Below are 72,089 nucleotides of genomic sequence, written 5' to 3'. Positions count from 1 at the left end.
TTATGACTTGACATATGCCATTGTACGTCAAATCCATATCTTCCTTACCACTCTACAGATGTATACAGGTACCTATGTTAAATCTACACCCGCCTTACAATTCGAGGTACGGCATTACCGCTGAATGAGGTGGTTTTCTGTCCAGACAAATACCGTAACACTGAATATAGACTGATCGCTGGAGTATCATACTAGTAGTGCGGATACTCGTCGCCGATAGCGCAAGCTCCTAATAAAATGACTAAATTTAGGAAGTTATTCGTCTAAGGAACATCGTATGAAACCGCTATTTTCAACCCCCTCAAGCCACCGCCACTAGATATTTCTCCAGTATTTGTAGAGCATTCTGTCTGTATGCCATGTCAGATGTTTCATGATATATAGACAGGACTATAGGCGATGCTTGACTGAGAAAGATCACAAGCAGTGGATGATGTGCTAATTGAGGTCGTGAGAAATGTACACTAGCTATTCACATCTCTAGTGCTACTCAATCCGCTGGAAATGCTGTCTGGGATTTGAAATCAAGTCCTCCCATTCAAGCACTTAACTGCGTAGGATCCTATGGAGAAGTCCTTTAGTGATTACAGCCACTAGTGAGTCATATTTCTAGCACTCTCATATCTCGAAACGATTCACCTTTCTCGAATCGATCTGCTATAGTATTATTCCAACCTCGTTTTAGTTAGCACCCATCCAACTTTCAACTGGTGCCATTTCTCCAGCTTTACATATACGATCGTTCCAATTTAAGTCGGAACTGAGTAGGGCGAAAATATATCTACCACCTTATGCAACCCATGTAGAAAGAGGCTAAGCTGCGACAGGACTGTGTTTTAACCATTCCATAAAAACGGGAACTGCGAGGAGGACAAGGTTTTTTGCTACTGCACCGTGTGTTCGTCTCCAAACTACGTAAGAGTACTACAGGTCTGCGTCCATTCACATCTATCTTCGTTATTCTGCACCATCCAACAGAGAAAAATTGACAAAAGCTCCACTAACTTCATCTGACAGAGAACTCGATAAGATTTTTGCCCCAACTCTCTCCTTCCATTTATCGAAATCAAATACCACATGCACGCAGGCACTGAGAACATGTCACGATCTTATTAAATATATACAGGTATTGATCAACTACACACCCCAGTTTAAAGTTTTATCACCAGTACTGTAGGAGGTCGATCTTATCCCCGGAACTATACTGCAAGTTGTAAGAAACGCTCCCTGTGATCCCGTCCAGTTGTTTCAAACATTATTCTTTTTGACATGTAGAATAATCGGGTCTACTGCCGGATGTTTGTGTCGCTCTGCCAGTGCGACACAAACATCCGGCAATAGACCCGATTATTCCACATGTCAAGATCTCACCGGGAAAGCCTGAAGAGTTACAGTATTCATTTTGCTGCTCTAACACTCTTTGTATACTGCCTAACATTTTGTTTTTCCTCCACGACTTCAAGGTTTGTGTCAGGATCGCTGCTCCACGTCCTCTCACAGAAAACTAGACTCCGCACGGTGACACGATGGACGTCATTCAAGATAGCTGCCGCGACGTCAGCTGATGACGCGAGTACTGCTGCCCAATATCGTGGGAGAATGCCGCGCCTCCTTGCCAATGCCCCACCCCCCTGGCGGGAAGCTTGAATTTTGGAGGGAGGATAGGTCAATTGGGCTACCCCTAGACGTCGCATGGTTTAATCATGTTGTTAATGGTGTTACCATAACACCCCCCACACACTGGATGATTTTACGTAAAAACTTAGTTACAACGTAAGGAAATTGGAAGATTTTTCCACACTGGCATGGGTTTCCAAACTACGGCCCGAATGTGATCCACAAAAAAAAAAAAAAAAAGGTTCAAATGACTCTGAGCACTACGGGACTTAACTTCTGAGGTCATCAGTCCCCTAGAACTTAGAACTACTTAAACCTAAGTAACCTACGGACATCACACACACCCATGCCCGAGGCAGGATTCGAACCTGCGACCGTAGCAGTCGCGCGGTTCCAGACTGTGGCGCCTAGAAGCGCTCGGCCATCCCGGCCGGTGTAATTCAAGAGATCTACATTTAAATTCAATTGTCACAGAATATCTGATGACTCTGCGTGAGATTTTGACTGATTCCTCACACTGCAGTCATGTACGCGATCACTGTTTCAGAACTAGCCATCCTCAGAATGTGTCAGCCCTCCGCAAAACTCTTCCTCCAAGTCAAACAAGCGTTGTCAGGCAATCAATAAGTGGTAACCAAAAGCATGCCAGTGAACGGAAAAGACATCGCCGACATACTGAAATAATAACCATCACAGTTGATAGTTTGAACAATTTTACCAATGTTACAGTAATTTCAACATAGACCAATGTTGTGACAGCATGTTCGACAATTTCAGTATCACAGCTAAACCACCCCTTCTCCACTTTCCGAACGTGGATAGATGACAGTGCAGTACGTCCATTCATTGTTAATTCTCGATCATATGCATCATCAAAGAATATTAGACAGTGCTCTACATATTTCTAACACCTAGAGCACAGTGCTTAATTTACGATCTATCTCTATGCTGATGGGAGTCACAGAGCATTGTCGCAGTCTTAGGGTAAAATCAGAGACTGAAAAACCAGCCTACACACTGTCGTTGACCAACCCGCCCTGCAGCACCGTTACCGATTTAATCTGCAACCGGCGATAAGTAGACCGCTACATTTCGCATCTCGCGAATGGATGGAGCCTGCCGAGCCCTCAGCCATCCAAGTGCACAAGATTTCTCGAGATGCGCCAATGTCGATGAGGTTAACACTGCTTATCGATGTATAGTAACAGTTTTGAAAGTGTTGTGATGTAATAGCGGATGGTGAAGAAGAACAAGAAACGAGTGATTTTTATGCACGACGGAGCTCCAGATGGATGGAGTTCAAAGCATCAATTTATAACTATTGTTCCAGATTCTACGATTAGTACCGGGAAGGTATTCGTAAGAGAGAACATAAACACACGCACTACTAAGGCTAAAACGTTCCGCACTTAAAACTGGCTATAATGTTGGATTGGTTAAGTTTAAGACCTATCAGTCGTATGGAATTTAGCGCTGTCAATATTCCAATGCAAGAAATATGTTTCAAGCGTACGACATACATCCTTCTTCCTGGTTTCCCTACAATGAAATATGTTATCGAAACGTAAAACGGGAAAACTATTTTCTTAAAACATTGGCTCTGTGTGATCCGAACACTATATAGCTTTCCAGAGATGTATAGCGTCCACTGTTCAGGTCTGAACACGGTTCGGAAATTATACTATGCCTGCATCAGCCCTGTATAAAATTACCGTTAGTAACGGGGAATACCTCTTACAAGGAAACAGATTAACGCATAGCAGCAACGCCCTATATGTGAAAATTACAAGTCATTCCGCCACTAACTCTGTAAACAGCACATCTGTCAGGCAAATGTATACATGGGGAGTGAAGTGTCTCACAACTAGCTATGTCTAACTTAGTTATGAAGCTGAAGTCTCGATTTTTACACCCAAGATGCGACAGGGGGATGGAGTACATCGCATAAATCTTAGTTCGTTTAGAGGAATGTGTCTCGTTTCATCCCATATGAGATGGAGGCCGTCTGATGAACGACTGGTTTACCGTCAACGATCTCAGTGCCTTAAATCATATACAGAACAAATGGCTGTACATGAGTCGAATGCCGGCTGTGACGCGGGACCACAGATGCATGTGAGTTTAGAGGAGGATGGCTCTCTGTCTTCCTGAAAAGTGTCAAATACAGTAGTCAACTCGCGTTTATCACTGATATCTCAATAGACATACAGTATAATGCTTCATCAACAGACAAAAAAATGATTGCTTCCCTGATTCCCTTCGCTTCCATGTCGATGTTTTCTTGGATTCCTCTTGGTACCGCATACTTGTTCCCATGCACATATTGTTCTGCGCCTGCCAGAAGATGCGCTTGTACTCGCTCAATTTCCCCGCATTTCGGTGTCTATTCGGTTAATTTGTACCTATTCTGCTATAATTTTTCGCAATTCTATCTACTTTATGTCAGTTCTATCCATGCGATCATGACATAACCTCTCGTTATTTGTTCTAAAATTGCTTTCAAATGTAGCACGGCTGCCAACACCTAGCCCAAATGCACTGATCGGGATGCTTAGTAAAGCACTGTACTCGATTGTATCGAGTCTCCTCGACATTTGGAAGGCACTTGTTCTATTTCCTGTATGTCTGTTTACATGCATGAGTCGCGGATGGATCCCAGGACCCAGACCAAACATCGAACATGGAGCACATGTTCAGACGTAACGCGTGATTGGTCCACCTGCGAGCCCTATCCTGGATGGGACTGGATACAATCGAGTACAGTTATATACTAAGCATCCCGATCAGTGTATTTGAGCTAGGTGTTAGCACTTGTGCTGCGTTTAAAAGTAATTTTAGAACAAACAACGAGAGGTGATGTCATGATCGCATGGGTAGAACTGACATAAAATAGATAGAAATGCGAAAAATGGTTGTGGAATAGGTATAAATCGACCAAATAGCCACCGAAATGCGGGGAAATTGAGCAAGTACTTCTGTATCTTTTGGTTGGCGCAGAACAATTTTTACATGGAAACAAATATGCGGAAGCAAGAGGAATCCGAGAAAACGTTGACATGGAAGCGAAGGGAATAAGGGCAGCAGTCAATTTTTGTCCGTTGAGGCAGCATTATACTGTATGTCTATTGAGGTATCAGTGATAAACGCGAGTTGACTGCTGTATTTGACGCTTTTCAGGAAGACATAGAGCCATTTGCCTCTAAACTTAATGAACTTACATGCAACTGTGGTCGCGTGTCACAGTCTGCATTCGACTCATATACAGCCATTTGTTCTGTATATGATTTAAAGCACTGAGATCGTTGACGGTAAACCAGTCGTTCCTCAGAGGGCTTCCATCTCATATGTGACACATTCCTCTAAACGACCTATGATTTATGCTATGTACTCCATTCTCCTGTCGAATCTTGGGTTTAAAAATCGAGACTTCGGCTTAATAACTAAGTTAGCGATAGGCGCTTGTGAGACACTTCAATCCCCGTGTATTCATTTGCCTGACAGATGTGTTGTTTACAGAGTTAGTGGCGGAATGATTTGTAATTCTCACATGTAGGACGCTACTGCTATGCGTTTATAAGTTTCCTTTTAAGACGTATTCCCCATTGCTAATGGCCATTTTATACAGGGCTGATGCAGGCGTATCATAATTTATGAACCGTGTTCAGATGTGAGCAGTGCACACTATACATCTCTGGAAAGCTATTGTGTTCGTATTACACACAACTAATGTTGTAGGAAAATAGTTTTTTCGTTTCACAGTTCGATACCATTGTTGACCGTAGAGAAACCAGGAAGAAGGATGTATGTCATACGCTTGAAATATATTTCTTACATTGGAATATTGACAGCGTTAAAATCCATATGACTGATAGGTCTTAAACTTAACAGATCTAACATTACAGCCCGTCTTAAGTGCGGAACGTTTTAGCCTTAGTAGTGCGTGTATTTATGTTCTCTCTTACCGATACCATCCAGGTATATAATCGTAGAATCTGGAATAATAGTTGAAAATCGATAGCTCGTTTGATTTACGTGAAAATGTTTCGAACTCCATCCATCTGGAGCTCTATCGATCATAAAAACACTCGTTCCTTGTTCTTCTTTGCCATCTGTTATTACATCACAACACTTTCAAAACTGTTACTATACATCGATAAGGAGTGCTAACCTCCTCAACATGGGAGCATCTCGAGAAATCTTGTGCACTTGGATGGCTGACGACCCGGCAAGCTCCATCCATTCACCAGATGTGAAATGTAGCGGTCTGCTTCTGGTCGGTTGCAGATTAAATCGGTTATGGTGCTGCAGGACAGGTTGGTCAATGACATTGTGAGGGCTGGTCTTTCAGTACCTAATTTTACCCTAAGACTACGACAATGCTCTGTGACTCCCATCAGCATAGAGATAGATCGTAAATTAAGCACTGTGCTATAGGCGTTAGAGCCGGCCGCGGTGGCCAAGCGGTTCTAGGCGCTTCAGTCTGGAACCGCGCGACTGCTACGGTTGCAGGTTCGAATCCTGCCGCGGGCATGGATGTGTGTGATGTCGTTAGGTTAGTTAGGTTTAAGTAGTTCTAAGTTCTAGGGGACTGATGACCACAGATGTTAAGTCCCATAGTGCTCAGAGCCATTTGAACCAACCTCTATGCGTTAGAAATATGTAGAGTGCTGTCTGATTTACATAGATGATGTATGTGTTCGTGAATTAACAATGAATGCCGGCCGCGGTGGTCTCGCGGTTCTAGGCGCGCAGTCCGGAACCGTGCGACTGCTACGGTCGCAGGTTCGAAACCTGCCTCGGGCATGGATGTGTGTGATGTCCTTAGGTTAGTTAGGTTTAAGTAGTTCTAAGTTCTAGGGGACTGATGACCACAGCTGTTAAGTCCAATAGTGCTCAGAGCCATTTGAACCATTTAACAATGAATGGATGTACTGCACAATCATCTATTCATATTCACAAAGTGGAGAAGGGGTGGTTTAGTTGTGATACTGAAATTGTCGAACATGCTGTCACATCATTTGTCGATGTTAAAATTACTGTAAAATTGGTAAAATTGTTCAAACTATCAACTGTGAGGCTTTTGTGGAAGGGTGACACATTCTGGGGATGGCTAGTACTGGAATAGTATTGCGTACATGACTCCGATATGAGGAATCAGTCGAAACGGAATGAAGAGCCATCAGATATTCTGCGACAGTTGAGTTTAAATGAAGATCTCGGGAATCACAATCGTGCTGTAGTCCGGAAACCCATGCCAACGTGGAAACAAATTTCCTTATGTTGTAACTGAGTTTTTAAGTACAAATATCTAGTGTGTGTGGAGTGTTATGGTAAAACCATTAACAACATGATTTAGACTGTGTGACGTCTAGAGATAGCCAAATTGACCTATCCTCCCTCCAAAATTCAAGCAGCTTGCCAGGGGGGTGAGGCCTTGACAGGGAGGCGTGGCACTCTCCCACGATCTTGGGTAGCGGTACTCTCGTCAACAGCCGACGTCACGGCAGGCATCTTGAATGACGTCCTAGCGTCACATTGCGACATCTAGTTTTCTGCGAGGGGACGGGGATCAGAGCGTGTTAATGTCAGTTTAGATCCTGATACAGACCTCGACGTCGTGACGGAAAAGCAAAATGTTTGGCAGTGTAGAAAGCGTGTTAGTGCAGAAAAAAAATTCAAATAACCAGACAGCATCACAGGGAGCGTCTCTTACATCTTGCAGTATCGTTTCTGGGATACAATCATCCCCCTACAGTACTGGTGATAAAACTTTAAACTGGGATGTGCAGTTGATCAATACCTCTATATATTTAATAAGATCGAGACATGTGTTCGATGCCTGCACGCATGTGGTAGTTGTTTTAGACATATGGAAGGAGAGAGATAGGGTAAAATCTTATCGAGTTCTCTATCAGATGAAGTTAGTGGAGCTTCTATAGTTGTTAATTTAACTTTAGTTGATTGTACAGAATAATGAAGATACATGTGAATGGACGCGAATCCGTATTACTCGTATGTAGTTTGGAGACGAACACACAGTGCAGTAGCAAAAATCCTTGTCCCTTTCGCAGTTCCCGTTTTTATGGAATGGTTAACACAGTCCTATCGCAGCTTAGCCTCTTTCTACATGGGCTGCATAAGGTAGTAGATATATTTTCGCCCAACTCCCACTCAGTTCCGACTTAAATTGGAACGACCGTATGTGTTAAGTTGGAGTAATAACAGCAGTTGAGAGATGGATGGGCGCTAACTAAAAGGAGGTTGGAATTTGGATTCTAGAAAGGTGACTCGTTTCGAGATATGAGAGTGATAGAAATATGAGTCATTAGTGGCTGTAATCACTAAAGGACTTCTCCATAGGATCCTACGCAGGTATGTGCTTGAATGGGAGAACTTGATTCCACATCGTAGACAGCATTTCCAGCGGATAGCGTAGCACTATGGAGCTGAAAGTCCTTAGCTCGTGGTCGTGCGGTAGCGTTCTCGCTTCCCACTCCCGGGTTCCTGGGTTCGATTCCCGGCGGGGTCAGGGATTTTTCTCTGCCTCGTGATGACTGGGTGTCGTGTGATGTCCTTAGGTTAGGTAGGTTTAAGTATTTCTAAGTTCTAGGGGACTGATGACCATAGATGATAAGTCCCATAGTGCTCAGAGCCATTTGAACCAACCATTTGATCTGAAAAACTAGTGCAAATTTCTTACTACCTCAACATCCTCAGTTTGTGATTTTTTTAATCAAGCATCGTTTACAGCCCATTCGACATATCTGGGAACATTTGACATGGCATAGAGGCAGAATGCTCTACAAATACTGGAGAAATATCTAGCGACAGTGGCTTGAGGGGGTTGAAAATACCAGTTTCATTCCACGTTCCTTGGCCGAATGACTTTTTAAGTTGGGTATTTTTATTACGAGATTGCACCGTCGGCGACGTGTAACCTCACTGCTGGTCTGATACTATATACTCCAGCGATCACCGTCTATATTCAGTGTTACGGTATTTGTCTGGACAGAAAACCACCTCATTCAGCGGTAATGCCGTACCTCGAATTGTAAAGAGGGTACAGCTTTTAACATGGATACTTGTATGCAACAGTACAACCAAGACCGCTTGTAATGGTTGTGTTTTTTTACTATCCCGCTCTTTGTAAGGCTGCAGGCCTCTGTTGCCGAGAGGTTCTAGGCGCTACAGTCTGGAACCGCGCGACCGCTGCTGTTGCAGGTTCGAAACCTGCCTTGGGCATGGATGTGTGTGGTGTCCTTAGGTTAGTTAGGTTTAAGTAGGTCTAGGTTCTAGGGGACTGATGACCTCAGATGTTAAGTCCCATAGTGCTCAGAGCCATTTGACCCTTTGGTTTTTAAGACTATTACACCAGTCTTTCTGGGACACACTGGTACGAATTGCAGGAAAATTTATTAGACATGTCCGCCTATGGATGATTTTCGGTCAGTATTATTTCATATATCAGGCAATCAGTTATTGACCAAGTATTATACTTGGTAGTAGGGGATGTGTGACAGGTTCACCTTGAGTATGATGTGTTTCTGTTCCGACATAGGCAAAGGAAATGACTGTGTCTAGTCGTAAGGAAGGTGTGGATTTGACGTGCAATACTGTGATGGAGTATGTCAAGCCATAAGGATGGTAGAGATATTTTTATTTCCAGAGCCAAAGCCATCACCCAGGTGTATTTCCGATATTTAGCTCATTGTAGAATGTCCTTCAACTGAAACGGAAATCTTATCATTTAATTGTATGCAGGGCGATCAAATATATATGTGGACCATTTTGTAGGATGATTCTGTCTATGCACGGCGTGTGATGGGAATGAATCACGTTTTCCGATAATGGCTGGGACCATCCACATGTAATTGACCTAACCGTGTAGTCCTCGAGACGGCCGAATAGCGAACTAATACTTAGTATGCGGGTTGAACACCTTTCATGATCATGTGGAAATTTGAGAAGCTTCAGTACGTCCGTGTGCTTGCGCTGGGCATTATTCCCTCAAATGTAAATTGTTCTGTTGTCCGCTTCTTCGCATTTGTTGTAGTTATTTAGTTGAGGGAAGATCGATTGTGATGCATTTTCTTTTCCATGAACTGAGATAGCGTGTATTTCTTTCGGTTAGGGTGGTTTTTAGGAGACTTGCGTAGAGAACTCTGACGCCAAACAGCGATAGATGCTATATTCTTCCAGGTAATACAAATTTGTTTAAACTCATTTCTGACCAACTCCTGGATCTAGTCAGCTGAACCAGTTTTCCACTAGCTTGTAGGTATAGGGTAGAGTTTGAGTGTTTCTATCGCTGGTTTCGAGTGGTATTATTTTTTCCTAACAGGATATGACTAGTTGTCAATTTTTGTATTTTAATCCGTTCTTGTGCAGCTCTATGTATATAGTCGTGAAATTTTGATCGTCTTCGTGATTAATTAAGTAATTAAGACGGGTAATTGATTCAGTGTAATGAGCAAAATAAATAAAGTAGACTAACCTAACCTTCCTCTCTCGCATCTGGATAGTTTCCATTAGGGGGGGGGGGGGTGGCATAGGCTTTCCATACAGTAGAATCAGGGTTCGGTTCGCTGATAAGTTGTGTTTTTTTACGTCCATTGTGTGTTTGTGCACTGAATTATTTTTTGGGTGTTTGCATGCATTATTTCAGTGAACTAGGAGTAGTCAGAACACGTGTATGGTGAGTAGCAGATTATTTGGGCAATTTAGTGGTTGCTTGCGTCTCTGAACATCAGCGTAATGTGTTATTTAGGAGTAGTTTCCAGGTCTGTTGACTGTATATTGTGGCCCAGTGCACTTAAGGGTGAGTGTTTTGCATTAGCGTAATATATAAATTATGTGAAATCCGTGGCTAAATAAATTGTGAAACAAATATATAAAGTAAATTCGTTCCTCTCTCCAGCAGCCCAGAACAGGCTGATTCAATTTCCGCCCTGTATTCCCTCTCCAGACCACTGGTGGAGACTTCCAGCTGAGAAATGCACGTGAAGTCATCATGATCCTATGGACTGAACTGCACGATCACTTAACCTTTTACGGTGTCCTCTAGCGGTAAACTAAGTCAGTTCTTTGGTCTGGTGGATCAGAGGTAGTTGTCTCTTGTGTGGGGGGAGCTCATACGTAGGCTTTAGAAATGACAGACAATTCAACTGGACACAAATGTTTCAATGCATTGGGTAATGGATCTTTAATGCAAAGCATTTATTTGCAAGACTGTAATCTTCCACGTCATCTGTTCAAGTATTAATGCTCGTTTCCATTACTCAGCTAAATGGGTGCATGAAATACAGCTATTAAAACCCACCCTGTCTGGTACCAACATCTCGCTAATTTAGCCGGCCGGAGTGGCCGTGCGTTTCTGGGCGCTACAGTCTGGAGCCGAGCGACCGCTACGGCCGCAGGTTCGAATCCTGCCTCGGGCATGGATGTGTGTGATGTCCTTAGGTTAGTTAAGTTTAATTAGTTCTAAGTTCTAGGCGACTAATGACCTCAGAAGTTAAGTCGCATAGTGCTCAGAGCCATCTGAATCATTTTTTCGGTAATTGAACACTGACAATTGATATCTAAGCCTCTTGTGATGGTGGTAACGTCGAAGTAAACCGCTATTGCTGTAGGTAGATAATAAATTTAAAGAAACTTACAAAAATTTAAAGAAAGTTAAACAAATTATATTCGAATTGAATTACATCATGAGCAGGCTCCAGTGGGGCAACGCGATACTAACTCCCGTCATCTGCAGGATTAAGTTCTTAGAGCACAATTCGCACATATTTTCCAAGAGGATGGCGAACACACTTAATGGTGGTAGTGGCTCTAATTGTTTAAGTAAAGGCTTATGTCCAGAGCTGAATGAGTGCATGTAATAAAGCTATTAAAACACGCACCACCTATATCTCAGCATCTTCTGGCGATAACACGAAACTAATGCTGTAGGCAGACAATAATTTTAAAAAAATTTAATCTAATTTAAACAGACTTATAGAAATTTAAAGATTTAAAAATTTTAAACAAATTTATAAAATTTATATTGGAATTGAATGAGCAGCCTCTAGTAGGGCGACACCATACTAACTCTCCTCAGCTGGAGGAGTAAGCTCTTAGAGCAAAATTCACACCCATTTTCCAGGAGGATGGCGAACACACTTGATGGTGTTACTGCTTCTAATTGTTCAAATGAAGACATATGTCCAGTTCCTAGGAAGAGGTGACTTACGTTAGTGGAGGTAGCTCTAGGGTCCATACGTCCCCGTCATTTTCTTAGGCTAGTAGAGGTAGCCCAACTGAGCTATATTCCCTCCTAACTTCAAACTTGCCGCCAGGGGGTGGCGTGGCACTTTATTGGGTTAGTAGAGGTAGCACAATTGACCTATCTCCCTGCCAAAAGAAGCCATTTTGGGTAACGGTAATTGCATCATCAGCTGACGTCATGTGACGTCATGTGCTTGCGTCACTTTCGCCATCTTGGATAACAGTACTGTGGGGTAGAAACCGCCCCTGGGTTGACGGCCGCCATCTTCGATAATGGTACTTTGGGGTGACGCTCTCCTAGTCCTACTACTTGCGGCTTCGCCGTGTCTTTCAGAACCGAGCTTCCCTTCATCTAATCAACTCAGAACATCGGCTGAATGAAGTATTCTACATGTCTCTAGTCTAATGCAGAATTGGCAAAATTGTAGGATACTTTTGTCAAGTAAGTGAGAGTCGATTTACTTCCTGGTGTGGTTCAGAATTGTCCAGCTAAATTCACGTGATATTTCGCTGTCATTTTCGATAAAGGATCTGAATGATTCTCGCTTAAAGTGTAATACTGGCATGTCATGTAAGTGATGGTTGCAAAATACTGGCACATATTACTTGATTCCAGGAAGGCCATACCGCTTAGAATCGATAACTAATCTCATATTTAAAATTACTAATTCTCTCTGTTAGTTAAAAATTGAAAAGTGAGACAATTACTGGTTAGCGAGCTTAGTGGCGACGTGGCCGCTTTGTGCAGGGAATGCTGCATTTCCTATAGGTTCTAATCTCGCCAGATGCCGGTACGTTTTGTCTACTTTTACTTCTTCTCTTACTAAGTTATAAGCTTCCTGATAGAAAACCATTAAGGACATTTTAACTTCATTGCAGTTCCGATTTAGTATCCCCCTTGATCAAAAGGTGAAAAATTTTAGACATTGTGACCTTGCATCCTTGTTGAAACTTATGTTTTATTGCTTATACTGAAAACTTCTTAGTTTTCTTTGTGAATATAGAGTACAGTTATGTATGGCAGTAAGTAATTTGTTAATGGGCCTCCTTTTGGATCTACTCTCACGGCGAGGTTTATATACGAGGTCTATTCGGAAAGTAAGGAACGATAATTCGCGAAATAGAAACCACAGTGAAAAAAATGGCTCTGAGCACTATGCGACTTAACTTCTGAGGTCATCAGGCGCCTAGAACTTAGATCTAATTAAACCTAACTAACCTAAGGACATCACACACATCCATGCCCGAGGCAGGATTCGAACCTGCGACCGTAGCGGTCGCTGGGCTTCAGACTGTAGCGCCTGGAACCCCACGGCCACTCCGGCCGGCACCACAGTGAAGATCAAAACTGTTTTATTTGCAACAATTAGCTACAACTTGCAGCTACTCATCTCCATAGTCGCCGATCCGACTTAGACGTTTGTCGTAGCGTTGTACCAACTTTCCAATACCCTCGTTGTAGAAAGCAGTCGCCAGTGCTTTCCGAAAATTCACTATGCTGGCCTACAGCTCGTTGTCTGTGCTAAAATGTTGTCATCATAGCCAGCGGTTCATATGATCAGAGATGAAACTCAGAGGGAGACAATGACGGGCTGTATTGTGGGTAATCAAATATTTCCAATTGAAAACGATGCAGGAGCATCTTCATTCCCCCTGCAGAATGTAGCTGAGAAATGTCTTGGAGAAGAAAACGCACGACAGTTATGTAATGTTGGCTGCATAGCTTCAGGCGAAATTTCTCACCGTGCTCTTGTACTTGGCGGGAGACACCATTGTTCTAGGCATCTTTACGTGCTCCCTGTGTGCTCAGAACTAAAACGATAAAACGAACGACGCAATGCGATCGACGGGCATACTAGCGACGTTGCCCAAGACGCCTGTGCAAAACTTCATCGGATTTTCACTGTGGTTTCCTTATTTTCCGAATACCCTCGTATTTTCGTGGTGATCCCGGAATACTTATGGGATACAACAAGAGACTTCATGCAGACACAGACATTGTTGGGCTCAAATATCTCTCTCATGCCTGATGTTTTAAGCAAGCTCGTGTTACACATAGCAATTGTTTTGTTAACTTAGAGTTTTGTCGTAAGGGTATCCTGGAAAACAGCAACTCATTGGCATTAGAAGAGAGCAGGTTTTTATAAGATTTTTCGTTGGTTTTTTGAAAACAACAGGAAAGTATAGGAGAGAAATTAATGGAATCCACCCATCACCTAAAACATTCTGACGAAGGTCAGGCAGTTCTTGGATTCCACTCCTGTAGGAAACCACTGGACTGTAGGCAAAGATGTTGTCAATCAAAGTTTAAAGTGCATTTTCGTCTACAAAGAAATTTTCTCGATATTAGTTGGCTAAGGAACGAGAAAAATAAACATTTGAGGACGTTGGATCAGAAGAAGTGTGATAGGGATCGCTTTCCAGCCAAGCTCCTGGATAGTTTCTCTTGCGGAAAAAGTAGAGTGTAGACAGGTGTTTTCGTACAGTAGAAACACAAGTTGTCGCTTTTCGTATGTTGCGACTGCAAGCGCCACAGATGCCAGCTGCGAGAGTGAGGGCACACCTCTGGGATGCAGTTGTTAACGCAAAATCTTCTTTGTGCCTGCAGACGCATAACGTTACGTTTTGAGGAATCACACTGGCCTATTAGCGCTCTCTCTCTCTCTCTCTCTCTCTCTCTCTCTCTCTCTCTCTCTCTTTAGGGCCAACTGTTATTTTCTGTTTATATATTTAATACACGGTGGTCCAAACCTCCATCATAATATAGGTTTTCCGTTATTTCTTTAAATAGATTTTTTGACATTTTTTCCTAATCTGTGTGTATGTCCATCTGTTGAGGTCTGTTTTTCTCAGAAACGGGCAGAGTTACCGGCTTGAAATTCATGTCAAGCACTAATAATGCCTTATGTCCCTTGAGAATATAAGACATTTATGCTTCTACCCAGTGAAAAGATAGGGCATATACGAGGGTTGTCCAGAAAGTAAGCTTCGATCGGTCGCGAAATGGAAACCACTGGGAAAATCCGGTAAAGCTTTGCACAGATGTGTTGGGCAGGGTCTCTAGTATGCCTGTCGATCGTGTCGCGTAGCTCTTTTCAGTTTTGAGTGAACAGCGAGCACGTAAAGATGCGTAGAGAATAGCGTCTCCCGCCAAGTATGAGGGCCTGGTTAGAGCTTTCGCCTGTGTGATGCAGCCCACATAACACAACTGTCGAGCAGTTCCTTCTTCATGACAATTCTCGGCCGCACACTGCAGGGACAATGAAGACGCTCCTGGACAGTTTCCGACGAGAAGTGTTTGATCACCCACAACACAGTCCGTCATTGGCTCCCCCTGAGTCTCATCTCTGCTCACAAGAATCGCTGGCTATGAAGACAAAATTTTTCCAAAGACAACGAGCTGCAGACCAATACAGATAACTGGCCGAAAGCACAGGCGGCTGCTTTCTACGACGAGGATATTGGAAAGTTGTACAAGAATACGACAAAGCTCGAAGTTGGAGCGCCGACTATGTAGAGATGTAGGTGGAAGGTGAACGTAACTGTTGCAAATAAAACGTTTCTGGTTTTCACTGTGGTTTCCATTTCGCGGCCGATGGGAACTTACTTTCTGGACAACCCTCGTATGTCACATAGTTTGGTACTCGCAAATACACTCGTATTACATGATCAGTCTATGTATGCATGTCGGATCGTGAGGTCTTGTGGTTTGCTGGCACAGTATCCCAGCATGTTCGACCAGTAATGAAAACAACTGAGTGAAGTAATCAACGATGAACCTAAGGGGTTGTTATATGACGTCCGCCCAGAACAAATGCCGAGAACAATGGCAAACAAAATGGAAAGATAACGAGTAGCAAACCGCGTGCCAAAAAGACTGAGAGCTCGCATGTTCGATTCTCGATCTGATCACTGATTTCTTTCAGTCTCTGTTACAACCTATCCTTCATATTTCAACGATGATAGAAGTCTCTAGGAACAACACATGGTTTAGATTTCACTTTAAACTCTAAGTCGCCTTTTCCCAACTGGATAACTGGGGTAGGTTAGGGGCACGCAAGCCGCCGAAGTGACCTTCAATAGAAAGACTTGCACCAGGGAACTGGGCCAAACGAAATTATTATTGTTATTATTATTGTTGTTTGTAGTAGTAGCAGTAGTAAAATTAAATTTATACGGAAACCTTAGAGCGCGAGTCCTACTCGTACTTGTGCGTAAATTTGTCCAAGCTGGATGTCGTACATCAAATGGCTCTGAGCACTATGGGACTTAATATCTGTGGTCATCAGTCCCCTAGAACTTAGAACTACTTAAACCTAACTAACCTAAGGACATCACACACATCCATGCCCGAGGCAGGATTCGAACCTGCGACCGTAGCGGTCACGCGGTTCCAGACTGAAGCGCCTAGACCCGCACGGCCTTCCGGCCGGCATCGTACATCAAGTTTCGTCACACAATACGGTACATAAAAAAGGGTCACTATGCCCTTACCTACGTAATTATATGAGACGAAATGCAGTGTAAAACATAAAGATGAGAGAGCGCGCAGTATCTGTCTTTTGCGCGTACTACGCATCATTTTAATGAGTGGACAAAAAATACATACATCAGCACAGAATGATAAGTGGAAAGCAACATTAGAAGCAGAAATTTACGCACCCTATCTGTTGCCAATTCGCGCAAACAGCTGCTATGCGATTTCACTTCAGTGATTAAAAAATCAAGTGAAAAGCACGCATTGGGTAACTAAGACAGCTAGTGAATATCGGCATGGATGAACAAGGAAATGAATTTTTCGAACACGTTGTAATCAACATCCAGGGAAACAGAATGCTTTCTCAGTGTGGAGCATCATACCTTGCAATATCAGGAACCATTTTTTTTTGTCTTTACTGGTGGTCTATTGGAATGATTCTAGCTATGTATGCTTAAGGTCTGGGTTGGATCCATACACCAGCTCGGGAAACTCCTGTTGAAGAATATTAGATTTCATATCAAATTTGGCGTCCATTCGCTATCTGCTGGGAGCGAGTCAGCGTAGTTTGGACCATGATAGAGGCAGAAGTCACCCCAGGGTGAGACAGTCACCAGTAAGCTTCCTTACAGGAGAGGTTTGTTTTATTAATGAGTCACGCAACATCACTTGTTTCTTATTGTGTTTGAACTTGAGATGTTGAAAGTATTGGTGATGAACTGGGATTCGCGTGTTACATTAATTCAGATTATGAGTAATTACATTTGCAGGTTAAATATACGATGCAATAAAATGATCTCAAACAGTAGTAGTTCAAAAATACTGTTAAAAATTAAAATTTCTTTGATGTTCGTGTAGACATGTTTTAGTGATTTTTTTATTAATGAGTCATGCAACATCACTTGTTTCTTATTGTGTTTGAACTTGAGATGTTGAAAGTATTGGTGATGAACTGGGATTCGAAGTGAGATCTCTCCTTTAGCCAGGTTTGACCCCTTCGAGGTGATACAGTTCAACCAATCCATTGTTTCCCCACGATTCCGAAGTCCCCAAATTCTGCAAGAAGAGTGCTTGTATGGGTTCGAATCCTGATCTGTCACAGAAGTTTCCATCGTGTCATTTCATGTTGCAGCACATACTCGCCAAGCCACACGTGACAAAAGGTTGCCATTTTGAGCACGTCTCCGTATGTTTCCAATAAAGACGATCGGTACCGGTTTCGTTGGACCCAGAAGGTTTCGTCACATCATTTTAAATTCAAACATGCCACTCTTAGTTAGTAACGGGGAAAAAATCGCTAGCAAACGACTCTTCGTGTGCAATCAACAACCATGATATGGGCAGGATTCGACTTCTAGTCAGCACAGAAATTTTCCTCACATCTGCACATCTCGCTACTGGTAAAATAAACCCATTTCTAACGTCTGTTCGTGGCTAGAAAATAACGGCGATAGGTGCCATGTTCAAACACCGGTAAGGCAAAAGTTTTTCGTCTCCTCATTTCAGCTTGTCATCCCGATACTGGTGAAAATTTTGTGCTTGGTTAACAGTACGATTAGGTGCTGCGTTCGAATCCCAGTCCAGTACAAAACATTATGCCATGTCAAGTTAAAACTAGCTCACACTTCATTACTTCTGACTGAAACCATATTTAAAATTTAATGCAATTAATTAACAGGAACAGTAACTGCTGGATTGGAGTCCCAGTTTCCAGTCCAATACAAAAATGTTCGAAATGTAGTTTCAGGTTGAAACTTGCTTTTTAAAATGCCATTCATTGTAATAAATTTCGGTTTATAAGCGTAACTACTGTGTCATCTCTAATTACCTGTCATCTGATACATGCTTCATCGTGATATTAATTTCTATCTGAATTGATAGCCATACGAAGCAATTATCTCTTGTGGCCTCTTGTAGTACGCATTTTGCATAGTCAGATGCCTGTACCGAAAAGAATGCACAGGATGTACAAGACAGTTACATTATGAGGGTTGCCTACAAATCAGGAGTAACGCCACTCAGGTCGTTCGGATACTTTTGAGCATGATAGCACCATCCGATTAGACGAGCAGTGCCATTGATGGTAGAAGTGCAGAACTCCGCTGCCCGGTGGGTTGCCTGTCAGAGGCGCTTTCAGCCTCAACTGTCACTTACACTGAGAGCGCATAGTGGAAATGATGCCTCTTCATGCACTATCAAACTGGTAACTGCTGACAATGCTAATAAGGTTTTCCGCAACGCGGAGCTCCACCGACTCTCTGATAATGGATTCCAGCAACTGCAGCCAAAATTATTGTATTCCATTGAATTTCAGGCCGAGGTAATGTGCTCTGCAAAATCAGACTTGGAGGGCAGCAAAAACTAATTGCAGTGTTAATGTTTACTACAGCGCTCATCCAAAGTGCGTGTGGTCCGTTCAACATAAGCCATACCACACTGACAGAGTGTTTTAAAAACTTGAAGAAATATCATTCTCAGAAGTAAACGATGGCCGTCTGAAATCCATAAACTTTATTGCATATTCAGAGCGCTGGAAGAGCTGCAACGTCCACAATGTAATCTGTTTCCGGCGACATATACACTGAGGTGACAAAAGTCATGGGATAGTGACATGCACATATGCAGATGGCTGTAGTATCGCCTACACAAGGTACAAAAGTGCAGTGCATTGGCGGAGCTGTGATTCGTACTTACGTTATTCGTGTGAAAACGTTTCCGACGTGATTTTGGCAGCACAACGACAATTACCAGATTTTGAACGTGGAAAGGTAATTGGAACTAGATGTAAGGGACATTCCGTTTCTAAAATCGTCAGGGATTTCAGCATCCCGAGATCCATAGCGTCAAGAGTGTGCCGAGAGTACCAAATTTCAGACGCTGTCTCTCACCACGGGCCACGCAGTGGCCACGGCCTTCGCTTAACGACCGAGAGCAGTGGCGTTTGTTAAGAGTGATGACAGAAAAGCAACATTGCCTGAAATAACCGAAGAAACCAATCTGGAACGTACGAAGAACGAACGTATCCGTTAGGACAGTGCGGCGAAATTTGGCGTTAATGGGCTATGGCAATAGGCGACCGACGATAGTGCCTTTGTTAACAGCACGATATCGCCTGCAGCACCTCTACTGGGCTCGTGACCATATCGATTGGTTCCTAGACGGCTGGAAAAGCGTGCCCAGGTCCGATCAGTCCCGATTTCAATTCCTAAGAGTTTTTTGTAGGGTTCGAGTGTGGCGTAGACCCCACTAAACCATGGAGCTGAGTTGTCAACAAAGCACTGTGGATATTGGTGGTGGCTTCATAATGGTGTGGGCTGTGTTTAGATGAAATGGACTAGGTCCTCTCGTCGAACTGAACCGATCGTTGACTGGAAAAGGTTATTTTCGACTACTTAGAGACCACTTGCAGCCATTCATTTACTTAATGTTCCCAGACAACGATTTATTTTCAATGGGCCACAACTGTTCGCGATTGGTTTGAAGAACATTCTGGATAATTCGAGGGAATGATTTGGCCACCCAGATTGCGCGACTAGAATCCCATTGAATATTTATGATATATATCGAGAGGACAGTTCGTGCACAACATCCTGCACCGGCCACACTTTCACAGTTATGGACGGCTATGTAGGCAGCATGACTCAACATTTTAGCAGACTTCCAAGGAATTTTAGAGTCCATTCCACATCGAGCTGATGCACTACGCCGGGCAGAGGAGGTCCGACACGACATTAGAAGGTATCCCACGACTTTTGTCACCCAAGTGTGTATGTGTGTATCAAAAAGTATACTATCGTTATATGAGTAGCTTAGATTAGGTCTTTAGTAAACGTATGTTAAAACGAAAAACTGTAAATGAATCGTAGAATCCATTTATACGCCACCACAAATTATGCTTGGTTCCTCATTAGCGCACTTTAGATTAAGAACTTAAAACACATCGATGTGATGGTTGTCATTAATTTACTTCTGCTGATATAACAGGTCCATGTATGATATTAACACATTCTAAATCGTATGTTTACGAGACGTAAAGCGTTTTAATTTACTTGTTTGCCGACGTTATTTGATACCGCTCTCACATAAAACGCGGCAACCTGATGTTTGTACTTGTTCGTAATTAATGTATCATAAAGGACTGCACTCTCTGTGGCAATATTCCTACATTTACTGAGGGAAAGTTATTTAATATTTCAGAATGGTCCGTTACATATCACGTAATTTATTCTGGCTGTAACTGAAAAGTTTTCTGCCGTTTAATACATACACGAATCTTTTAGTGTGATAGTTATGCATGATACGACTTGTGGATATACTAGTAAGTGCATCAGGCCCCCTGACGTGTAGATAGCGTTTCCTGAACCAAACCCCTCGCAAGTGTTAAAAACTTCCGTCGTATAAGTGTTTTGTTCAAACTAGAGAACTGTATAGATATTTGTTGTAGTGCTATTTATCATATGGTAAGTATCAGGTTATTCTATTGTACGCATAGTGAAGACAGTGTCACTAAAGCTCATCAGTCAATTAATGTTCTAAACCTGCCTTTCATAGTACATAGATGTCGTTCAACAACCAGTTAACAGCTGAGAGACGAGCTAAGATGGAAGTGCCCATGATCTGACTGTAAGCACCATTTTTCTCTAACTGGGAAACCCACAAATTTTCTAAAGCTGAGTTGCTGGTTGGGGATCTGAACTCTGCTGATCCGAAATACAAATTAAATGTGTTGAGCCCTGCGTGATGTCTGCACAAAAACTGTGTATTGTTCAACAGACTTTTCCAGTCCGTCAAACTCAATCAGTCGATAAAACTGGTACTCCAATATTTGTTACTCCCTCTAAACCTTCAGTTTCTCTCCCTCTCAGATTTCTCTGACATTTAGTATGTTGGTTGCTTATAGCTTGTAAAAGGTTAGACATTACTCACGTGACGTGGGATTAGCCGAGCGGTCTAAGGCGCTGCAGTCATGGACTGTGCGGCTGGTCCCGGCGGAGGTTCGAGTCCTCCCTCGGGCATGGGTGTGTGTGTTTGTCCTTAAGATAATTCAGGCTAAGTAGTGTGTAAGCTTAGGGACTGGTGACCTTAGCAGTTAAGTCCCATAAGATTTCACCCACATCTGAACATTACTCACTAATATGTGACTGTTTAAGGGGAATGCATCAAGTAAGACAGAAATTAGTTGCAACTCACCTGAAAGACAGCAGCGCCGAAATGAAGAGGACAGCGTGAAAAAAAAGAGAAAAAACGCATTAAAATTTTTTATTTATATGTACTTGCTGATTAGCATCTGATCAACATTAAATCGCCAGAAGATGATATAAGATAGCTTAAATCTAACGTATTCCAATGAGGAACAACAGGCATGATACAGTCATTTGATAGGTAAATGTTACAGTAAGAAGTAAATAAAATGTCGGATGTAATCAATGAGACTATAAGTAAGTATTAAAATGGTAAGAAATGAAGCAATGAGACGATATCTGTGATCAGCATTCGCATAACTGGGAAACTTAGAAAAGTAGATCGCCAACGTCATTGATTAAATGAATAAATGACACATATCGCAACAGTTTTCTATTTTCTCAGTGTAGGATAAAATAACCTGTCAGGATATACGCTGTTTCGGGATGGAAAAATCAATATTCTAGTCGGCTACTAAAATGTGCGCCTGATGCAACGACCTTCATATAAACATGTACTCTAGTTCGAAATGTTCCCATGATAGGTTTTTAATGTTTGTCGAGGTAATGAAATACCATTACTTTAACACTTATTTTTTTAGAGGGCTTCATATTCACCATCGACTACAGGAACTGTGTATTTCCCTACTCGAATTTCTGCCTTTAGATCATTCTCAAGTGCTATTGCAAAAGCTAAAAGAATACGAAAATGAAACGCAGAATGTATCTACAGAACTGCACAAACATGTCATGTGGACAATAGTACAGTTTGCTTCAACACATGGTCTAGCGGTTCTAGGCGCTCAGTCCGGAGCCGCGCGGCTGCTACGGTCGCAGGTTCGAATCCTGCCTCGGGCATGGATGTGTGTGATGTCCTTAGGTTAGTTAGGTTTAAGTAGTTCTAAGTTCTAGGGGACTGATGACCACAGATGTTAAGTCCCATAGTGGTCAGAGCCATTTGAACCATTTTTTGCTTCAACACATGACGACTTTAAAATACATGCATATACATCATCGTCAAAACCAAGCCTTTTCACTGTACAGAGTAACATCAAACGAATGCAAAGCTCTGTATATCGTGAAATGATGTAAATTATGTAAACTGTTACCAATGTCAACATTCTTTGCATAAATCGCTACAAATCAATGATCTAATACACTGCTTCTTGTGAACTAAGACCGTTGCCGCGAAAATACATTCACAAGTCAGACTGTCTGTCCTCTTATCAGAGATAGTACATTCCAGCGATAACAAATGTAAGCTCCATATCACGACATATTTTTACATTTTTTGACAACATACAATTTCTGTGTGATGATATAGTCGTAAGGTACAAGTGAAAAAGACAGGATAATTTACTATAAAAGAGTAGCGTAAAAACACGTATGTTATCTGTTCGAAAGGACATGGAAACAATAATCTTCAAAAAATGGTTCAAATGGCTGAGCACTATGGGACTTGACATCTATGGTTATCAGTCCCCTAGAACTTAGAACTACTTAAACCTAAGTAACCTAAGGACATCACACAACACCCAGTCATAACAATAATCTTATATGTTATGTTGTTTGTGTATACGTTGCAACTGATGAAAAAACACAGAAGGCACTAAATTCTACCCATGATACAGCCAACAGTGCAACACTACAAATTAATACAATCGTCACAAGACGCTACCTTTTTGTAGTGTGGTTATTATAAGGGGCAATGAAATGAAACCGAGACAAATAACAAAGAAGTAAGTAAATCGTTTATAATTTAAAAAAAAATTCGTAAAATCTTAATACATTTCTCCCACTGTGAGACAAGACGGTCATTGCTTTCATAGAAAAATGTTTGCGGTCGGCGTGCACCACTTCGTCTGAAGCATAACGGTGACCGTGAACGGCTTTCTTCAGTGCTCCGAAAATATGCGCATGGAGAGAGATTGAGACTGTATCGAGGATGTGCAGCACTTCCCAATGAAACAACTACAGCGTAGTCGAAACAAGCTTCACAGCGTTTACTTCTTTGAACGACACAGTCTAAGAAAAGGTTCGAGGACAGAAAGGATAAGCTCAAGAACAAGGACAAATTGCAGGCAGAAAATAAGTAGACGTTTGACGACAACCAATAGCACTTCCGATTTGCTGAAGAACAGGTAACATAGCCAACGGCAGGGGGAGCCAACTGAGAGTGTTCTGACACCATGTGACATAGCGAGCCCGAACGTACAATAAGACGGAATTTGAAAGGGATTTCGCTGAAGTAACCTTAAGAAGAAATGGATGAACTTTGACAAATATGTCTATTCCCAATATATACACGAAAACACTTCCGATATAAGGAGAAAAACTGAGGGACCTGTTAGAATTAGTATGTGATATGTCTTACTTACTTATAGTAAGTAGGTGAAAATTCAGTGTTCCTTCGTCAAAGCAATCAGTGTACAGTTTCATCTAAATCTACGTACATATTCCTGAAGCCATCGTACGGTAAGTAGAAGAGTATACCCTCTGACACTACTAATCATTTCCTTTCCTGTTCCACTGGCAAATTGAGCGACGGGAAAACAACTGTCTGATTTCCCTTATCTTCGTTGTCCTTACGCGAAATGTACAATGACAGCAGTAGAATCGTTCTGCAGTCAGCTTCAGATTCCAGTTCTATAACTTTTCTCAATAATGTTTCTCGAAAAGAATGTCACCTTCCCTCTGAGGATTTCCATATGAGTTCCATAAGCATCTCCGGCAACCTTTGAATTGTTTCAATGTCTTCCTTTAATACGACCTGTTGGGGATCTCAAACACTCAAGTAGTACTCATGAATGGTTCGCACTAGCATCCTATACGTAGTCTCCTTTACAGATGAACACTTTTCTGAAAGTCTCCCAATGAACTGAAGCCGACCACTCGCGATACCACAATCCTTACGTGAGCGTTCTATTTCATATCGATTTGCAACATTACGCCTTGATATTTAATCGACTTGACTCTGTGAAGAGCCACACTATTACTGCCGTATTCGAACATTAACAGGTTTCTTTCTCCTATTCATCTGCATTAACTTATATTTTTTTCTGCATTTAGAGCTAGTTATTCATCACACCAACCAGAGACTTTGCCTACGTCGTCTTGTGTCCTACAGTCACTCAACGACACCTTGCCATACACCACTGCATCATCGGCAGACAGTCGCAGATTGCTGCTCACCCTGTCCGCAAGATCATTTATATAGATAGGAAATAACAACGGTCCAGCCACACTTCCCTGGAACACACCTACACTCCTCACTTGACCTTTGTTTGGGATGAACACTCGCCGTCGAGAACAAAGTACTGGGTTCTGTTACGTAAGAAGTCGAACCAACGATCAAACGACGGTATGTACGTACGATTCTCCTGCGTGAACGATTTCTTAAACGCGAAGTTTAAAACTTCGGCTTTCGTTTTGCTATCTTCTACTGCCAAATCGGAGCCGGTCAACGAGTGACTGAATGGAAACCTTAGATCCGATTAACGATTTTACGTTAGGCTAGAATTTTCTCGGGATCTCGGCGGCATCTTTTGCTGAGATATGATTGCGCTTCGATCTTCTGTCTTTTTACACATGAACGAATCTCTACTAACTTTTGACTATCGTCATTTGCTAGTTTTTGAACAGAGACCGTAGACTTTATTTGAATGGCTCTAAGACTGTCAGTGGAGTCAGGTAGCCGATAAAATCGTCCAACATTACCTGGAATTCACCTAGACATGTTATAGTCGACCAGATAACTTCAATGTCATAGTACGAGTGCAACAGTCTTTGCGTCTTCTGATTCGTCCGTATTTTTGGAATTTCGTTGTTAAACCAATCTAGGTCTCTTCCGTCCTCAATCCACTTACACTATGTGATCAAAAGTATCCGGACACCCCCGAAAACATACGTTTTTCATATTAGGTGCATTGTGCAGCCACCTACTGCCAGGTACTCCATATAAGCAACCTCAGTAGTCATTAGACCTCGTGAGAGAGCAGAATGGGGCACTCAGCGGAACTCACGGGCTTCCAATGTGGTCAGGTAATTGGGTGTCACTTGTGTCATACGTCTGTACGCGAGATTTCCACACTCCTAAACATCCCTAGGTCCACTACTTCCGATGTGATAGTGAAGTGGAAACGTGAAGGGACACGTAAAGCCAAAAGCGTACAGGCCGACCTCGTCTGTTGACTGACAGAGACCGCCGACAGTTAAAGAGGATCATAATGTGTAATAGGACCATCAAACAGGAATTCCAAACTGCATCAGGATCCACTGGAAGTACTATGACAGTTAGGTGAGAGGTGAGATAACTTGGATTTTATGATCTATCGGCTGCTCATAAGCCACACGTCACGCCAGTAAATACCAAACGACACCTCGCTTTGTGTAAAGAGCGTAAATACTGGACGATTGAACAGTGAAGAAACGTTGTGTAGATTGACGAATCACGGTACACAATATGGCGATCCGATGGAGGGTGTGAGCATGGCGAATGCCCGGTGAACGTCATCTGCCAGCTTGTTTAGTGCCAACAGTAAAATTCGGAGGCTGTAGTGTTATGGTGTGGTCGTGTTTTTCATGGAGAAGGCTTGTACCCGTTGTCGTTTTGCGTGGCACTATCACAGCACAGCACCTTCTTCCTTCCCACTGTTGAAGAGCAGTTCGGGGATGGCGATTGCATCTTTCAACACGATCGAGCACCTGTTCATTATGCATGGCCTGTGGTGGAGTGGTTACACGACAATAACATCCCTGTAATGGACTGGCCTGCACAGAGTCCTGACCTGAATCCTATAGAACACCTTTGGAATATTTGGGAACGCCGACTTCGTGCCAGACCTCATCGGCCCACATCGATAACTCTCCTCAGTGCAGCACTCCATAAAGAATGGGCTGCCATTCTCCAAGAAACCTTCCAGCACCTGATTGAACGTATGCCTGCGAGAGTGGAAACTGTCATCAAGGCTAAGGGTGGGCCAACACCATATTGAATTCCAGCATTACTGATGGAGGGCGCTACGAACTTGTAAGTCATTTTTAGCGAGGGGTCCGGATATTTTTGATCATATAGTGTATTTGGCACATACTTCTGGAGAGCACAATTTAGAATCTGTTTAAACTTTGCCCCTAATTCCTGTACGATCGTCATACGGAAACTAAATGACGTCAATTCATTATTTATCCGCTCATTCTAACAGAAACACTCTCCTAGCCTTCCTAATTCACATCAGTAACCATAGTCGCTATGATGACATCTTGGTCATTAATCCCTCTCTCTGTGCTGAAATCGTCGATAACGTCAGTTCTTTTTGTACCTACAAGGTCCAAAATATTTCCATTGTGTATGGGGTGTCGAACTAGCTATTCCAGACAGTTTTCGGAAAACATGCTCGAAATTACTTGGAAGTTTGTGGTAAGGTCTTATAGGACCGAACTGCTGAGGTAATCGGTCCCTAAGCTTACGCACTACTTAATCCAAATTAAACTAACTTACGCTAAGAACAACACACACACCCATGTCCGAGGGAGGCCGGCCGAAGTGGCCGTGCGGTTAAAGGCGCTGCAGTCTGGAACCGCAGGACCGCTACGGTCGCAGGTTCGAATCCTGCCTCGGGCATGGATGTTTGTGATGTCCTTAGGTTAGTTAGGTTTAACTAGTTCTAAGTTCTAGGGGACTAATGACCTCAGCAGTTGCGTCCCATAGTGCTCAGAGCCATTTGAACCATTTTTGTCCGAGGGAGGACTCGTACCTCCGACGGGGAGAGCCGCCCGGACCGCGACCAAGACGCCGCGCGGTCGAAATTACTTCCCAAGAGTGTTCCCGAACCCCCTGCGATAGATCTACTCGGTAGTTTAAAGTTCATTCCAACTAATGTTGCATGATATGGGCATTTCCACGCTACTGACTGTAGACTTTATTTGAGAGGCTCTGAAACTATCTCAGCTGAGTCGGGTACACGATAAAAAACCTCCAACTTGATTTTACGTAGACCTGTTGTAAGTGACCAGATAACTTCAAAGTCACACTAATATTCGAGCTCAATAGACACAATATTTTTGTCAACAGCAACGAACACTTCCCTGCTATGGCGTCCAAGCCGGCCGCGGTGGCCGAGCGGTTCTAGGCGCTTCAGTCCGGAACCACGCGGCTGCTGCGGTCGCAGGTTCGAATCCTGCCTCGGGCATGGATGTGTGTGATGTCCTTAGGTTAGTTAGGTTTAAGTAGTTCTATGTCTAGGGGACTGATGACCCCAGATGTTAAGTCCCATAGTGCTTAGAGCCATTTGAACCATTTTTATGGCGTCCAATTTTCCTTATCTATATGTTTTCCACGAATCGCGAAATATCTCAGAGCTTCCACCTTGGTGTGAGGGCGGACCCACCGCGTCGTTTAAGCTACGAGGAGCCTCGGTATCAGATACCGTTGGCAAAACAAGCAACACCTGAGGCTTCCCATGGCAGGCATCAGGTTCTCCACCACCACTACTCCCCGTGGCAGCAGCCCGAATATGACAGAAGGCGAGAAAGTTGTATTCCTAATAAAGGAGGTAGCAGATGGTATCATTTTCGAAGTTGGCACCAAATTTATAAAGTGGTACCCGATAATTAAGGCAATGCACCAAACAAAGGTATACCGATAGACGTTTGACCGACTTTCGAATTGTGTAGCGATGGCGGTAGTGGTTGCAACACATGAGTACTTTGCATTGCTAATATTGTAAATATTCATAGTCGAGATATGATGGTTTGCATGATCGATTAATATAGATCCCAGATGGCAGAAAGCAGCAGTGTAGAATGTCGAGCCCACCCACGAGGACGAATCGTCGCTGTTTCAAGAAAAGATCCTATTATCAATGGAACAGAACTCTACAAGACATATGAAGATGGAGGATTGGAACTGGAGACGCAAATAACGAACACCATCCAAGGTTTCCGACAACATGTACAAATACAGCTGCTCCCCCCTCCCCCTCCTCCCCCCCCCCGCACCCAAATCTGAGCACAACGCTAAAAAAAAAAAAAAAAAATAGAGAGAGAGAGAGAACGGAGCTCAAGAAACTGGTGTATTTCCCAAGACGGTCTTCCTGGCTATACCGTACGCTCCTGAAAACAAAGAAGAGCATTAGACAACTATTACGCAGCAAGATGTTGAAAAACAACTGATAACAACTGTCGATCTGTGGGACAAAGATCATAATCACAACCCCACTGAAAGTTGCTCTGCAGCGTGCTGCAGTCGTTCAACCCCAGGAAACACAGCTACTAGTTGCTCATCTACGAAACCAAAATGAGATGACAAGCTGTGGAGGCCAGGCCACCGCAAATGAAAATCCTGTTTCGAGGATGTCGCGAAATCACATCGACAACACCGTCAACGAAAAACCTGTCCAAGCATTGGAACGTCATTTTCAATGGTTTAGGATGTTTGTTATTGACTGCAGAAAAATATTATACACTCCTGGAAATTGAAATAAGAACACCGTGAATTCATTATCCCAGGAAGGGGAAACTTTATTGACACATTCCTGGGGTCAGATACATCACATGATCACACTGACAGAACCACAGGCACATAGACACAGGCAACAGAGCATGCACAATGTCGGCACTAGTACAGTGTATATCCACCTTTCGCAGCAATGCCGGCTGCTATTCTCCCATGGAGACGATCGTAGAGATGCTGGATGTAGTCCTGTGGAACGGCTTGCCATGCCATTTCCACCTGGCGCCTCAGTTGGACCAGCGTTCGTGCTGGACGTGCAGACCGCGTGAGACGACGCTTCATCCAGTCCCAAACATGCTCAATGGGGGACAGATCCGGAGATCTTGCTGGCCAGGGTAGTTGACTTACACCTTCCAGAGCACGTTGGGTGGCACGGGATACATGCGGACGTGCATTGTCCTGTTGGAACAGCAAGTTCCCTTGCCGGTCTAGGAATGGTAGAACGATGGGTTCGATGACGGTTTGGATGTACCGTGCACTATTCAGTGTCCCCTCGACGATCACCAGTGGTGTACGGCCAGTGTAGGAGATCGCTCCCCACACCATGATGCCGGGTGTTGGCCCTGTGTGCCTCGGTCGTATGCAGTCCTGATTGTGGCGCTCACCTGCACGGCGCCAAACACGCATACGACCATCATTGGCACCAAGGCAGAAGCGACTCTCATCGCTGAAGACGACACGTCTCCATTCGTCCCTCCATTCACGCCTGTCGCACCACCACTGGAGGCGGGCTGCACGATGTTGGGGCGTGAGCGGAAGACGGCCTAACGGTGTGCGGGACCGTAGCGCAGCATCATGGAGACGGTTGTGAATGGTCCTCGCCGATACCCCAGGAGCAACAGTGTCCCTAATTTGCTGGGAAGTGGCGGTGCGGTCCCCTACGGCACTGCGTAGGATCCTACGGTCTTGGCGTACATCCGTGCGTCGCTGCGGTCCGGTCCCAGGTCGACGGGCACGTGCACCTTCCGCCGACCACTGGCGACAACATCGATGTGCTGTGGAGACCTCACGCCCCACGTGTTGAGCAATTCGGCGGTACGTCCACCCGGCCTCCCGCATGCCCACTATACGCCCTCGCTCAAAGTCCGTCAACTGCACATACGGTTCACGTCCACGCTGTCGCGGCATGCTACCAGTGTTAAAGACTGCGATGGAGCTCCGTATGCCACGGCAAACTGGCTGACACTGACGGCGGCGGTGCACAAATGCTGCGCAGCTAGCGCCATTCGACGGCCAACACCGCGGTTCCTGGTGTGTCCGCTGTGCCGTGCGTGTGATCATTGCTTGTACAGCCCTCTCGCAGTGTCCGGAGCAAGTATGGTGGGTCTGACACACCGGTGTCAATGTGTTCTTTTTTCCATTTCCAGGAGTGTATTTCAAGTTTCAAAGGCTATTGTGCCGAAGGCTGGAAAATACATCCAGCTGACAGCAGCCTGCTTTATAAACGTAGCTGTCAATGACAATATGTTGTCCTTGTATGGGGCTTCTTGCAGGCATCAAAAGCAGTCATACACCGAGAACAATTAGAGCTGCCAATTGACAAAGCTATTCCAAACATTTTCCCCAACAGAGATATTCAGGGCGACGATCTTTGATGATATATTTATCTTTCCGTTAACAATGATACGAGTTGTAGTGAATATTCATAACGCTCAGTTTCATTTGAAGCTTTAATCGAAGGAAGGAAAGAAGGCTTGGTGAATTCTAGCAGGGCAATGCGACGCCCCATACGTCCAGAACAGCTACAGAATGGCTCCAGGAACACTCTTCTGAGTTTAAACGTTTCCGCAAGTCACAAAACTCCCCAGACATGAACATCATTGAGCATAAATGGGATGCCTTGCAACGTGCTGTTGAGAGGAGATCTCCATCCCCTCCTACTCTTACGGATTTATGGACAGCCCTGCAGGATTCATGATTTCATCTCCCTCCAGCACTGCTTTACACATTAGTCGAGTCAATGCCACGTCGTGTTGCTTGCGTCGTCGATAGGTAAACAGGTACAGAGCTTTGCTAGCTTTCGGAATGAACTTCCATTTTGAAGCTTATAGGAAAAACAGTGGTCTACTGAGCACAATGTAGGGAGACTGGCTTGTGCATGTGAGTGAGTCTGTGTCTGTTCGAGTGCATGTTTTTCCTTAACCCTCAGAAACGAAGTTCATTCCGAAATGTACCAAAGCTCTGTACCCTTTGTTTGTGTACCTATCGACGACGCAGCGATTCTGCCTTTCGGTGTGTCGTCTCCTATATCCCATGAGTACTCCATTTGTACTTGCGAACTCGTGTATTCGCTCTAATTTCTATGTTTATACCGTCATTCTGTACCTAACAACAGGACTCGAGTGACAAGTTTTCTGTTAAATGAGTAGCGGGCGGATACTGGCGAATTGAGTCTCCGAGCGTTAATGAGACGGGGAGTTCGGAAATGACGTCATAGGTCTCTACAGCCGTGAGCAGTGGAGCACTGGGTTACCTCATGTTATGCGTTTCTGGCCTATGTATGTGTCCAGAAGCGAAGCCTTGTCATACTAGAAACTGGCCGAGCGAGTATGAAAAATATCCGTTGCAACCCGGCTGGATGTGTCTTCGACTGGTGCTTACGTCGAGAGCTACTCCAAGCCAGCTGTCAACCCGTTACAGGTCATCGAGTCTTGTCTGCAACTTGCCGCTACCTTCGCTAGCGGCGCGCACACTAAATGGCGCTGGGGCTCCAACTACAGCTTACCAGCTGCGGCTTCCTCCAGGGTGTCACCGACCGTTCCTGGGCGTCACCGAAGGGTCGAAGGTTCACATTCTGTGTCCGAGTGTGTCTACCGAATCACCTACTCCGAGTTGCAGGCTGACCATCGCATTCGCGCTCTGCTGTGGGGCGTCTGATTTAGTCACTCCTCTTATAATTTTGAGATCCATGAAAGCACATGCGTATCCCCGTATGAAGTAGTATGGGGCTGGAAAATGCCGTCGTCATTTGAGATAATTAAACACAAAGTGAGGAAGAATGGGCAGCCAGTGTGAAATTTTGCAAGGATGTTATGAGAGGTATGGAAGCACTTTCAGAAAGCCACTACTAAGGCCCTTGGCTGTCAGGAGCGAAAGGGATAGTGCAATGCAAACCTACTGGAGTAACGTGCAGAGCAGCTGTTGATGTTAACTAGTCTGTACACTTCAAATGAGAAAACAATGACATATGTCACCTGGCCTCAAAATGTTTAAATGACGTCTCCGGTGAAAGTTAGGCTACAGCTTCCGACACGTACAACGGTTGTACACGTCGAACATGTACGTGCTTTTCAGGGTGCGCCGGATGCACTACCGCCGTTACTGTCCTCAGTCTCAGAGGGAAGCGATAGTAAGAGGAAGGGAAGACACCCCATACCCGTGCATGCTATGTGCGCATTACTATATGTTTTAAGGCTGTGGAAGTGATAGTGTATTGAGAATTATTGAGCGTTTACTAAGTGTATTTCTTTTCGTTTACCTCGTGTCGTATATCACAGTAATGAGAGTGTGGGGAGTAGATAGTGTACAAGTAATGATGGGTCTTAAATTATTTAAATTCATTCTTATATGATGAGTTTCATTTTCGCGTCTTTGCTTGAGATGTAGGTGTGCGAATTATAACATGTGGGTGGATTTCATTTTTGTGATAGTTTAATGATAATTCCCGGGGGAAATCATGTTTGCTGTTTACTTGAGTTGGTGTATCATCTTCGTATAGCAATTGGTGCGATCGTTGTGTGCTTTTTCAGGACAATCAGTTGACAGGGTGGAGTTTGATCACTTTATTATGTGCATACCGTGTGCGTAATGTAGCTACATGTATTTTTAGATGGTAGATTAAGGCCGAGGATATGGGAGTGATAAGGGCTTCACTGCTCCAGGTGACAGTACCAGCAAGAGCCAGGAACGGAAGAGATGCTAGTGTGTCCAGCAGAACTACTGCGTAGTATTCATCAAAATATTAAAAAAATATATCAGTAAAAGTCCCATATGGTTGTGAAATAATTAGTACAGACTATACGAATTATGGTACATTTGTGCTAGAATAGCTAAAATTATGTTCCATAAGAGTGAAAAATATTTAATAACACAGCTGAAATTGCCAGTTGCAGATATTTGAAAGTCAGAAACAACCCTTGTTCTGTTTGAATTTTACAAATTGTCTATACAGAGTAAAAGCGAGTGAAGAAACGCATGTAGCATTCGGAAATGCCGTCTCAGAAACACATGAGCGCTGTGTTGGATGTGAAAGAGTTAATTTAACACAACATTGGCCAAGAAAAATACAGCCAAAAATTTGATTATGAAAATTAGGAACTAATGAAATTATGTGCTCGGTTTCATAGAAATTATAAAAGCCCCAAGTACCTGCTGTTGCCAATTATATTTTCAGACAAGCAAAAAGATTGAGAAACATTGATAAAACGTAGAATGCAGTGAAAAGATATCAGGACGTCTACTTGTCAGCTCTTTACACTCAGATATTACTTCCGTAATACACTGATGAAAATAAATTGTTTCTCGAAGAAAGAAAACACTGCGTGTAAAACGCTAATGCGTAAAACGCTCATAATTTAGCGAAGGTATTGACAACATTTAAGATCACAAATATGTCTCGAATGTATGATAAACATGTGTTTAATAAACAAGCTAGCAGATAATCTGTTAGGCAGTCACCACACAAGAGTAAAAAAAAAAAAAAAAAAAAAAAAGACATCGGTATACACTGCTGATGAAAATGTAGTGAGTGCTAATTTTTCTTCTGAAGAGTAATCAGTCGTTTGTTCTCATAGTATAGGCTTTTATGTAAATCATAATCACAATTATTTTGCAGGTAATCAAAGCACCTACACTGAAAATAGGAAGCCAAGCAATTACTGTTTTGTCTGTCCTGGTCGTAGAAAATATGCAGATGAGGATATACATTGACGGTTGTGAATATTGCAGCGCCATGAATTATACATGTGACTGAAATTGACATTATACCGTAGACCGAGTACATGACGCTACGTAACTGATTAAAATTATAGCGCTGGACATGATGTTTAATTTTAATGGAGAATGACGCAAATATTTCACGTGCAAGACGTATATCTACAGGAACTGGACAAAAATATGGAAACACTTCAAGAAATACATGCTTCAACATACACGGAGATGCTAGCCACGCCTGCAGGTTCAAAAATGGCTCTGAGCACTATGGGACTCAACTGCTGTGGTCATAAGTCCCCTAGAACTTAGAACTACTTAAACCTAACTAACCTAAGGACATCACACACATCCATGCCCGAGGCAGGATTCAAACCTGCGACCGTAGCGGTCACGCGGTTCCAGACTGTAGCGCCTAGAACCGCACCACGCCTGCAGGTTGCGCTATTATATTTGACCACGAATGGCACCTATGCAATGTCATCATTACGTTGCAAATGTCATTCGTGGTCAGTACAGTGATTTGTGTAGTTGTTTGTGCATTACATTGAAGCTAAGTGAACTAGAACGTGAGCAAACTGTTTCTCGCGTATGGTGAGTGCTTCCGTATCCAAGCACGCCGAAGTATTTGGTATTTTAAGTGGCACAGCATCGAAGATTTGTACCGTGTACAGGAAAAGCGGAAAAACATCCGTTAAGTGACAATTTGGACGATGGTGTGTGTTGAGTGATCATGGCAGACGGTCATGCAAGACGATTGTAACTCAAGATAAGGTGGCGAGGGGGAGAGGACAGCCAGAGGGAAGGGGAGAGGGATTAAAGGTATTACGAGCTGCAGTCAGAGGCTATGATCGTCATCGTGTGGAATCAGCGAGGTTCTGAATATAGTCCTGTACAATCTCCCTACACAACGGTTATGTACGAACCCACAAAGCGTCAAAATAGATAGTTGGAGAGGGGGGAGGGGGGAATGGGGGGGGGGACAGAAAATTGTGAACAACCGTATTCAAGATGTGTTCGATGAGTGACATTTTAAGTTAACTTGCGAGCCACGGGAGTAATTACACCCTGTCGTATTTCGATGAAGACTCCATATTCCGCGCTACAGTGGGAAGATATTGTAGTGCTGAAGCACGTAATGTAGAAGAGGCAATACCATGACTTTCAAAGCTTCCTTGGAGCAGAAGTGGCTGTTCAAACGGCCCTCAGTAAGTAAGTGTCGTGATCACATTTTGTGCCAATGATTTTTAAATCCATGAAACTTGGACATTTTCTGATACGTGGCTTAAAAATGTTGACTGCCCTACTCTGGTCACCCCGCTAGTGTTTAATACCCGCATTTCGCCCGCTACAGAGGCGTCTAACCCTCAAGTGAAATAGGTCCACACTAGCTGCAATACTCCAGCCTCGAGCCAACACTATGGAGGAAGCTGTACGTTCCGTTGGGAACGTATCAACACCAGATTCAACACTGTATTCCGTGTCGTAAACATTACTAATATTTGAAACAATTTCGTGATAATATCGAAATAAAAGGATCGACATCGACAGTGTCGCAAGGTATTGAGTGCTTTATTTATGTATTTTTAAGCTTCTCTTTAAAACAAAAGTACTTATGTAGAATGCAAGTGAAAATTTTAAACGTACTATGTTCGTACTAACCAATGTAGGTGTAAAGCAAGATACAAATACAAGTAATACAGAACAGATATTCCAACTAAAAACGAAAATATAGGCTTTGACGCCAATTGCATGGTATACATACGTGCCATTACTACAAACAAAACTATTTTCAAAGTGTGAAGAGATGGCTACTTGAATATTTCTTTCTGTAATACGTTGCTTAGAGATATGAACTTTTCCAAATGCTTGCCAAAAGTCAGCTTTCGAGAAAGGACGTTCACAAGACTCTGTTGAATCAATTAATACTGGCCCGTTTACATACTCCAGGGGCAACTGTCTTCATGTTCTCCCATTCTGCTACAGGATTTGATTTCAGAAGTTTTACTGAGTCCTGAAACTACGAGAATATCATTTATGAGTCATAACGCCTCCTGTTTTCCAGGCCATCGTGCAGTCCATAGCATATTCCTAAAATCAGACGTTATTAAATCAAGTTCCTCAATTCGCTAGCAGATATTCTCTAACGGTAAAACTGTTTAATTTACTAGTTGCTCCGGCACATGTAACAAGATTCTCAAAACATACTCTCTTCAGTCATGACAGAAGAATTGTATTCATCGTAATTCTTGATTTTTCTACTATAAATCATAATTGCTTCGACTTTTCGGCTACCAACAGTTGCTTACATCTTAACTAGTAGCAGTCAGATGCACATTCGGTCAGTTCATCGTTCAAAACATTTTCGATAATGTCACTACCGAGACTTCGACAGCAACGTACTCAAGTGACTCAAGAAATACAACAGGTCGTCAAAGCATTAGATGACAGGTGGAAACGACATTTTCAGGAGAAAGATCAGGCTGTCAGTTCTCATCATAGTTAGGAATATTTCGATTTTATAACAGATTGAATTACAGCTTCTCTTCACAGGTAAGATTATTTTCTGAATATAACTCTCGATTCGACCTTTACTCGGCTTATTCTGATATGCTGACACTGTTTCATGCACTTGCCACTTTTTGCTGGCTTTTGACACTTCTGTAGCAACAACAGCATGAGCCATCGCAGCAGCTGTGATTAAACTTTAAAGTGCTGGCGGAGCAGTTTATGTGTGGGTTTGCAAATTTTTTTCGCACCTGCACCCGTGCTACCCTCATGGTCTGTTTTGATACCAATAATTTTGTCTTCCTCCCCCCCCCCACGAACCATGGACCATGCCGTTGGTGGGGACGCTTGCGTGCCTCAACGATACAGATAGCCGTACCGTAGGTGCAACCACAACGGAGGGGTATCTGTTGAGAGGCCAGACAACCGTGTGGTCCCTGAAGAGGGGCAGCAGCCTTTTCAGTAGTTGCAGGGGCAACAGTCTGGATGAATGACTGATCTGGCCCTTTAACACTAACCAAAACGGCCCTGCTGTTGTGGTACTGCGAACAGTTGAAAGCAAGGGGAAACTACAGCCGTAATTTTTCCCGAGGGCATGCAGCTTTACTGTATGATTAAATGATGATGGCGTCCTCTTGGGTAAAATATTCCGGAGGAAAAATAGTCCCCCATTTGGATCTCCGGGCGGGGACTACTCAAGAGGACGTCGTTATCAGGAGAAAGAAAACTGGCGTTCTACAGATCGGAGCGTGGAATGTCAGATCCCTTAATCGGGCAGGTAGGTTAGAGAATTTAAAAAGGGAAATGGATAGGCTAAAGTTAGATATAGTAGGAATTAGCGAAGTTCGGTGGCAGGAGGAACAAGACTTTTGGCCAGGTGAATACAGGGCTATAAATACAAAATCAAATAGGGGTAATGCAGGAGTAGGTTTAATAATGAATAAAAAAATAGGAGTGCAGGTAAGCTACTACAAACGCATTATTGTGGCCAAGATAGACACGAAGCCCACGCCTACTACGGTAGTACAAGTTTATATGCCAACAAGCTCTGCAGGTGATGAAGAAATTGATGATATGTATGATGAGATAAAAGAAATTATTCGTGTAGTGAAGGGAGACGAAAATTTAATAGTCATGGGTGACTGGAATTCGACAGTTGGAAAAGGAAGAGAAGGAAACGTAGTAGGTGAATATGTATTGGGGCTAAGACATGAAAGAGGAAGCCGCCTGGTAGAATTTGGCACAGAGCATAACTTAATCATAGCTAACACTTGGTTCAAGAATCATGAAAGAAAGTTGTATACATGGAAGAACCCTGGAGATACTAAAAGGTTTCAGATTGATTATATAATGGTAAGACAGAGATTTAGGAACCAGATTTTAAATTGTAAGACATTTCCAGGGGCAGATGTGGATTCTGACCACAATCTATTGGTTATGTACTGTAGATTAAAACTGAAGAAACGGCAAAAGGTGGGAATTTAAGGAGATGGGACCTGGATAAACTGAAAGAACCAGAGGTTGTACAGAGTTTCAGGGAGATCATAAGGGAACAATTGACAGGAATGGGGGAAAGAAATACAGTAGAAGAAGAGTGGGTAGCTTTGAGGAACGAAATAGTGAAGGCAGCAGAGGATCAAGTAGGTAAAAAGACGAGGGCTAGAAGAAATCCTTGGGTAACAGAAGAGATACTGAATTTAAATGATGAAAGGAGAAAATACAAAAATGCAGCAAGCGAAGCAGGCAAAAAGGAATACAAACGTCTCAAAAATGAGATCGAGAGGAAGTGCAAAATGGCTAAGCAGGGATGGCTAGAGGACAAATGTAAGGATGTAGAGGCTTATCTCACGAGGGTAAGATAGATACTGCCTACAGGATAATTAAAGAAATCTTTGGAGAAAAAAGAACCACTTGTATGAATATCAAGAGCTCAGATGGAAACCCAGTTCTAAGCAAAGAAGGGAAAGCAGAAAGGTGGAAGGAGTATATAGAGAGTCTATACAAGAGCGATGTTCTTGAGGACAGTATTATGGAAATGGAAGAGGAGGTGGATGAAGATGAAATGGGAGATATGATACTGCGTGAAGAGTTTGACAGAGCACTGAAAGACCTAAGTCGAAACAAGGCCCAGGGAGTAGACAACATTCCGTTAGAACTACTGACAGCCTTGGGAGAGTCAGGCCTAACAAGACTCTACCATTTGGTGAGCAAGATGTATGAGACAGGAGAAATTCCCTCAGACTTCAATAAGAATATAATAATTCCAACCCCAAAGAAAGCAGGTGTTGACAGATGTGAAAATTACCGAACTATCAGTTTAATACGTCACAGCTGCAAAATACTACCGCGAATTCTTTACAGACGAATGGAAAAACTGGTAGACACTGACCTCGGGGAAGATCAGTTTGGATTCCGTAGAAATGTTGGAACACATGAGGCAATACTGACCCTATGACTTAACTTAGAAGAAAGATTAAGGAAAGGCAAACCTACGTTTCTAGCATTTGTAGACTTAGAGTAAGCTTTTGACAATGTTGACTGGAATACTCTCTTTCAAATTCTGAAGGTGGCAGGGGTAAAATACAGGGAGCGAGAGGCTATTCACAATTTGTACAGAAACCAGATGCAGGTAAAAGATTCGAGGGACATGAAAGGGAAGCAGCGGTTGGGAAGGGAGTGAGACAGGGTTGTAGCCTATGCCCGATGTTATTCAATCTGTATATTGAGCAAGCAATAAAGGAAACAAAAGGAAAGTTCGGAGTAGGTATTAAAATCCATGGAGAAGAAATAAAAACTTCGAGGTTCGCCGATGACACTGTAATTCTGTCATAGACAGCAAAGGACTTGGATGAGCAGTTTAACGGAATGGACAGTGTCTTGAAAGGAGGGTATAAGATAAACATCAACAAAAGCAAAACGAGGATAACGGAATGTAGTCGAATTAAATCGGGTGATGCTGAGGGATTTAGATTAGGAAATGAGACACTTCAAGTAGTAAAGGAGTTTTGCTATTTGGGGAGCAAAATAACTGATGATTGTCGAAGTAGAGAGGATATAAAATGTAGACTGGCAATGGCAAGGAAAGCGTTTCTGAAGAAGAGAAACTTTTAACATCGAGTATTGATTTAAATGTCAGGAAGTCGTTTCTGAAAGTATTTGTACGGAGTGTAGCCATGTATGGAAGTGAAACATGGACGGTAAATAGTTTAGACAAGAAGAGTATAGAAGCTTTTGAAATGTGGTGCTACAGAAGAATGCTGAAGATTAGGTGGGTAGATCATATAACTAATGAGGAGGTATTGAATAGAACTGGGGAAAAGAAGAGTTTGTGGCACAACTTGACTAGAAGAAGGGATCGGTTGGTAGGACATATTCTGAGTCATCAAGGGATCACCAATTTGGTACTGGAGGGCAGCGTGGAGGGTAAAAATCGTAGAGGGAGACCAAGAGATGAATACACAAAGCAGATTCAGAAGGATGTAGGCTGCAGTAGGTACTGGGAGATGAAGAAGCTTGCACAGGATAGAGTAGCATGGAGAGCTGCATCAAACCAGTCTCAGGACTGAAGACCACAACAACAACCACAATTTTGTCTTGTTGAGTATCTCAGTAATTCAAAGTCCCTATCACTATGCTTTGAAACAAATTTGCAGTGTCATTTGGGAACGTTTTTGATGCTGTGTTAATATAAATTATGTTGGTGTCTTCAATCAAATGTGCAACAATTCCCAAGAGGTGAAGAGATGAATACAATAAGCAGTTTAAAGTGGATGTTAGGTTGCAGCAACTATTCGGAGAAGAGGAGGAGCGCATAGGATAGACTGGCATGGACAGTTGCATCATACTATTCTTTGGACGGAAGACCAAAACAACAAGAGAACAATGAGTAACACCAAATACGACATGTTACTTTCCTCAACCCTTAAATCAACATGGCGACTGTACTACGACGACTCTCAGGAATAACAATGTTTTCGGACAACATACTACGTAGAGTGAAGATCAGTTTCCAATCGTAGACGCAAATTTGTATCTTTGCACCAAAGTAAAACACTACATTAAGAAACAAAAATAGTTATCGGTGTTATTTTTCTATAACAGTACAAAACACAAGAGTATCGTTTATTGTGTTTGATATTCGTACCGGAAACAACACGTTAAAGAAATCAAAAATTATCTGTATTAAGTATTAAAAATATGTGAAAATTTGTTCATTGACGAAACACGACTGTGCTACGGTCTTTGCGCCCACTTTGGTTCAAGAGAAAATGTACCCTCAAATTAAGTGTCACAATGTTATTTATACGCCTAAGCTGTATAAATTATTTGTCAAAACCTCGTTTTGTTCTGTTATACCTGAAACTACACCAGCCAGAGTCCGATGATGAGAGTACAGCATATGCAGTGATTGGAGCATTCCTCTCCGTTACTGGAATCCGCACAACGGCGGACACTGCACTTGCCCTGCACCACATAGCTTTCTGAGAAAGGACCTAGCTGTGCGGAGGCAAGTAAAGAATATGCATTGCACACAATCAAGTGCAGACGTTACGAAAATGCCACCAGTACATGACGAGCATATCATCATGCCGCCCCATCACCTTATCGACCACTGACTTAGCTCTAGTCGTATTTGCGCGCCAAGTGGGAGCTATAGAGAACCAAATAGTTGACTCTGGGGTACAGTACACATTTATTGGCTAATTCGTTTTACGGGCTGTGACTGGAAGAATAAAATATCTATGTGTTGGCTTGGAATTTCGTTTCTACACTCCTGGAAATGGAAAAAAGAACACATTGACACCGGTGTGTCAGACCCACCATACTTGCTCCGGACACTGCGAGAGGGCTGTACAAGCAATGATCACACGCACGGCACAGCGGACACACCAGGAACCGCGATGTTGGCCGTCGAATGGCGCTAGCTGCGCAGCATTTGTGCACCGCCGCCGTCAGTGTCAGCCAGTTTGCCGTGTCATACGGAGCTCCATCGCAGTCTTTAACACTGGTAGCATGCCGCGACAGCGTGGACGTGAACCGTATGTGCAGCTGACGGACTTTGAGCGAGGGCGTATAGAGGGCATGCGGGAGGCCGGGTGGATGTACCGCCGAATTGCTCAACACGTGGGGCGTGAGGTCTCCACAGTACATCGATGTTGTCGCCAGTGGTCGGCGGAAGGTGCACGTGCCCGTCGACCTGGGACCGGACCGCAGCGACGCACGGATGCACGCCAAGACCGTAGGATCCTACGCAGTGCCGTAGGGGACCGCACCGCCACTTCCCAGCAAATTAGGGACACTGTTGCTCCTGGGGTATCGGCGAGGACCATTCGCAACCGTCTCCATGAAGCTGGGCTACGGTCCCGCACACCGTTAGGCCGTCTTCCGCTCACGCTCCAACATCGTGCAGCCCGCCTCCAGTGGTGTCGCGACAGGCGTGAATGGAGGGACGAATGGAGACGTGTCGTCTTCAGCGATGAGAGTCGCTTCTGCCTTGGTGCCAATGATGGTCGTATGCGTGTTTGGCGCCGTGCAGGTGAGCGCCACAATCAGGACTGCATACGACCGAGGCACACAGGGCCAACACCCGGCATCATGGTGTGGGGAGCGATCTCCTACACTGGCCGTACACCACTGGTGATCGTCGAGGGGACACTGAATAGTGTACGGTACATCCAAACCGTCATCGAACCCATCGTTCTACCATTCCTAAGCCGGCAAGGGAACTTGCTGTTCCAACAGGACAATGCACGTCCGCATGTATCCCGTGCCACCCAACGTGCTCTAGAAGGTGTAAGTCAACTACCCTGGCCAGCAAGATCTCCGGATCTGTCCCCCATTGAGCATGTTTGGGACTGGATGAAGCGTCGTCTCATGCGGTCTGCACGTCCAGCACGAACGCTGGTCCAACTGAGGCGCCAGGTGGAAAAGGCATGGCAAGCCGTTCCACAGGACTACATCCAGCATCTCTACGATCGTCTCCATGGGAGAATAGCAGCCTGCATTGCTGCGAAAGGTGGATATACACTGTACTAGTGGCGACATTGTGCATGCTCTGTTGCCTGTGTCTATGTGCCTGTGGTTCTGTCAGTGTGATCATGTGATGTATCTGACCCCAGGAATGTGTCAATAAAGTTTCCCCTTCCTGGGACAATGAATTCACGGTGTTCTTATTTCAATTTCCAGGAGTGTATTTCCAAGAAAGGGCTGCAGTAGTTCTTACATTCAGCAGGTATAATGTATTTGAAAAATTATCGTCTTTTCAATAAAAGATTCTTCATATGTCAAAATTTTATAGTGCGAGCAATTCAGCTTCTCAGAGAAGCTGCCTGTGGATAGCACTCAGTTTCTCGCTCTAGAGGGGAGAAACTTACTGAAGTGAACTCAATCGTTTCTTTATTTTCGTTTGTACCGTTGTATAGAGAGAAATTAAAATATTTTAGAATAATGTCACTGAAAATCTAATAATTTTTACATAAATATCGGCCCATACAGTGTCTGTAAATTTATTTCATTCAACTTTTATCCATTCTGGATTTGGAACACTGCGATTGTCTTGTTAAAGGTTTGAGGAATTACTGCAACCAATCGCCGTTTCCACATACAGTGCTCAGTTTTTCGTGTCTGTATTTGCCTCAGATGCACGACCGCCACAATACTCCAAATTATATTGTACCATTTGATGATGAATTACCAGGCGATTCGAAACCGGTCATGAATAAATAACAATTAAAAAAACGGCGACTGGTTGCAGTAATTCATGAAACCTTTAATTTCATTTAGTTGCGTAATCAAAAACCAAATATATGATGGAAACAAAATATCCTTATTCGCATTATATTGGCCATAATATTTGTTTTCAATATTTGTAAAGATGCTGTGAACGAACAGAAAGTTTCTCTTTCGGAATCAATTGTGGTATCATCCCATATGCCTTCGGAGTACATCGAACCGTCTCGTAGACAGCTTTGCACTAGAACATTGACAGCTGCCCTCTTTAACCCACATCTGACCGATTGCATCAGGTTTCGTTCCCTGTAATGATGGTTTGCAGAAACAATGAATAGTGGTGGTCCATTCAGTGAACATTTTAAAAGTTACTTCTCTAGTTCCTGCTCATAAGTGCGTTTGCACCTCACAAATCGTCAATAGTCTTCTAACCAATAATATGGTAAGAACCCGAAGTCGATATCGTCCATGCTAATCTTCAGATTTTCCGATGTCAGTATCGGAGACGTCCGCTTGTATTTTCATACCATCTGTTACTCTTTCACGATGCGGTCTGTCGTCATGCTTGTTGATAGTCGAACTGGTCGTGCACCATGATCAACAGTTCCCCTTTGTTTCTAGAGGCGTCTGAACTGATCTTAAACGCATATACTGCTTACGGCCGCTTTTCTGTACATTAGCACTGAAATATGTTTATGTGTCGTCAGTCTCCGAAATATGTAATAAAGCTTTACCATTATGCTTTTTTCGATTACTCTGCTGCACAAGTCGACACCCATCACATTTGACTGACCGCAAGAGATAAATGTATTTCAGTTTAGTGTCTCTGACGTAATTTCGTGCTTCTTGATACAACAATCCAGACGAATATACATGTGACATTTTAATATACTTTACCGTTTAGAAACATTTTGTATTTATTTTGATCTCCACAGCTTGCTTCACAATTCATACTACAGACTTTCAGGGTTCGTAGAGGTGACTTAGTAGGTAAACTGCTCCCCGTGGCGCCCCTACTGTTCGTTGCTGAAGGTGTATCATAGACGCATTCTTTCACGGTCCACAAACACTGAGACGTGTCCGTGAAGACCATTGTCAACCCACCTTTTTTCCTATTGAATTGTCTACATCTACATCTACATGATCACTTCGCAATTCATAATTAAGTGTCTGTCAGAGGGTTCATCGAAACACTACCTTTCCACTCGCAAAGAATGCACGGGAAAAACGAACACTTAAAATCTTTCCGTGCGAGCTCTGATTTCTCTTATTTTGTTATGATGATCATTTCTCCCTATGTAGGGGGGCGCCAACAAAATATTTTCATACTCTGAGAAGAAGGTTGGCGATTGAAATTTTATGAGAAGATGCTACCGCAGCGATAAACGCCTTTGTTTTAATGACTGCAAACCCAATTCGTGTGTCATATCTCTCCCTTACTTCGCAATAATACAAAACGAGGTCTCTTTCTTTCAACTTTTTCGATATCCTCGGTCAGTTCTATCTTATGCGGAGCCCACACCGCATAGCAAAACTCCAGAAGAGGGCGGACAAGCGTAGTGCAAGCAGTCTCTTTAGTAGACCTGTTACATTTTCTAAGTGTTCTGCCAATAAATCGCAGTCTTCGGTCTCTTTTTCCCACAATATTATCTACGTGGTCGTTCCAACACAGATTATTCGTAATTGTAGTTCCTAAGTATTTAGTTGAGTTGACAGTCCTTAGAATTGTTGGATTTATGGTGTAACTGAAATTTAACTGATTCTTTTTAGTGCTCATGTGGATGACTTCATACAGATATCTTGTCTAAATAATTTTGAAATGCGTTTTGGTCATCTGACGATGTTACATGCCAGTAAATGACTGCATCATGTGCAAACAATCTAAGTGGACTCCTCAGATCGTTTTGTAGATCAGGAATAACAAAGGGCCTATCCCTTCCTTGTGGAACGCCACATATTACTTCTGTTTACGAACTGTGACCTTTCTGACAAGATATCACGAATCCAGTCACAAAACTGAGACGACAATCCATAGACACGTAATTCGCTGTATCGGTAAAGGGGGAAAAGGGGGGATTCGAATAACGCCCCACATTCTCAGTTATTTCTTTGAACCGGAATGAAGATAAGCGAAAGTATGTGCTATTGATTAGCAAAACGCTGTAAAAAAAAAACAAAAAAACTAGTTCAAAAGCTGAGCAAGATATTCTCTCCTCAGTCGTTTTAAAGAGTTAGCATATTTTCATAGAAATGACGCAAATATCTTTCTGCATCGAGGTCTTGCATGATTATTTTTATCTATTTGTCTAACGTAAACAAGTATCGCACATGTTCAACGAACACTTAAGACTGTATATTCGCTATCAAATGAATAAATATTATTAAAGGAATTGTTCAGAGGTCTGTTGCCGCGGAATTACTTTCTAAGAAGAAAACTTCTGCTGTTATTGTACTCTTGGCTCTTGCAACAAGTATTATCTTTTAATTTCTCCTCAGAAACAAAGGAAAATTTCTTTAAGTTCTGTATCGATATGGAAGAAGCACGTTCTAAGAAAATATTTTCGAATTTTTTTCTCCATAGGCTCTCGTTCTACCTACAGTTACTGACTTTCATTTGCTAGCAGGTTATAGATTTATTTTGTCTTCAATACGGCAATGATATTAGTTACCGAGCTGTTAATCGTTGTGTTCTCATAATCACAAATTTTTTGTGTAAGTAAGACCATAGCAGACGAGACGAACCGTCTGACCTACTGCCGACAAGTGTAATCCAGTGGAGCCGGAAATTGGATTGAGCACGACCAGATGTAAAATTGCAGGGATGTCTTCCCAAATGAGAATCGAGTGCCGCAACGCTGCTCTACTTCGCTTCTTATCGAAGTAGGGATCTTAATGAGAGGGTACGTTCTACGAAAAAGACGACTGGCTGACAAAAATATACGGAAGAAACTCCTTATCATCCATTAATCGTAGCTGTCATGATTTCTCTTTAAAAGTAAAGTCGTTTGTCTCTGTAAATTACTGTCCTCCAGCTTTCTTCCTCAGAGCACCACATCTCCGCGTGGTACTGCTAAAGTATTAGTTCCTCAATGTGACGTGAAGTTTCCCCGCACAGCTTTTTAATGCACGAAGTTGACTGTTGTAGTTCGTTACTTCTGTTGATGTCGTTTTAAAACAGACCCGAAGTAAGCAACATTTTAGAGTTCACGTTCTTTACGTATGTTTTTCTCGTAAACTTACCAACAACTCTAGAAATTATTGACTAAATTATATTTTATCTCATAAATAATCAAATTCCTCGCTGTGAAGTAGAACGCGTATTGACATACAATTTAATTTGATCGTTGAGTATGAGATAGTTGCGTCATCCTCTAGCTATTCAGGGCGCTCGGCCTAAATTGTTTTGTTCATGTACACGTCAATTACGATTATAGTTTTTAGTATCAATACGTCATGTTATAAATTGTGACATTCATTTCAACATCTCATTTATGTTCAAGTTTTGCCCATGCCTTAATACGAATATGTAGGACTTTTCAAGTTACATGACGTTACCTGACATCAGAAGCGATGGTACCATATGGACGGATTTTATCCATGACTTATTTTCTGACAATTACACAACTACACTACACGTGAAGACTTGTGGGGTACTGTAGTAGATGACGTTACGGTGCGAGACAAATAAGCTTTTGAGCGCTGCACACAAGACCATATTCGTAACGTATACATACTGCTAGAAGTATCGCTCAGGAGGAAGCCTGTCCTGACGTGATTTGGGGCAAGAACCGGTAAACAAGAAGTGTGCAGATATCTCAGGTTGCAGCTTATTAAAAGGCATTACTTCTTCGAACACATAGCCATTGCCTTTGACGAAACAGTGGCGATCAGGAATAAGTTGAAAATATTACGACAGTAGGTTACAGAATTATTACGTCCGTTGGGAAGGTAAACCACATTGCCATCTTCCCTCTCCGTAGATAGTCTTGCGGTATTGAGTGGCTACACCGGCTGTAGTTTTGTCAGTATACAAGAGTACAGCAAGGGGTGAGCTCGTGAGATTAAAATGGGCGTTACGGACTATCCCAGTGGTGTCACCTTTCAGTTTCTTATCATAAAGCCGACTGACGCCTTCGTAAGATATCTGGCAGCCACTTACAGGATTACAGAAGGGAAGTTATGGATGAAGAAGATGTTAGTCGGGCCGATTATGAATAAGGAAGTTCTGCAGAAACGCCATAGGGCCTTTACTAACCAGAATACATCAGATAACACGAACAAGGATCTGAAGGTGTATTTTTTTCCATACGTCGAGAAAAAATTAAGGATGTGTTATGTCAACCACACTAGGGAAAATATACTTCTTAAGAGGACAGGACCCTTACTCGATGCATGTTTGAAGATAAAAACTCGGCCAGTGAGGATTCTGCTGTTGTGGAGAAAATGAAAATCCAAGACATGTGCATCTAGAATGTAACATCAGTAGCTCTGAAAGTGTTGCACTCTCACCTATCGCAGACCTGTACTTGGCAGTACGGAGCTCTGTTACTTGGACCAAAGTAACAGAATCCCTGACGGGACTTCAGTAGTTCTACAACGTAAGTATAAAAGACGACGTCGCAAATGGCATGACAGTGTTTAGAGTATTGTACTTAGCGAGGTAGTATCGCGTGACGGATATGGTGAGTGCAGTGTTGAGTGTGTGTCTATGATTTCTCCGATATCAGTCACATTACGCAAGAATGTCGACGCTACTGCAGCTCGATATATACAGGGAACTCTGTGATCGTACGCTATGTAGACAATACAATTTCAGTCAGGTTAAGCTAACAAAACAACTTAATTTCTGAAATTGTGGCTAGTCCACAAATACGTTACTAAGTTTGTTATATTCAGTTTGAAGCTAAATCCGTAGACTAAATTCAGGTAGACAGCATTAAACGAAATTCTATTGACAGAAGCTTTCAGTGGGTAACGCACCAACAAAGAGAAATGAAAGTCAATTGCCGGCCGGTGTGGCCAAGCGGTTAAAGGCGCTACAGTCTGGAACCGCGTGGCCGCTACGGTCGCAGGTTCGAATCCTAGCTCGGGCATGGATGTGTGTGATGTCCTTAGGTTAGTTAGGTTTAAGTAGTTCTAAGTTCTAGGGGACTGATGACCTTAGAAGTTAAGTCCCATAGCGCTCAGAGCCATTTGAGCCATTTGAAAGTCAATTTGCTTCATTTCGGAATATTAGCGTCTGATAGATAGCGTAAATGGCTTTTTAGTTTATTTGTGAGAATTCAGACGGATACAGTTTATCTGTCTGAACATCAGTGAACTGTAGGGGTAAAAAATCGTGTAGTAAGAGGCTAAAATTCGCTGCATATTCATGTATGCTTAATATGAATTAAGGAGGAGTTGTAACAATAATAAGAAGTATAGAAATGCAATAATATGGACAGCAAGAAAGGAGATAGTCCTCAACACAATTTTAAATTACAATTAATACAACATAAGGATCGAAATAAATTATGCATGTTACTCAAGTTTTGAATTTACGTGTAAATGGAAGAGTAGGGACCCTGGCTTCCTCACGTTCACCGTTGGTGTATTTAGAACTTGACAGACACGAAAATATTCCAATTATAACTGCAGAGCACTACGTCTTCCAGAAGGCGCTGGAACAGATAAGACTTGATTTGAGTAACAGATCTGTCTTGCAAAGACGTTTCAGCCCATTGAACACCTCAACTATTTACGAAAAACGGTCCAATACCGTCATCAAACAATTCTTTTCCAACACAGGTAAGAGACAGTGCCTTTATCCTGTGGGGCACCAGTGTAAGCGAAAGTTCTGAACTGTCTGATACCATATCAAAAACAGGCGCATTAGGTTTAAGACTATTGCGTCACAATATCCGCATTAGTCAAGGAAGTTTTTGGAGAAAATTTATAGAAATTTTGGAGAATGTTTGGCCGACAGACATCCTTGCTTAGCTTACTTATTGTGTACAGCGAAAAGAATTCCAGTTACTCTTGAGATGAGATGCCGCACTGGAAGTCCGGAATAACGGCATTTGGAGGTGTCATAACTACGCTTTTCAGTGATACCACCTGTTAGTGAGTGTTGATCTTCAATCATTTTCATCAGTAAGCCACATCTTAAATTGGCTGGGTTGGTGAGAATACGTTTAGGTGACAATAAAATGACGTTTTACGGGTACGAAGGTTTAATGTAAGTTTTGAATTCCTTCTGGAACTAAAATGTGGGTTCCCTGTCTCTCCACTGTCTAATGCAATTTTTAACGTAAGCGTACTAAGTAAACCTTATTAATCATCATTTATGTGACTTAATACCGAAGAATGATAGCCCATTCTTCTTCAATAGCCGATATCAGAGAACCTGGTAATGTTGGACGCACGAATCTGGAGTGCAGTCGAAGTTCTAATTCATCCCGAAGGTGTTCCTTTGGATTTAGGTAAGGATACCAGGTTGGACAGTCCATTTCAGGGGTATTATTGGCCACAAACGATTGCCTCGCACATGCTGCTTTACGACGGGGTGCATTGTCACGCTGCTGTAAACAACCGTCGCCTTCGAACTGTCCCTCTAATGTAAGCAGAACACAATGATGTAGAAAGTGTTCATATCTCTCCGCATTTAGGATTTTCTTAACGCTACAAGGAGACCACACCGTAACAACGAAAAGAGTCCCGATACCGTAATACCACTTTCTCCGTGCTATGCGGACGCTGATGACCTCGCTGTTTAACGCCCTAACCCACAAATTTTCGTCATCACCATTATCATCATCCGTACTTGACTGTTGGCGCTAAACATAATGGTAGGTAACTTTCGCCAGGCGTTCGCCACACCCAAACACTTACGCTGGATGCCAGAGAGTACAACGTGATTTCTCACTCAAAATCATCCGTTTCCAGTCAACCACTGTCCAGTGGAGTCGTTCTTACACCCCTCGAGCATCGCTTTGCACTGATATATAAATGTGTGACTTATGAGGAGCTGCTTAACCATTTGTACCTCGTTCTTTTTAACTCACGGCGCACAGTCATTGTCCTAGTAGGGCTACTGGTAGCATTTTGGAATGCACACCGATTTCTTCCACTCCTTTCATGCGATTTTTTGCAGCCATCCCCCGCACTACTCGACAGTTCCTGTCCACCTGTTTATAAGGTCTACCTGGTCCTAGTTTATCTATGGTTGCTGCTCCGCGTTTACCCTTAACCATCACGTCACCAAAAGTCAACTTGGGCAGCTTTAGAAAGACTGGATGTCCCTGATGGACATATTACTCAGGTAACATCAAATGATTAGTCCAGGTTCGAAGTCACTGAGCTCCGCTGACAGATCGATTCTACTGTTACTACTTCTGTACTGACAAAACCTAACTCCCACCTCCTTGTATACTGTCGGTCCCACCTTTCGTGTCATTAAATTGTTGCATACTGATGCTGTTGATCAGATAGCGCCAGTCCAGAAATAAAGAGCATCTGTAGCAGTGCGTGTCCTCATACACGTATATTTTCCGTAATTATTTCAGACATTTTAACTACACTGAATTGATATATTAATACAATGTAGTTATAAGTAGGTGAAAAAAGAGAAAATTATGTTGTACTAACTTTTGCTCACTTTCACGCTGATGTACTACCTATTTATATGAAAATCGAAGATGGATCTGCTCGGTTACACGATAGCGAGCACTACATCCCCAAAATTTGTCGGAAAACTTTGGAAAAAATACAGAACGAATTCCTAAAAGCCAATTACTTCCTACGCGTTTATTGTTATACAGATATATTTTGTGGTAAATCATGACAGTAGTTTTACGTTACTAAGGCAAAATATTTATCTTTAAGATAACCTTTAACTTTATCTAACTGGTAACAGATATTTACTTCTCAGGTTAGGTCGGTTAACATTTTTACGATAGGAATAAAATACGCCTCGAAGGAAAACAATATATATGGAACAGTCACAGGAGCTCCTTTGTATGCACGTTCCTGATAAGAATAACAAGCGATAATAATCTCTTTTATCGAATTAATGAGTTGTTTGGTGCAAACGATCATGTACACATTGTTTCAAAGTTTTCATTTCCGACATCACATATTCGTAACATGCATATCTGTTACTTCACAAGAAGTTTTGTAACTCCTGCCAACTGCTGCACTGGCAGAAAACTTTGTTACATCAGAAGAATACTATTCATAAAATGATCTTTAGATAGTTAATGTTATGTTATATTCATTTCCGTCAAATATTATGGCGGAAGTGAATTCATCTACGAATTTTCACAATTATATGTCTCTTCATTCTTGTGGATGTTTTTGCGGAAGCAACCTCACAGATACGTTGTCGAGAAAGTGGATCCCAGATGGCTGGATGGAGGTCTTGTTGTGTATACGATGTCTCGTCGCTCGGCAAAGTGCCGGGAACTGAAACACGACAAGTCACTCTCGAACTGTTTGTATAGCTCCGCAGCCAAAGGATCTTTGACTCGCACTGGAAACGACCATCTACGTAACAATTAATTGAAGCTGTAAGGCAAGTAAATTTTAATGATAGAGGAAGTTATAAACTTGAAAGCAGTCAATATCTATTTCTCCGTCCAATCATTATCTTTGTGTTACCTTTGAAGACCATTCTAGAATTTTTCTTCTACGTTTAGAAAGGAAGGAAGATTGGGTTTAACGTCCCTTCGACATCGAGGTCATTAGAGACAGAGCACAAGCTCGGACTGCGTCAAGGATATGGAAGCAAATCGGTGGTACCCTTTCCACATTTGCATAATAAGCAAAATTCGTATCAGCGAATCAGTTTTGTAGAAGAAATGATTTCCCTTACAATACCTTTAGGTGGAACGGCCATAAACTAGCTCTCTCGAGACGACCGAATTCATTCACTACGACAGTGTCAGCTCGATATGAGGAACGTTTTGCATGTCTACTTTTTAGTAAAAACGAAGTCTGGAGCAGATCAGGGCTCAGAGAACCAGTTTCACATTTTCTTAAATGTGAATAACCGCATACTAGGAAGCTCCCTGGAAGTTCAGAGCGGAACTTTTCATTTTTCTGGTACGAGGTGTTTCTGACAGCTAATAAACTCTTTACTCCTAGGAATCGTCTATATTGACATCATTATAGCGATTTATAACTAAAATGTCTGTTTCTGTCTTTGCAACATTTTTCTAACCAACTAGTATTTAATATTTTCATCTCTTACAGCATCTTGGGCAACACCTTACACTTGCCAGTTTTTTGATAACAGGACGTCTAGATTGCTTACATGTTTCGACAATCACTGTAAATAAGATTGCGTCATTAACATTGTTTTTATCCTCTCCAATACTGAATAAACTTGTGATCAGGAAATGAATCAAACTAACGTAGATAATTCCTAATGCATATTGTACTTAGAATAAAACTAAAACAATGTTCATTGGTTGGTTTGGGTAAGGCACTAAACAGTGAGGTCATTGGTCCTATTGGATTAGGGAAGGATGGGGAAGGAAATCGGCAGTGCCCATTCAAAGGAACCACCCAGGCACTTGCCTGAAGTGATATAGAGAAATCAATAAAACAGTGGATAAGCTAATGAAGGATCCGATATTTAGTATAGACGTCCACTCATGTACACTGACAAATCACGAATCACTTGCCACTCTTGGTGTGTGTGTTTTTTGTTTCTGTCCACAGATGTTTTCTTTCTATCTCATAGCGATATAATCTCAAGCAGAGCACTTATAATACAGCATCTATTTAGAATTCATAAAATATTTACTTATTGATATACAGCGAATTGTAACGTCATTACAGATCTCAGTCTTGCATCGCCAAGAATAGGCGGAAATACGTCATGTACTTGAATGGAAAATAAGAATTATTAAAACGTGGCGACAATATAAATCATATGTGATCTGAGGCTTTCCCGGCGAATGTGCTGCATCCAAGGTTCTCGGGTGTCCAGCCGGTACCGATCGTCGAAGTTCTGGCTGGACACCCGAGAACCTTGGATACAATATAAATCATGCTATCTTCTGTTAAATAGTCTTAGCGTGTTAGTCATGTACGGCAGCATTCGTGAATGTTGAGACAGAAAACAATAATAAGATTTAGAAATTTTATATCTAGATGTTCCTTAGGGTGACAATCATACCTTCAAGTTAGGGTCCTCTGATGGTATACCGAATTCTGTTGTAATGTATTTCACGATGAAAATATTCAGTAGCAAATGCAAAGTTAGCAAACAAAAATTGGTTTTTGTCTGCGATGTATCTACATAAATGCGTAATATTTACTTACACACTAGTTTTTCTACGAATGGATATTTTTGTTTGAATGTTCACTATTCTAATTAAGCAGGGAAAAACTTAAAACGATGTTCTTTTTATATGACTTGAAGCTCATTAATTCTTCAACTGCTAACTAACGGCTATTCCCATGCGTACGTGGAAATGACTGTTGCATGTTAAGGGTGTATAACCATATAAAGCTGTTAACACCACAACTTGCGAACTCTGCGATGGGACCCTTGACGCTCGTAACACGCAAGTAAAATCAGTTCTCCGCTCTCAGCGAACCGCTGAGACAGTAAACAGGAGCAGCACAGGAGCGGTAGGCTACCTGATGTTAAACACGTTCACGCAGTGCGCTAGTTGGAGTCCACTCCAAACATAAGTTCGGAAGCTAACTGTACTTCTTTATTGCAGATGTGCGGTGCTTAATAGTGCAAATGGCGTTCGCTATAAAACTGGTTTCGTTTTAGGTTTATGCTCGTTCCAAATGGCAACTGTAAATTATGTATTCATACGGGTTTATAATACTGAATTAATATTGATGCTAACGTCTTCGCCAGCTTACAGCTCGACAAAACCACACATATCGTCAATAAATCTATACTAGAACGAAATTGAGGTATTTATCGGCGTTGTGATAAAAACTAGTGGTAGTATAAAATAAGATCAAATACCGCAGTAGTACAATTTTATTAAACATAAGTCGATATAAAATGAAGTTTCAGATGAAATTTATCATTATTCACTGGCTGATAGAACAGCAAGCAGTACACTGTCGTTGCAAGTACTGTAATTAATAATAGTGCTTCGCAGTGTGCCTCAGATGATCGCCTGGTGTATTTATCCGTGCGAATAGCCAGGTCGTAGTCTTCTCTTGTTTCAGTACCAGAGAGGAGCTATCCAATTAATCAAGTGCGACCAATGGGCGTGATTGCGAATTTCAAGTGGCTTTTGGCCGGCTTCCAGGTGCTTGTCGCCAGCTCCCGCCTGTCGTCCGGCTTATATTTTCATCATCGTTTAATTACTCCCCCAATCCCTATTCGTAGCTTTAAAGGAGATCAATACTAATTTCGTCATCGTGTTTAATGCGAATTGCTGCTCTGTACTCAGATTCGACCAGCAGCTCCACAGATTTTTATTTTTTTGCATTTGAGTGAGGTGTTAACGATGAAAGATTTCAATGCGAACACAATTGAAGTTAGTTGTCTTGCTATAATTCCTGTGAATGTAGTAATTAAAGAGGAGTAGTGTTGTACGAATTAATTAGGCTCACGAAAGTCATATCTCTCGCATCTTGATGTAGCCACAACTCTAATCTATCATTGTCTTTTTTCCGGAATATTTTAAGGTCTAGAATATTTCTTAATACTATTTTCAACAGTGTAAAACACACAGACGGGGGGAGAGAGAGAGAGAGAGAGAGAGAGAGAGAGAGAGAGAGAGAGAGAGAGAGAATGTTTAATTGTTACATAACAGCGGTTTAGATTTATTGTTAAAATATTAGTTCTTCTATGATTCTATATGTTGAGTGGCATTCGTCAGAAATACATCCCTTCCACCGGTATGACGAATGAATTTCGGCACCTTGTAGCTCCAAGTGATAAAATTTAGTTCGACGATGCAATTTACCTACATCTACGTCTACACTCCACAAACTCTCTTGCGGTGTGTAGTGGTGGTTACTTTGTGTACCAGTATCACCTTCCCCTTTTTTCTGTTCAAGTCGCGAATGGTTTGCCGGATGATCGATTCTAGTGAGCCGGCCACGGTGGCTGAGCGGTTCTAGGCGCTTCAGTCCGGAATCGCGCGACTGCTACGGTCGCAGGCTCGAATCCTGCCTCGGGCATGGATGTGTGTGATGTCCTTGGGTTAGTTAAGTTTAAGTAGGTCTACGTTCTAGGGGACTGATGACCTCAGATGTTAAGTCCCATAGTGCTCAGACCCATTGAAACATTTGATTCTAGTGAGCCTCTGCGTGGATCTGAATCTCTCTAATTTTATCTGCATGGTCTTTTCGTGAGATATACATAGGAAGAAGGAATATATTCGTTTACTCTTCCAGGATCGTATGCTCTCGGAACTTCAACGGTAAACCACACAGTGGTGCAGAAAGCCTCTCTTGCAGCGCCTACCACCGGAGTAGGCTGGCCATCTTCGTGAAGCTTTCTCGCTTGCTAAATGAACCTGTAACGAAACGAGCTGCTTTGCTTTGTGTCTTCCTTATTCCTTTTGTCAATCGCCTCCTGTACGGATCCTAGACTGACGAGCAATATCCGAGTACTGGTCGAACGACAGTTTCGAAAGCTACTCCCTTTGCTAAAGTACTACATTTCCTGAGAATTCTTCCAATGAATCCAATTCCTGCGTCTGCCTTACGCGCGATTAATTTTATGTGGTCTTTCCACTTCGAATCACTCCGTACGCTTACTCCTAGATGTTTTGTGGAAGTAAGCGTTCTCTGTATACAACAGCATCATCCGCGAAAAGCCTCGTCGAGCTTCATACATTACGTACCATATCATTTATATATAGTATGAAAGATAACAGTGCTATAGCACTCCATAGGGGCACGTCGGAGGTTACTTTTACGTTAGAAGACTTCTCTCCATTGAGAATGATGTACCGTGTTCAATTTGCCAGAAACTCTTCAATCAGTGACACACTTCGTATGAAATTCGTGCGCCCGTATTTTGTTTATTATGTGCAGTGCGGAACTGTATTGAACGCCTTCGGGATGTTGAGGAACTCGGCATCTACTTCGGCGCCTGTATCTACTGCTTTCTGAATCTTGTGGACGAACAGAGCGAGCTGGCTTTCATTCGGTCGTTGCTTCCGGAAACCATGTTGAGTCCTACAGAGAATATTTTCAGTATCCGAAAATGTCATAATACGCGAGCATAAAACATGTTCCAGAACTCTACAGCACACAGACGTCACAGAAATAGGCCTAAATTTGAGCGTTTGCTCTACGACCCTTCTTGAAAACGGGAACGACGAACACTTTTTTTTTTCAAGTCATTAGGAAATTAGTGTGCTTTATCGTCGCAAGAATCATACAAGCGATCCATGTCTTGCTTTTGAGAGAAAAGTGAGTGAGTTCTCTACTAGGTAATTAAATTCCTGCTGCTTCAAGTAGCTCACTTCATCCCAGCGACTTACTATCTGGTTAACTCATCCTACCACTATGAGACATAGAGACTAACATCCACGAGTATATCTTCGTTAAAAGTTTCACCAAACTCAGATATTCGCACTGACAAGGCTGTAACGACGTTTGATAATGAAGACATGTAAAAAACTAGCGTGTGTTTGCTTTACGCTGTTGAGCAATAGAATTACAACCAGTTATTTGTTGTAATATTATTTCTCCTGTTGCTACATGGTATGCGATATTTCAAAGCTGCATAGTGTGATGTCATAAGTGATCACCAGAGTGATCATTACGCACATAATATGCAAGAAATGACTTATCAGGTCATTTGTTCGCCGTGAGATCATTTCGTCCAAAAGCGAAAACCATGTAATTTCCGATATTGTACAGGCAGCAGTCTTCTCACGACCCGTTGAACCAAGGCTCTGCAATGACTGCCTCGACTCTGTTAAAAACCGCTGTAACTAAGAATCAGTTGAATTAGTGAACAACGAGTAGAAGATATCATCAGGTTTACAACCTTATAAAAACAAAGGAAACGGTCATTCTTAAATTCAGTGCTGAGATACATCTGATTTGACCTATCATACAAAAATAGCTCATTAATGGACACAGAGACTATTATCCACAAGAATAACTCTGTTGAAAGTTTCACAAAGCACGGAGATTCGCATATATATATATATATATATATATATATATATATATATATATATATATATATATATATATATATATATATATACTCCTGGAAATTGAAATAAGAACATCGTGTATTCATTGCCCCAGGAAGGGGAAACTTTATTGACACATTCCTGGGGTCAGATACATCACATGATCACACTGACAGAACCACAGGCACATAGACACAGGCAACAGAGCATGCACAATGTCGCCACTAGTACAGTGTATATCCACCTTTCGCAGCAATGCAGGCTGCTATTCTCCCATGGAGACGATCGTAGAAATGCTGGATGTAGTCCTGTGGAACGGCTTGCCATGCCATTTCCACCTGGCGCCTCAGTTGGACCAGCGTTCGTGCTGGACGTGCAGACCGCGTGAGACGAGGCTTCATCCAGTCCCAAACATGCTCAATGGGGGACAGATCCGGAGATCTTGCTGGCCAGGGTAGTTGACTTACACCTTCTAGAGCACGTTGGGTGGCACGGGATACATGCGGACGTGCATTGTCCTGTTGGAGCAGCAAGTTCCGTTGCCGGTCTAGGAATGGTAGAACGATGGGTTCGATGACGGTTTGGATGTACCGTGCACTATTCAGTGTCCCCTCGACGATCACCAGTGGTGTATGGCTAGTGTAGGAGATCGCTCCCCACACCATGATGCCGGGTGTTGGCCCTGTGTGCCTCGGTCGTATGCAGTCCTGATTGTGGCGCTCACCTGCACGGCGCCAAACACGCATACGACCATCATTGGCACCAAGGCAGAAGCGACTCTCATCGCTGAAGACGACACGTCTCCATTCATCCCTCCATTCACGCCTGTCGCGACGCCACTGGAGGCGGGCTGCACGATGTTGGGGCGTGAGCGGAAGACGGCCTAACGGTGTGCGGGACCGTAGCCCAGCTTCATGGAGACGGTTGCGAATGGTCCTCGCCGATACCCCAGGAGCAACAGTGTCCCTAATTTGCTGGGAAGTGGCGGTGCGGTCCCCTACGGCACTGCGTAGGATCCTACGGTCTTGGCGTGCATCCGTGCGTCGCTGCGGTCCGGTCCCAGGTCGACGGGCACGTGCACCTTCCGCCGACCACTGGCGACAACATCGATGTACTGTGGAGACCTCACGCCCCACGTGTTGAGCAATTCGGCGGTACGTCCACCCGGCCTCCCGCATGCCCACTATACGCCCTCGCTCAAACTCCGTCAACTGCACATACGGTTCACGTCCACGCTGTCGCGGCATGCTACCAGTGTTAAAGACTGCGATGGAGCTCCGTATGACACGGCAAACTGGCTGACACTGACGGCGGCGGTGCACAAATGCTGCGCAGCTAGCGCCATTCGACGGCCAACACCGCGGTTCCTGGTGTGTCCGCTGTGCCGTGCGTGTGATCATTGCTTGTACAGCCCTCTCGCAGTGTCCGGAGCAAGTATGGTGGGTCTGACACACCGGTGTCAATGTGTTCTTTTTTCCATTTCCAGGAGTGTATATATATATAAACGGTCGCTAAATTTGAAGCTAAAACCAAGGAGAATCCACGTAGTTGTATATGATTATGGATAGGCACTTATGGCGATGGCCACTCTTTTAAGCGGAATACAGAGTATCTGAGGCCATAGAACAGCACTGGTAAACTGAATGGTTGCGATGTAACAACTTGTACTACCACCACCTTCCCTTACAATCGACCGAGACAGCAAATACACTGCCTGACATAAAAAGTGAAGCATCCGTAAGACATGACCCGGTGTGTGTGGAACTTCATACACGTAGACACCATAGGCAGGTATATAAATGGATAGATTTGAAATTCTCTATGAGAGGTATAACGGCCTCCAGATTGCATTACCGTTATTCATGTTTAGTGTTTCGTGAACATCAGATGTCGAGTGATCGCTCTGAAGGACACGCGACTGGTTCCTATACGTGTCAGACAGCTTTATCAGCGCTTGACAGAGTTCGAAGGGGGCCTGCTTGTGGGGTAGCTATTTGGCCAGCCGGACGAATCGTGCAATATCTAGATTTACAAAGCATTAGACTGTGACAGGGGTCCGATATTGCAATGCATGGGAACATGGGAGCAGGCATACTTGTAGTTACTGCCATGCCCGACCACCACAAGGGAGGATTGCCGTATTGTACATCAATCACACGGCAGCTCCTTCGCGTCTGCGTCTGCAATCCGTGAGCACGTAAATGACACCCTGCAACATTCTGTCTGATTACGCACAACTGGTCAGAGATCAGCAGCAGATGAAGCGGAGGATGCTGTTAACACAACACAGTCGGTGCATTTAGATTCGTACTGTGACCAGGATGCATGAACTGCTGATGACTGGCATCGCACTGTGTTCACCGAAAAGTCGCGATTCTGCACTACCCAGAATGACCATCGTCTTCGAGTGCGGTGACGATCTGTGCAAAGGTCCCAATCTTCAAATTTTTTTGACGGGAACAGTGTTATTGTCCTAGCGTTACTGTGTGGGTACCCATCGGGTTTGGCTTCAGGTCACGTGTAGTAGTGACAGAGAGACTTCTAACGGCACAGTGGTACATCACGGACATGTTGCGTTCTCATGTGTTACTTCTCATACGACAGTATAATGGTACCATTTTTCGGCGGAACAATGCTCTTCCGTATATGTGTCACGTGTTTCTATGAACTGTCTGCGTGATGTTTAGGTACTCTTGTGGGAAGCAAGATCTCCAGATCTGTCCCTGTTAGAACATGTACGTGACCAGCTCGGATGTGAACTCTGTCCCAGCGCCAGTATCCAGGATATCGCGGACAAACTGAAACAGATGTGGGCCAGGCTGCCTAAGGAGAGAATTTAATGGCTTTGTGACACTCCTCCTAACCGAATCAATGCTTGCATACAGGCAAGGAAGGCTCAACGTCGTGCTGATTAATGCGCTTATATTGCCATGTTCTAGGTACATTTCACTCGATATTTTAATCACTGAAGTAATACCACACATCCTCTCAATCGCTACGGTCTCAGGTTCGAATTCTGCCTCGGGCATGGATGTGTGTGCCGTCTTTAGGTTAGTTAGGTTTAAGTAGTTCTAAGTTCTAGGGGACTGATGACCTCATAAGTTAAGTTCCATAGTGCTCAGAGCCATTTTTGAACCATCCTCTCAATCCGTGAGGTTTCATTTCGTTTCCTCTTCAGCTTCCGGATGCTTCACTATTTTTGTCAGGCAGTGTACACGGCAGATCATGTACGTCACTCTGTCGTCTACATATGGCTATTAACAACCGGTAACTTCATGATTCTCGCCTAATTCAATCTGACTCATTTGATAAATGCTGTAAGGAGTGCATGGTTATAGTCTGTAAGCACAAGTCGTCTGGATTGGCTCTGTCGAACATACAGTTGGGAGTAGTATTTGGATCTTGAGCTTTGTCCAGCGACTCTTCACGAGTAGTAGGTGGTTGCCGAATGGTCAGAAATTAGTTCTACAGCGGTTCTGAAGTCTTTTTGGAATCCTTATTAACATCGCTCTTAATTGTCATCAGGATTAAGCAGATTGCTACTTGCTTGTCTACACTACGTGATCAAACGTTTCAGACACAAATAGCTACACGTATGTCTCTTTTGTTTGCTACAGTCACACCATTTATTCTTTTCAGCTGTGATACAGAGACACGAAATTTGATACTTACTGAAGTACGGTGACAGCTCTCAGTTGATTTTGGCCGAATTAATGAGCAGTGCAACCAGTGGTGAATCAGGCGTGTAGGAAACACAGTTTTCTAGTTCTGGAATTGTTCAGAGGAACATTTCGGGATAATACAGAAATTTTCAAATCCCGAAGTGTTGCCACGGTTGCCCAGTTACCTAAAAGATTTCCATAAACAAGTTCCTTCTGCATCAGCAGACACAAATGTTTCGTTCCAAAAACAGGAAATACAACCCCAAACCATTACAGAGCCTCCACCGACTTCATGTGCCACTGCAACATGCACAGGCCGTTACTCTTCAACAGTCATCCACAATTATTTATTCGGTAACCCATTTCCTCTCGTAAAGACCTGTTGAAAAACTTATCAATTATTCACATAAACACTACATTCAATTTAACAAGGAACAGAAACGTGGATCTTTTATGCCATTTTGAAGTATTGCGATCTACCGTGGCCATGAAAAGGGGTAGAACTTTCAAAGATGCTCGAACTGGTGAACATTGGTCCAAGCGTCATATAAACGAATTCGTCGCTGCTTCCAGTATTGCCTGTTTACGTGAAGTAGAGGCAAGCTCTATACTTTCCTGCATCTTTTCTGGAGTTAATGGAATGTTGCGATGGACAATCCATCTGGCAGGATACCTTGGTCTTAGACCACTAAGTGCACACAAGGCATATGAGTTGGACATCTATCGCTGTCGTACCAATGAAGCATTTTGGGTCTTAGCGGCACTTCATCCAAAGGGCAAGGAAGAAATCGCGTGATAAATTTGGTAAACGCCCTGCCGATCAGGTTACCATAGATGAGATAAAAGCCTATAATTGTTGTACCAAGTATCCCACACCATACGTCAACTCTCCATTGACGTTGATGTTTCATTTGTCTAACGCACCTTGGGTTTGTTCTATATCAGTAATGTATGTCCTTTGTATTCGTAGGTCCTTTTATTCAGAAGGAAAATTCATCGGGAGAATAATATCGGAAAATTCTGATTGGTGAGTATTTTCTGTTGTACCCACTGACAGAAACGAACACGAAACTGGAAATCGTTTCCATGGAATTTGTGGTATAACTGTTCATGATAAAGATGGAAGTACTGACGTGTTACAATGATATGTACACATCTTTTTTAGGAATGGCAGTCTCCTGGTCAAGCTGTCACGTGCTCCAGTGCGGATTCTGTGTAACAAATCCGAGAACAGTAACTTCGTCGAGTTCGTCTGTGCGAGCTCTACGATGGTTGTGTTGCCTTACTTTGAAACTTACCGTTTCCTGATGCGTCACAAAAAGACCAGAAAACAATCGTCAGAACGGTGGTTCCTTGTCTCGACGGAGCCCTTTGTAGGGTTCCTCTGTCTGAGTAGCTCGACGCTTACCTTCAACTACGATAAAAGGAAAGTAACGATGATACAGTTCTTAATCAAGGACGAACTTTACTGTACAGAACGTATCGTTTAATATTAATACAGTTCTGTACTACATGAACCATTATTGTAAATAAAAAAAACTTTATTGGAACTACTGTTCTGCTAACTTACGTTCTCCTTTCTTTATGTTGGTTTACAAACCCTCAAATGAGGGCGGTTGACTTATTGATCGGTGTGCTCTTTCCTTGTGTTTCCATCTGCTTACTGTCATTTCCAGCTAGTGTACGAATTATATTACCCCAGGCACGTGCACTGTGTGCAGCACAGGAAAGTCGAAATAAATTTTGTGTTATGTTTTTAATAACGTCATGTTGAAGTGAAAAATACACTGTGAGACGTGTGGGCCTACCGAAGAGTGCGACGCACAAAATGTTTGCCGGCCGTTGTGGCCAAGCGGTTCTAGGCGCTTCAGTCTGGAACCGCGTGACCGCTACGATCGCAGGTTCGAATCCTGCCTCGGGCATGGATGTGTTGATGTCCTTAGGTTAGTTAGGTTTAAGTAGTTCTAAGTTGTAGGGGACTCATGACCTCAGATATTAAGTCTCATAGTGCTCATAGCCATTTGAACCATTTTACAAAATGTTTTTTTTTCTCAGTTTTGTTTCAGCTTTCCTATGTGATCATATTATTTCCATTCTCTCAGAATGGGCTGTTGTCCCGTTGTCAGACAAAATTGTTCCATTCTTCTTGGGTTTTTCTGTTAAGCCAAATTTCCAGTTGTGAAATTTCTGCCTAAGTGCTCTCCTGTCTTGTACATCAAGTTGTGTTATTTCTGATAGTTTCACGTCTTGCTTTACTGCACCAATCCATTTTATAATTTCGATTTTAGTTTTACTGTGAGTTTCATAGATTTCCACAACTTGTCTAGTTAATCTGGTTGGTTTCAAACTTTTAATATGCCCACAGTATTCCAGCCTCCAATTTTTCATATGCAAATACATTTTGGTATACTTTACAATTTCATTATTTGCTCTTAGTCTGTACGCTCTGCTGTATGGTGGGCTTACGCCTACTCTGCGAGCATCCCACATTACACCGAAGTTACGCGCCCAGCCGGCCTCTTAGCAGACGACATTTGAGGGTTGACACGCTACACATGAGCACCAGACGGCAACGAAAGCACCAGCAGAGGTCACTGGTCACACGTGACAGGAAGAAAGACTAACTGTATCAGTCGAGGGCTGTACTTTGCCCAGCGGGCCGCTGAATGCGTATGCATTTCTTCAATCGGGAGCTCAGTAAGAAACCAGCGCAACGCCGTCACCGCCGTCCGAACAAGCCTTCACGCCTCAGCACCTGCAACGTGGTCTTCCAGAAAAAGACGCGGCCCCGTGGCCCCGGCGTTGGGGCCGACTAGCGGACTTGTAATATATCAGGGTTTGTCTTAAAAAACTAGGCTTCGCCAGACTTAGAATATTTCTTCGTCTGATCTTAGACGCCAACTAGTCTCCTGAAGATTATGTTTCTGCACTAACTGTGCCAAGAACCTTAATTCAGAGCGTTGTTTTCTTCATTACTAGACCTTCAGCCTGAAGCAATGTTTCTGTTGAAACCAGAAGAGTTTATTCTATTCATGGATATTTTAAGACTTGTTTCCAAGAAAGAAGGTTGTGCTTTCTTAATTATAATAAACTTGGTGTTCGTTGTATACCTGGGCCTCTGCTTTTGAGGCCTAAGTAAGTATAATTTAGACCTAAAATTTGTCTGATTGCTTTACATTCTCTCTTTTGCATTTTCTAAAGGTCTCTCTTTCTGGTTTTAAAGGAATATCTCAGTCCAATAAAGTCACTCTGGTTTGGTGACTGCTTTATAGTGCCTAAGTGTGAAGTATTTTGAGATGCAGTTTTTGTTGTAGATGTCTTTTGTAATCCTGAAAGCTGTTTGCGTTTCGTGACGCCGCATTTCCTAACCAATCCCTTCCAGCCCGGTTTCCAGAATGGTTTTTCCTAAATACGTAAAATGAGGAACTCTCTCAGTTTCCTCAGATTTATTTTTTAGAATTTTGTGTGCCAGGTTTTCGCTTGACACTTTTTCTTTCAAATGACATTTCGAGTTCTAGTCTTTCTGCTGTTCCTTTAAGAATGTTTGTTTTTGTACTGTTTTAATGTGATGACATAAATTTTCTAGGTCATCTGCTAAAGCTAAGAACGTTATCCTTGTAATTAGTCTTGTTATTTTACTGGTTCGTCAGTTTGAAGCTGAAAAGTAATGGAGAGAGTCCATGGTCTTGTTTTGCTCCTGTTTTGATTTCAAAATGTTACAAAATTTCTCTCCTTAATTTTACATTAGGTTTCGTACCATTTAGCATTTTACCAATAATTTCAGTGGTTTTCGGGCTCAGACCTTGTAAAGTTTACGAAGGTACAAACTACTTTCTTATTGTAAGTTTCAGGATGCCTGAGAATTATTTGCAGAACTAAAAGTTGTCCCGAACAAGATCTGTTTGGTCTGAAATCTGATTGAAAATTGCCAGTTTTACAAAGTCGTTGTGTTTGGGCAATAATTTAAGATTTTTTTATGGGACAGGTCGAAGGGAAATCCTTCTGTACTTGCTAACATCCTTTCAGTCTCCCATTTGGTGTAGTGGATACACCAGTGCAGTTTTCCAGCTAACCGTAGTTTCCTCTGTTTGACAAATGTTTTGCGTGGTCAGAACAGCTAATGTCTTGTAACGTTTCTGGGCCACATTTCTCCTTCCCCAAATAGATTGCTATTTCCTTTAATCTTTTAATGTGTTTAGCAGTTTATGAAGCTGTCTTCTCGCTACAGTCCGAGTTGCGTAGGTGCGGTGCAAGCCGCTACGCCTCGTCAGGGCAATTCAGAATTTTTTTTAAATGTTGGCAAAGTTTTCCGCAGTTTTCTTGAGTAGAAGGTGCCAACTGTCCATTTTTCTTCTAGAAACAGAGATTTTAGATCTGGTATCCTTCTACCTTTATTTTAAAGGTTTTATAAGAGTCTTGGTGTGTTACCTGGAAGTCGTCTTCAATTTCGCGGACTTGAATGTTCACATATTGTGTGTTTGTTTGTATAATATTTTTGAAGCTCCTTTTATAGTTCCAAGGAATATGGCATACGCACTTTCCGATTTGTTTCTATTACAATTTTTGAGTGCCTTGTGTCGAGATCTTACTGCTTGTTCACAATCTTCATTCTGCCAATGATTTATCTTTCGTCTATATAAAGTAATTTGGCTGTAGTCCGTGTTGAAGGAATCGTGTTTGAGCTGTTTCCTACTTTATACTTTCGTTCCGTAGAGCTCATTTGCTAACAGCAGTGGTTGCACTTTTCTAGTATCAAATTTAGGTATCACTGATACTCTTTTGCTGAATTTTTGTGGCTTTAAATTATGTTTCATTATTGTTAGGTAGTGGTCTGTGTCAATCTTTGCTTTTATGCGTACTTGAAAATTTAAAATCTTCTTGTGGTGTGGGTACGAGGTTGTGATACGGTCACTATGGAATTAGTCTACATTGTTTTTGGGTGATCGATATGTTTTTCTTTATTTGGGGCTTTTATCTTAAAATTGGTTGAGAAAGAAATTTATGCACAGTTCTACTAGCCAGTTTCCATTTTTATGGTCCATTTGTGTGCAGGAAAATCAGAGGTCATTACTTGGATTTTCTCCCTTTCCCTAACTGTGCATTAAAATAGCTCAGTAGAATTTCCAGATGATTTTATGAAATTTTAAAGACTATTTTCTACCACCTACCATGAGAAATTTACTTTTTCAGGGTTACTTGGTTGTTCGGCGTATTTACATTAATTACTGTGTACATTTAATTTGCAAATTTCAAGGATGTTGTCATTTATCTCTTGTTCACAGGCTTTAAATCGATTATAGAACTGATAATGGCTTGTAAAATTGCGAATGTAACCCCCATATCAGATGTATTTTTGAAGATTCTTTTGACTGATTTACTTTTGAACAGACTGCAATTTCCAAAATCCAAATTGCTTTCATTTGGCAATCTTGTTCCTTGCATTCCTAAAATTTTGATTTACTGTTCTTTACGAGTTTATCCCCATTTGAAAAATTTTCCCGACTTTATGAGTGAATTAGTGTTGATGGGGCCGAAGAAAATTTTGTTTTTAGGCATGAGTTCCCTGGAGGACTCCGATTTCCTCTGATTTGGGATATAATGTCTTAGCATAGTCTCCCAAAAACCTGATAAAGTTGCGCCACTGAAGATTTGTTACCTCCTGGGGTAACATTGTCATTACTACAACTCTCATTTGTTGTTGAAGGAATTATGGGGTTGTGTTTGTTAAGACTGAAGAGGTTCAAATGGTTCAAATGGCTCTGAGCACTATGGGACTCAACTTCTGAGGTCATTAGTCCCCTAGAACTTAGAACTACTTAAACCTAACTAACCTAAGGGCATCACACACATCCATGCCCGAGGCAGGATTCGAACCTGTGACCGTAGCGGTCTCGCGGTTCCAGACTGCAGCGCCTAGAACCGCACGGCCACTTCGGCCGGCACTGAAGAGGTCAGTTTCAGAATTTTAGTTACGGCCATCTGTCGTGAACAGATGCTGACCACATGCCGCATGATTCAAGACAAACGCTAAGTGGGTATTGTTAAATGAGTTGGTTCATCTGCTAATTCCATCGCGCCGCAATCTATTTTTCTCCGACTTCACTACCGCTGAGGTGTTCGCTGGGACCCTAGCAAGGGGCCCTCACGGGCTTCTGTCACCTTGGTCAGGTGAACCCTCCTCGTCACCTGCAGACCGACTATACATACAATATATATAGTGTGTGTGTTTGGGGGGGGGGGGAGCTCAGGACTGGAAATTCTGGAACAATTTCAGCGAAAAATCGTACACATGTGACTTACTAAATGGGAAAAAAGAACCGCGGGCGACGGACACGTCTGCGGCACTCCAAAGTATGGAGGTAGCTACAAAGAAGGAAGGGAGTGACGTATAAGCACACCTCTGGCATGGTGGGAGAAATTTCAGTCAATCATAGTACATCTGTGACTGAATACTTAGGAAAAACTACTTTGGGGATACGATACTCCTAGCAACACTATTCGTGGGAGTGAGTGTGATAGTAGGATCGCGGGAGGAGGGGGAGAGGGAGAGTGCGTGGGTAGTGACATGTAAATATAACACTGAAACGACTGGATCAGTTGCAACTAAATCTAGTATGTGTATGTTCTATCACTTGAAAAATGTATATATTGTGGTAAGACATCCCCAGTAGCTTAACGGGTGGGATATAGCTGTGAAGAGTCTGACGTAAAACAATAAAAAACGAAGTGTGTTAGCGTTGAATCAACAGTTTTCCGCGTGGGTTGGATGATTCGTGAGGACATGTATACCCTAGCGGTGGGAGTGGAGGACGGAAGGAGTGATGTATAAATTACAGCTCTGGAACGCTTGGAAAAACGAAGGATTGAGGGAAGATTAGTGTTTAACGGAGCGTCGACGATGAGCCCATTGGCGACAGAGTACAAGCCCAAAATGGTAGGGTATCAAATCCACTAAGTTCGTTCAGCGGAACCATCTCGATTTAAGGGAAACCTAAATCTGGAGGCCTTGACGTGGATTTGAACTGACGTCCTCCCGAAAAACAGAACTTTTGGAACCATTTCAACAGACTTGGGACAATGTGACTTATTGCGACGGAATAAAGTACGGTGTGAATTGAAAAATCGTAGCTATGGGAGAAGAGAGAGAGGAAAAAGTAACTGGGCAGCACCAGGTAATTGGCTAGTCGAGTTGCAATAATAATATTCATCTAACCACAATTTCTCACATACAACGGTATTCTGTTCTGTTCCGTTCTGCACTGTACGTTTCTTTCTCGTTCACTGGTGCACTCATTTTACTAGCTTAAGGTACTGCAAATAATTTCAAAGCAGCGGGGCTTGTATCCATATCCGTCTCTCATAATTGAGTTCTTCGGTAGTTATATGTCTAACCCGGAGAGTGCTGGTACGCTTCCTTCAAAATGCCCGTGGCCATTTTCTTCTTGCATCCTCTCCCAATAGGAAATAACGCCAATGTTTGATGATTCCAACGTCAACGAAATCTTCCTTTCGTACCTGATTTTTACGAAATTCTAATTCATCAAAATCATAGTGATGTGATTACCAATAATCGTAACTGTTCAGTGCTGTCGAAATCTCTCATATTTGTAAATTCTGTCTGGACTGAAACTATAACACTAAAAGGCTAGCATTGTTGTATTTTATTAATGTTTACACGAAACGATACTCACCGGGAAACACGTAAAAACCTCATGTTTTGTTTTTAATTACATACCAAGTAAGCCGATAAACATTTATACTATAAAATATAAATTTGAAGTAACCCTTACATGAGTGGAAGAGCAGATAATACTAGAATTTTGTGTTAATTCCATTTCGACGTCTTTACGGATTAGTCACTGACTGAGTGATATGTCAGTAGGTAAAAAATCGGTCATGATGAAAGAATGTTTTTGGTGCATGTATGTAATTATTTAGCTACGCTACAAGGAACTTGAATCACCGCAGTAACGCAGGATTTGAATTCAGTGTCTTCATACAACTCGCCTAGTGATGACGCACAGATATTGTTGTGAAAGACTGTAATAACTGGTGGGAAAATATGCGAGGTTCTTTTCAATTCAATTTGACGCACATCTTTGCTACCTGCGACATCAAACTGTAACAATACTGCGATAAAGCTGTGGAAGATAATATGCATTTTCATCGTCACACCGGATAGGACTGAAGTTACACAATCCCTTAAAAACACTTCACCACTTAAGCCACGTAATTTTGTGATTTATCACGAGAGGGTGATAACGTAGATGGAAAAAGTGGAATTGAACGTCGAGCGGCTTAACGCGAAACACCCGTAAGCCATGTGGAGCGTGTAGAGGCACGTTCCTGCGCTCCGGCCCCGCCCGACCTAAGTTCCCATTTACAAACATGGAACGAAACTGCCTTCAGGCGTTCCTACCGATCCTTCCATTCCGCATGTCGCCTCCCACCCTTTGAATAATAGCCGCTAGACTCTCCTGCTTCCTCACTATGTGCTAAGCGCAGTGTTCGCCCGACACGTGAACACGTCTCTCAAGCACTGTTCGAAACTTTAACTGTACTTTTTCCTGTAGCTGATTGATTAGTTTCTCAGACACATTGAATAGTATCATACAAGGCCAGTACCATGTTAGGTTTTGCAACAAGTACTCTTTACAAATTAAAGTCATCATTCAGGTGAACGCCATGTTAAATAACAATTTCTACTATTTTTCTGAACTTGAATGTATCAAAATACACGCCTCAACAAAAGTTAGGAATATCATAGTGTTTACTACAATGACTTCTTATAGTACACCCACTGAGATTTGTGCAATACCTTATTAACCAAATAATTCCTTCTGGAAACAAGAACTATTTTTGGTAGTTAAAAAATCATTTAAAAAACAAAGCAGGCTCTCTCCTAAGTGTACAGCTGGAAAACAAACCCAGTCAAAATCTTTATGTCCTGATGATGACTATCAGTCTTTAGTAGTGAGTATGTCCTCCTCGCGCACGGATGAGTTCTTCCACTCCGTGAGGCATGTTCTGGATGAGACCGTAAGGTTTATCTTGGGGTATGAGGTCCCACTTCTCAATGGCAGCTTTAGAGAGGTCCGGAAGATTGTCAGGTGGATTCGGACGCTGTGCAATGGCCACGTAAAACGGGTCCCATGCATGCTCACACGCGTTCATGTCTGGGGACGGTGCTGACCAATGCATTCGGTTGATGTTGCACGGTGCGGCCTTGTACTGTTAACGATTAGGATGAAGTTGTCGCCTATTTCACGTCTGTAGGGCTTTAAAATCGTTTACAGGATATCTTAGAGGTATCAGAGACCAGTAAAATTGCCGTAGATGAGAATTAGAAGGGTCCGCCTTTTCGTCATTATTGCCATCCAGAACATTATACTTCCACCTGTAAACGGATGGACTTCCTGAACGTATCGGCGTTCCTGGTGTCGTCTAGCTCTTCTCCAACCTCTAACGCGTCTAGTGTCCGGTTGCAAACCAATCCTGGTCTCGTCAGCAGACATGACATTACTCCATTCTTCAATGGTCCACCGGTCGCGGTGGCCAAGCGGTTCTAGGCGCTTTAGTCCGGAACCGCGCTTCTGCTACGGTCGCAGGTTCGAGTCCTCCCCGGGCATGGTTGTATGTGATGTCCGTAGGTTAGTTAGGGTTCAAATGGCTCTGAGCACTATGGGACTTAACATCTATGGTCATCAGTCCCCTAGAACTTAGAACTACTTAAACCTAACTAACCTAAGGACAGCATACAACACCCAGTCATCACGTGGCAGAGAAAATCCATGACCCCGCCGGGAATCGAACCCGGAAACCCGGGCGTGGGAAGAGAGAACGCTCCCGCACGACCACGAGCTGCGGACGGTTAGTTAGGTTTAAGTAGCTCTAAGTTTAGGGGACTGATGACCTCAGATGTTAAGTCCCATAGTCCTTAGAGCCATTTGAACCATTTTTTCAATGGTCCAATGTTGATGTGCAAGACCGCAGGTCCTTCGATTACGTCAGTTCCGTTGGTTCAATGCAATACTTCTCATTTGTCTTCTGGAATGAAGAACACCCCATGCAATCTTCTAAGCAATGTTCGGTCTGAGATACGATTATCTATTGCCTGGCAGAAGTTATTTCCAATATTTCTGGCAGTCGGTGTTGGGCGCCTACGAGCCGACAGTTGGAGAAAACGTTCCTGCATAGGAGTTGTCATACGAGGACGACCACTGAGAGGTCTATCATTCACATTCCCCGTCTCTCTGTACTTTCTCCACACCTTAGATTCACCATTTTGACAGACGCGTAACCGATCGGCAACATCTGGCTGTGTATGACCTGCTGAAAGTAAAGCCTATATCCTGAATCTATCAAAGTGTTGTATATCTCTACGTGGCATGTTACTGCAGTGCTGAACACAAACTGGGTGAAGCTGTTGTGGACACACCACTGCTCGCGTTGTGTCGCTGCGGCAGCCGTATTCCTACATGACTGGGAAACGACCACAAAGCATCCCAGTAGTAAACTCCGTCCAGTATATGGGCTCTAACAGAATAATGGGTTGGGTTGTTTGGGGGAAGAGACCAAACTGCGAGGTCATCGGTCTCATAGGATTAGGGAAGGATGGGGAAGGAAGTCGGCAGTGCACTTTCAAAGGAACCATCCCGGCATTTGCCTGGAACGATTTAGGGAAACCACGGGAAACCTAAATCAGGATGGCCGGACGCGGGATTTAACCGTCGCCCTCCCGAGTCCAGTGTGCTAACCACTGCGCCACCTCGATCGGTAAACAGGATAATGCATGAAGTGCCTAGATCAATGAGACTAGATTTTATGACAGTATTCCAAAGTTTCGTTGAGAGTGTATCAGGATACTTGTTTCCTGTCGTGCACCTTAAATCTTAATGTACCAGGTTTGGAATCTACCTTGGACAATGTATTTGTCGTTATGGTTGTTCTGCTGACATAAGCTGTAATGAAAGCTAAACTACGTACAGGTAACGCAGCTGTTAGAGAAGAATGTGTCTGCTGGTATCTCCACAATTGCAATAAAATGGAAATCTCCTTCCTATGCACAACGACGTAACGCTATTTTAT

This window comes from Schistocerca piceifrons, chromosome X, assembly GCF_021461385.2.
Source record: "Schistocerca piceifrons isolate TAMUIC-IGC-003096 chromosome X, iqSchPice1.1, whole genome shotgun sequence".
NCBI lineage: Eukaryota > Metazoa > Arthropoda > Insecta > Orthoptera > Acrididae > Schistocerca > Schistocerca piceifrons.
This window is presented reverse-complemented; position numbering follows the sequence as displayed.